Source organism: Leptinotarsa decemlineata, unplaced genomic scaffold, assembly GCF_025532065.1.
Source record: "Leptinotarsa decemlineata unplaced genomic scaffold, Ldec_3_MD MMD2_tig00026294_RagTag_RagTag, whole genome shotgun sequence".
Taxonomy (NCBI): Eukaryota; Metazoa; Arthropoda; class Insecta; order Coleoptera; family Chrysomelidae; genus Leptinotarsa; species Leptinotarsa decemlineata.
This window is the reverse complement of record NW_027412674.1, coordinates 7180513-7248156: the sequence shown is the minus strand read 5'-3', so window position 1 is coordinate 7248156 and position 67644 is coordinate 7180513. Positions and strand designations below refer to the sequence as shown.

General features: G+C 33.2%; 4 protein-coding genes across 5 annotated transcripts; 2 read left to right on the top strand and 2 right to left on the bottom strand.

The window, feature by feature from the left end:
* The first annotated feature begins 3112 nt into the window (after positions 1-3112).
* LOC111514730 (selenoprotein M) lies at positions 3113-5292 on the top strand. The gene is made up of 2 exons (XM_023170977.2): positions 3113-3344; positions 3613-5292. The coding sequence occupies exons 1-2, from the start codon at positions 3255-3257 to the stop codon at positions 3853-3855; spliced, it is 333 nt and encodes a 110-aa protein (XP_023026745.1). The 5' UTR covers positions 3113-3254; the 3' UTR covers positions 3856-5292.
* LOC111514731 (E3 ubiquitin-protein ligase RNF185) lies at positions 3934-6351 on the bottom strand. Its single transcript, XM_074180256.1, has 3 exons — positions 5987-6351; positions 5095-5291; positions 3934-4968 (listed from the first exon to the last, which is right to left on the bottom strand). The coding sequence occupies exons 1-3, from the start codon at positions 6154-6156 to the stop codon at positions 4763-4765; spliced, it is 573 nt and encodes a 190-aa protein (XP_074036357.1). The 5' UTR covers positions 6157-6351; the 3' UTR covers positions 3934-4762.
* A 2647-nt stretch (positions 6352-8998) lies between these two features.
* Positions 8999-58136, top strand: rictor (rapamycin-insensitive companion of Tor). The gene is made up of 19 exons (XM_074180255.1): positions 8999-9237; positions 9297-9344; positions 10411-10570; positions 15941-16072; positions 16131-16321; positions 16420-16642; positions 16697-16853; positions 27198-27507; positions 27559-27700; positions 32803-32944; positions 32996-33097; positions 35647-36056; positions 37167-37836; positions 41482-41956; positions 42019-42253; positions 42314-42423; positions 42479-42656; positions 46713-47041; positions 49455-58136. The coding sequence occupies exons 1-19, from the start codon at positions 9168-9170 to the stop codon at positions 49883-49885; spliced, it is 4515 nt and encodes a 1504-aa protein (XP_074036356.1). The 5' UTR covers positions 8999-9167; the 3' UTR covers positions 49886-58136.
* Positions 57766-66190, bottom strand: pcs (SH3 domain-binding protein parcas). 2 transcript variants are annotated; one of them, XM_023168966.2, is made up of 5 exons: positions 65801-66190; positions 65559-65741; positions 65331-65508; positions 65160-65278; positions 57766-58678 (listed from the first exon to the last, which is right to left on the bottom strand). In XM_023168966.2, the coding sequence occupies exons 2-5, from the start codon at positions 65664-65666 to the stop codon at positions 58049-58051; spliced, it is 1035 nt and encodes a 344-aa protein (XP_023024734.2). In that variant the 5' UTR covers positions 65667-65741; positions 65801-66190; the 3' UTR covers positions 57766-58048. The 2 variants fall into 2 exon arrangements, with proteins under 2 accessions (XP_023024734.2, XP_023024733.2); XM_023168965.2 differs by having other exon boundaries at positions 65796-66189.
* Positions 66191-67644: the final 1454 nt, after the last annotated feature.

Sequence of the window (67644 nt, the reverse complement as noted above, 5' to 3'; positions counted from 1 at the left end):
GAGTTTTCTTTAATGAGGGGCCAACCAAATTCAATAATTTATTGAATAATGAGAGAGTGAGCCTGAAATAGTTGAAATATTTCTCATCACTAATTCTCATTTATTTCAGCCACAAGATTGTGATATTCTCCATATTTTCATCTATTTTTGAAAATATTTCCCACTATAAAGACAGGGTTTTCTCAATGAAGCTTTTTACGGTAAGTTGATATAATTTGAACAACCTGACACATTCGTCCATTTCGGATTCAATTTCGATGTATGGGCTTAAAAAACGAGAGTCAAAGCAATATAACTACTTTGTATGTTGACGTATAACATTTTGCGGAAATCGCAAAAAGTTCAATTTTTTCTACTTTTTTACGATAAACACGACGCCATTTTAAATCGCACTTTTTATGCGATGTTCGTTCCAACATGAACTAGCCTTTACTCCGAGCTGTCTTTTGTTCCTCTGAGCTTATACGGAACATCTTCATGCTGTCGGTTCTATCATTTCATTTCAATTATACAAAATCACGTCTCAGAAATGTTCTGGGTTCCGCTATTGACAACATTTGGACAAATCGAGTCCAAGTTATACGAAAATCGTTGCCGGGGTTGCTCAATCAACAGTGGTCTGAATATATAAACTTTTATATTTATTTCATTATTAGTCCTGAGGATTTAAGATCAAACAAACTTACCTATGTTGTTAAACACTTTTATCTCAAGATCACTTAAATTAACATTCAATAAATTGCATATTTGATATTTTTTTATTAAAACAACGATAAAAATAAAATAAAAACAACAATAAAAATTAATTGGCGCTCCGGGGCGACTTCACTGATTCCAGTGGCACATTTGCTTTTTCAGCTGCAGGAAAACCCGGAAAAACCTGCAGCACCACATCATCTGAAGATCTTGATCTAACAATGTCCTCTCTCTTATAAAACAAAATGTAGGGTGTCTCCAGAGGCTCCAATAAATTCAATGCATCGCCAGAACACTTCGTGACACGACTATCGTCAAACTTAAACCAGTCCGTTGCTTCTTTGACCAAGGCGTAATAATGACCAAATTCAACGCCAGAACCATAGTGAACAATGACTGCATGAATATTATAACAGTGGTCTGCTAGGTTGAAATGTTCATCTATTTCGAACCTTCCAAAGAGTTTCTTGCTTCCGTTAGAGGTTGAGTCTTGTTTGAAAATCATCAGGGTTATTATTAAATTAACTGTAAGTACGGGCAGATGCCACAATATTTAAAGAAGACGAACAATCATATTTCCTACTTTCACTGTCCGTTATTATGAATGTAAAGTGTATTGTGGTATTGTTACACTGGTAGGGTAAGAGCAGATGTGGGAGTAAACTGGGAGTTTTTGAAGGAAATGACGTAACAAACCTATGTAATGAAATGTTAATATAGGCAAACCGATAAAATGTCAGACAAACGAGTATACAATTTTTGGGTTTTTGGTGTTCTGCAGGATATCATTACGACCCAATTAGATAAAAATGTAAAACATTATTTTTCACAAAGATGATGGCATTTACTAATAACATCCTGTAATACATCAAAGAGGCGTTACGATTTTGTTGATCACAAAAGGAACAAATTAAATTTTTCAAATAAAAGTAGTATAGTAGATTGTCCGACCTTCTGTCCACTGATTACACTGTTATCACGGATATGTGATCCTCGGAACAAGCAAGAAGTCAATGAGCAGGGAAGAAAATATTAACAGAATCCAGGGAGCTTATCTGAGATCGAAGAAGCTTATGAATTTTATCACAAGATGGGTAAATTGACGAATTTTACAGGAGATTCACTATATTATGAATTGGATAAATAGGCATTAAATGTGTAATCACTTCCTCCCCCCAATGTGTATCTGATACTTTGACTAGCGTATTACATTCCTTGCAGGTTATGTTTCTTGAGAAAGGCTGTAACTATTTCACTCTTACTACCAATCTGTAGGGCCAAGAAAACAGCTGAGACTGAAGCCCAACAACGAAAAGGCGATATTATAATGGGAAGTCCAAATGGAATGTGAAGAAAGAACAATATTTGTTCATTTAGTATTTCAATATTATACTGGTAAACCCTTTTTGAATGTATGAACCTTAATTTATGTTGTTATATACAGTATGAAGATGAATAGTCCCTCCTCTCTTAACTTTTGAACAGGGCAAAATATTATCATAGTCGGAAAAAATGTGTATGAGAAAAAATCATTTTTAGTACTTTCTGATGAATAGCTCGCTGCAGATAGGACACTAAAAACTTTTTTCTAATATAAAAAGCAGTCATGTGATCCATTGCCCGGAAGGTATTTCAATTCTCTATACAACTTTGACTATTTTGATACCCGGTTGCAGAGTTATTGGTGTTGAAATTGGACGCTAGGGAAAAAATGATAATTCGTAACTTTGCAATCAAAAGAGAGGATTGAAAGAGCTCTGAAGGTAGTCTAGAGAAAAATCTGACTGTTGATTAATATTTCGAAATCCTTCAAAACCTCATTCGCTCATGTATTCAAAAATTGTTACCAATAAACATATCAAGGATAATTCAAAAATCCAGTGGTTTTCTAATAAGATCAAAATCTGTTTTTCCGTTAACCAGCTGTCGCACCCCTACGAACGACAACCCTCAGAAGTTGAAACTTGTGCGAGCTAAGGATTAACGACGTCTTACCTTTTAACGTGTGATTCCTAACACGGGTTGGCCGATAGCAAGTGAAGATCGATCGTTCAGACTAGGGCTTGAACCACCGACCAACACGGCAGTCAATTCGAGTGAGTGAACAAAGCACCCATGTCGAACCGCTTGGCTACCGACCGACGATAGTGTAAGGGATTGGTTTTGGATCAGACACACTCATGCATGTGCATTCGTAGGCGCGGTCCTTTGGAGTATTCTGCTTGTTCACCGGATTTCTCAATGACACACGTGATAACTGTTTCAAAAGTAATCAATAATTATATAATTTTCAGGTACCTCTGCCAAAAATTCTGGTTAGTAGTGGTGTTAGGAAGTGATTATTTTTGGAACATATCCTAAATTATTTAAATTTCAGTACGAAAATATAATATCGATTGGCAACCCTGACATCAATCCTTATAAAAAAGTACACCAACTCTCTGTCTGTCCTATCTTCTATGTTTTAACCACCTTAACCAAAAAATAGTTCAACTTCGCCCATTCCATTAGTAATATTGATATTGCACATTGATAATTATAATTATTTAAGAATCGTAATGAAATTAACTGGGACAATTTTATTTCTAACTTTTATATTGTTTTGCAATGGTACAATCGAAAATAAAATAGTGAAGGCCAGATTAGAGGTAAATATTTTCGTGGAATAATTATCTAAACTAATTGATATTTTACAATGGAAATATTTGAAACAAGTCTTGAAAACAACTTTAAACACGCCAGGCAACTTGCACTTTTTCATTTAGTCTCATCTATAATATGCTTTTAATAGGTGTTACAATCTTATTCCAGGCAAACTTTGTTCCTTCTATTTCCAATTTCATTTGATACTATAATATGTATTAGGTAATTTACCCTTATCTTTCTAGTCATTTAAAGTATGTGACTTGATTTCAGAGTTGTCCTGGATGTTCTTTGAATAGACTTCATGATGTAAAAAAATTTGTTTATGAAGACATTGGGAAATATGACAATGTAGAATGGAAAAAAATTTCTGGTGCACCTCCAGAACTTATATTTTATAATTCGGCGGACGAAGAGGTAGAGAGGCATCAACTTAGTAAGCTCAGCAGAAAAGAATGTAATGAATTGTTAAATAGTAAGGGTTTTAGTATGAGAACTAACGATAAAGAGTTGTAGTATTTGAATTATCCTCCATTTCCACTCAAAACTGCACCTGAATTGTGTTTGTAACAATTTAAATAAAAAATTATTAAATCAGTTTTTCATCAACAATCATTTATTCCTATTCCAAACAAAATAACATCCAATGTCCTACACTAGATTAATTTCAGTTTTGAAATAGTTGAAGTGTTCAAAGTTGGTAAAATATTTACAGGATTGAACAAAACAAATTCTAACATGTAGTAAATACTTGACATTTGATAGTTTCTTTACAAATATATTACTCTAGAAAAACCAACTGTCGTTTTTAATAGTTGGAAGTTTTTTTGTACAAAAAAAGAATAATTGCCTACTTGTAATGAAATGAAATCCAGTGTCCCACACTAGTTTAATTTCAGATCATTTGGAATAATTTAGATGCTCAAAATTGATTAAAGAATTGAATCAAAATAATTCTAGATATGTAGAAGTCACTTAAACCAAAATTTAATGGCTTCCTTTATAAATGAAAATTTTGCTACTGTCTTGAATGACCAACTGTTGTTTTTAGTAGTTGTTATTCAACACAGATTTTTGACAAATATTACTAAAAAACTATAATTGTATCTTTTAATAACTGTACAAAAAACATATATACCATAATTGATATCAAGTCATAACACTTCTCTTGAAAATGTAAGAAGTATGTGATGTTTTCAATATATTTAATATGACTTGTCTTTTAAATCACAGTCTTCCAGCATTGCAAACTTATAGAAATTAACTCAGAATTCATTTGTAACACAGATTCGTCTTTCTCAAAATATTCACTCCCATTCCAAATGTAAGGCTATTGATTTTATTTTTTCATAGAATCCACCAGTTGCTAAAAAACATCCATTAAAAATCCCCATAAGACATTCCACCATGTTTTCAAATCAATTCAGGCCAATAAAAGCCAAGATAAAAAAAGTATAGCCATCCAAAGGAATAACTTTGACAAAAAATGTTCTTCCAGGTGTTGTTGTGGACCATGAAAGGCTGCTGTCTGTCTATGGTCCCCGATATTGAATGTGGAGGTAAAGAATCCAAATGGAAAAGCTCCAATTCCAAAAGACATTTGAAAATTATTCTCTCCAAAACCGAAAGCTAAAATGAAAAGTTATTATGCTGTTGTGTATGTTTACTGTAAGGTTATAGAAAAATAACAGAATTCCATTAATCTATCACAAAACAGTAAAATGCCGATGTAAAGTAATAAAAACAAAATTTTACCTGGAAAACCTGAGCCTGGTTCTGGCTCGGTTCTTTGTCCTGCAGGTCGAGGAGGTACCTTTTCTCTTGGATCTTCTTGTTTTGTGCTGCCTCTTCCGTACAATGGAATAACCTTCTCCTTGCTTATTCCAGCTTTACACACTGGACAAACCTGGCTGTTTGCTCTAGTTTGTAGCCACTGATGCAAGCATGGCCAGCTGGAGTAAAATTGTTATGATGAAAAATCATTTCATTCAATCGGCGTAATTAATTTTACAACTATTTTCAAAAATATATCTCTTGATATCAAAGAGTTTGAGCACCAGAATACCAACATCCAGAAAAAACATATATTAATCATTAATGCACCTGCAAAATATATATTTTTTATATTAATAATTGATTCTAGAGAAGGTTGAAATCATATTTGAGATCTGGATAAATAGTTATTGGACCTTTGAATGTCAAAATTTCCAAACTATATAGAGATAAAGAACTACTACAATAGCACTCCAATTATCCAGAGCGATTGGGACCAGCCCAACTTATTCTTGAATAGGAAAACATCTAAAAAACCTATAAACATAGAAAGTAGAAATATAGGATAGAGGAAATAGCAGTACCTATATACCTAATAAGTACAGAATTATAAAATTAGCTACATAAACATTTCGATTAGAGTAAGGAAACACTTTCTGAATGAGCATTATTTGCAAGGTAATTTTGCCTCAAAAATTTAAATTAAAACATTTTTCCCTATGAGCAATCCATATATTTGGCTATCCCAATAGTTGGAGTTCAGGTAATTAAAATTCTACTATATTATATTTCAAAACCGAAATTCTACAAATAACCAAAATATATTAAAAACCAGTACTGAAATTTGTTTCACAAAACATGAGTAAACATTTACCAAAACAAGTGTCCACACATGCTAACAACAGCATCATGAGCAGTATCCAAACAAATATTACATTCAAACATAGACTCGTCTTTTTTCTTATCTTTTTTCTGTTCTTCTTTGGAATCATAATTATGGCCCCCATCTCCTGTCGAATTCTCTATGTTTTCTGGACTGGCCATGTTATCTATCAATATGGTTTATTTTGGAAAGAATTCAGAAGTATGATAAAACTGACGTATTTGTTTATAATTTTAATAGATATAATATTCGTCTTTCCTGAAACTAACAGGTCAATATGAATTGAGTTGAAGCACTTACAATTTTTATATCTTTATTGACGTACTAATCAGGTGATATTGTTTTGCGAAGTGTGATGTGTGATAATACAACTTTACATGATAAGCAGACGGTGCGTTCCATTATTACATACCACATACATCGGAGCCAGGACTTCAAAAAGTAAATTGTTAAATGTCAACGCAAAAAACGCTAGAAATTACCACAAGGGTTAGTACTTAGAAGGAAGGGGTTGCGAAATAGTACCGACTTCAGTGTAATTCCCTGACGTAACTGGAGGGAAATTAATTTGGTCATACTGAAGGTTTCAACAGTCCTGAACAATACTTAATTTAGAATATTCTGTTACTTGAATTATGATTAATTCATTCATTCAGATTTTTTCTTACAATTTTTGAATATATTTTATCTTGTTTGTTTTGCCTTGTCAGTGTTTGTTAATTATTCAATTTTAAAAAATAACGGGACAATGAAAATCCTACACAGAGTGGAAAAGAATTCCAAGGGAATGCACCTCAAAAGAAGTGTTGGCGTAGTGAATGTGATTTAGGCATCAGCTGGTTTATTTTGTGAATAAACCAGCTGATGCGGGTATATATTCCGAAGGTCCTCATCCTGCTGCGTGATATCGATATCTAACTTCGAATGGTTGGAAGTCAGTCTCTGCTACGTATACTCCTTCTTCATCTGTGCTGTTTATTTTACATGACTTTACTGTGTGTAGTGTTTGCACGATGACAACTTTCGCTTAAAGGGGAGCGCGCGCCCGTTTGTGTGTCTGTGTGTGTGTGTCGCGAATCAAGTGTTTTGTGTGTCTGTGTTTGAGTAATGGTATACAAAGGTTGTACTCATCGGAGACGTTGGATGGCGTCTCTTGGTGGAGGTCTTTAGTTTTGTTACGTCAGTCTTTGTGCTTGTCAGCTTGAGTCAGTCTTGAGTCTTGAGTCGTCCCAGTTCAATGCGTCGTGGAGATCACGCAGCACTGTGTAGGGTTTGTCCGAATTCGCTCGAATATGTTCTGGGTCTGGTTTCTGAGGAGGGCATCCACGTATTGGGCGCTGAGATCCAGATCCCGGTAAATGTATGCGTTGAGCACGTATGCAGGAGTGTTAATGGGCATTCGCGGGCAGACGTTCATTAACTGTTGGATCAGGAGTCTGTATACTTCTGCACACTGGCTCCAAGCAGTGAAAGCATATAGAATTATGGAAAGTAGGATTGTCTTGATTAGGAGCCGCCCCATTCTCTGTGTGATATGGGACCTGAAAGTCAGTTTCCTTTCGAGGGTGATACTCAGATATATTGCACCGTTTATCCAAGAAATATCATCTCCGGTGAAGACGACGTATTCTTCGTTCCGGTTGCGACTTCCACCATATGAGTAGTATCGCCTGAATCTTGTCTAATCTCCCAGAGATTGATCCACCCCTTCAATCTGTCCGCTTGCTGTTGCAGGTATGCTGTGACAAGCTGGTGACTGGTGGATCTAGCCAGCAGTGCTGTATCGTCCTCAAGATAAATTTGTAATTACTAGAACATATCAAATGCAACATATCATGGGATGAATTAGTGCTTAAATCATGATTCTGTTTTTTGGTTTTGTTTGCATTTGAGATACTTGGTGTGCCGGCCGGAATTTTCAAGGATCGTATTCCTCTATGGAATCGCTTTTTCAATTTCATAGTAATCAATAATCTAAGCAATGTCTCGTCTTGTTGAACCAGAATTCCTTTTGCAAATTATCCCAAACTTTTTTTGGCGGACTTGTGGTATTTTGCACATTTACGTAATTTACTGGATATAATAACAAGGTGATCTTTGACTAGGTTTTGATATCCAACTTTTTCTTCTCGTCGGCGCTTTGATATGTTATGGAAATACAGTGCCACAGGTTTTTTCCTCCAGGTAGAACTTGACTTCAAATCTTCAGGTATTATAATTTTAACGACCCCTCAATCATTCTATGGAAAATGAAGAACTTCTTGCAGACATTTTTTTCACTGGTGAAAACTAGTCCAGGAAAAAAATTCGATACAACTGATATCACAACTTAAATTCTACAATGACTGGGCTCGTAAACTGATGTAAACTACAGGGTTGCACAAACAATTGTAGATTCAGACACTCGTAAATCAATTGTATTGTACATGACATCATGAATATTGAAACCACCGAAAAAAACAAATCTCTGTTCTCTCTACAGTTAATTATATTTCTACTACATTTCGAACAATAATTCATCAAGCAAAGGAGTATGATTGTGTATATCAGATTCATCTCGATTGAAAGCCGGTGAATTACAAAAGGTTATACTTGGATATCAAACTGACAAGTGTTATATGATATCGTCACATCCTAGTTTGACATCACATTAACGTCCTATCACGCCAAGACAGACAATCAATTTAATATTTAGACAATGTTAATATTTAAATTTAGACATTGATCCAGCCTTAAGAATCTAGATACCGATTTACAGTTTATGCTTCATTTCCTCAATATGTTAATAGAAAAATAAAGTTAAAACATTTTTGAAAATATAACTGAATAATTTACCAACAATTTGCCATATTACATTATACTACACCTATTTACTTATATTATGGGTTATCTGCCGTATGGCGTCATCGACATATTATGTCGAAGTATGGTGTAAAGTAATTTGAATTTCTAACCTATACCTATTTGTATTCCATCAAAATTTAGACATTTCTTGCGAAGCAAAGTTCATGTTGCTTCGTTGCTTGTCATGTCAAAGGTACATAACCTTTTTCAGTTTTGTAAATAATGTTATAAAATGTGATGAGGTGTTCGAAAAAACGTTCCTATAATAATGTACAAGTATATATTTGTCAATTTAAGACTAATTTAAGGTACTTAAAGGCTATTCAACATGGCTGTGAGAAGTTGGATGATCAGACATCAAATTCAAAACATAAGATCCGGCAGATATAATAGGTCAAGTAAGTTCATTCTCAGAAAATGAAGAATTAATAATTTCTAATAATAATGTTCTTTTCAGTAAAGCAAAATAAACAGGAAGATGTGCTGGTGTTATTACAGGATCTTAGTAAGTGTTCTACTTATTAGCCATTTCCTTATTGCTCAAATTATGGTAATTGTTTCAAGGGAAAACCTTCTAGCCTAGGGATTGAAAACTGTTCAAAAGTTCTAAAAATCTGAAATGGAAAGTCGTAATGAAAACTGAAATATTTTCATTTCTGATAACAGGTTTGCAAAAAACGCTTGAAAATAATGATGAAAAATTGTGGAACATTCTATTTTCAGTTTTCATTTTTTCCAAAAATCACTTGAATGAATTTTAATGTTTTTATGTTTTGTTTTCTGGTAATTCAATACAGAACAGTAGTTCGGGTCAAACTCGACTGACTGATTCAATTATTGTGTCATTTGTTTCATGGTAGTCTTTTTGTTGCTAGGTTTTGTTCTAGATTGGGTATAATTTGACGGTTTTCGAGACACTAGTAGTGTCCCACATTTAAAAACAGATGTTATCAAGTGTATATGTTATGATAATAAAGGGAGAATTCGTGGACAGAATACTCCAAAAAGGAAGGCAAACAGCACACGTTTCTGGCTATTGGACTAATTAAATCGGTTTGTCCGCTTTTTCGAGTGTTGTGTCTATGAATTCACCCCTTTTTATTTTTATTATACACACTTGATAACATCTATTTCTGTATTTATGTTGTTTGCAGGGGTAGTATTCGATGTCAAATCCAGATAAATAAAAAACCTGTGACAGGTACATAAATATTGTTTTTGTTTAATTGGGAAATAGATAGCCACTTTACTTCATACTCAGAATGCATTCGGAATCCAGAACACCTTTATTTCAAATTCGATGATTATTCCCAGATGATTATTGTAGGTTTTTGATTGTTTCTATGGTTTCCGCAGCAAACATTTCTTAACCGATATAGTGAATTTTCATTCATGTGGGCAAAATATATGTGGTCAATAGGCTCACTGTTCTAAGATTTATGAAGAAACCGTTTGTTGGTTTTCATTTCATTTATTATTTGGTGCTATACTGGTTTCAATCAATTGCTTATTGAATGAATTTGTTTGGATCATTAGTTTTCTTGTATTTTGCAGAGTTGTTATTTTTTCAGGTCCATATGAAAGTTTTACAAACCTCTTGGAAAAAATATGTGAAAAAGGTGTGGAAGAGACGATATTATTCAACTATTTGAATGCCTTTGTCAAATTAACCCTCAAACATGAAGACAATTTAGATAAAATTGGTTATCGAATAGAAGACTTGTTATGCTGGTAAGATTTTGTGAAAGTAAATAACATTCAAATGAATATTTTTCATATATATATATATATATATATATATATATATATATATATATATATATATATATATATATATATATATTTGTTACACAGAGTACTTGTAAACACACAAAACAGTGACAGAATAAGTTGTCTGCATGATATGTTACAAATTGCAAAGTATTTAGTCCAACCAAATACAGTTTGAATGATGAAAACATGGTGGCGATGTGGCAACAATCTCAGTGCCTGAGCTGGTGCAGGAGTTGTTCCCATTGTTTTGACCACATTAACTACCATGCTCGTATTTGCCTCTCATTTTATATTATTATTAGTGGGCGTGACTTGGTTTCTCTTTATTGGATTACCTGACCTTGTTCGTGTACCTGTAAAACCAGGTAGCCAGATTTTATTGATGTTCATTGCCTCTTCTTTTTTATTTATAGCTATATCTTTGCTACCAATAATATCAAAAATATTTGAAAAATGTATAGCTTAGAAAATTGTACATCATTTTGAGAATTAAAACATCTTCACAGACTGCCAGTATGGATTCCGAAAAGGTAGAAATACTGAAACGGCAATACCAGAAAGATCAAACTAATTTGATCTTACTCTTGAAAATGATCACTTGGTGATCGAAACACGTGTTGAGGTGTTAAAATAAAGATTTGGTGTTGGAATTAAACTCCAGTAATATTCATTACTACACCAAAGGTTCCAAACAGTGTATCACAACTATGAAAAAATATTACAACTGATGTACCGCAAGGGTCTATATTGGGACCTCTATTATTCATAATTTTCATTAATGACCTACCAATATCATATATTTTATATGCAGACGATACTACAATCCAAACAAATGCTTAAACTAGATGAGGTACTTACATTATCCTCTGAAGCACAGTCACAAACTGAAAGGTGGTTCAATGCCAACAAATTATATCTGAATAAAACCAAAACCCAAAACACGATATTCAACTTAAGAAATATGAAAAATTATTCAAATTCGCAAAGTAGTGTGAAATTTTTGGGAATTAATTTTGACAGTGAGTTAAAATGGGATCATCACATAAATGAAATATCAAAAAACTCACGAGAAATCTATTTTTACAAAGAAACCTCTCCAGACAAGTTTCAAAAGCAACTCTTTGAATGGCATATTTTTATTTGTATGAATCCATTATTTCTTATGGTATTGTCGCCTGGGAACATGCAACAGATTGAGTACAAACTACTGTCGCTTGAAAAAATGTCAAAATGGACCAAATTTTTGGGCTGTGGTACTTTACAATAAATTACCACAAAAAATAAGATCTCTACCTAATAACATATTCAAAATAAGGATAAAATATTTTTTAATAAAAAACGCCTTCTCCAGAACTGAAGAATTCCTGCACTGTTCTTTAACCATATAGACATTTTTCGTTATTTTATAATACCCAGTTTTAAATTTTACTGCTTTGTTTTTAAATGTTCTCATCGACATAACTCAGATGTACTGTATAAGATATACTTTTTATAAAAAAACCTTGTTCTTTAAATTTTACTGCTTTGTTTTTAAATTTTACTGCTTTGTTTTTAAATGTGCTCATCGACATAACTCAGATGTACTGTATAAGATATAAATAGTTTTTTATAAAAAAACCTTTTTCTTTGAATTGTAAGCATCTTTTGTTTATAAAAATTTTAATAGATGCCTGACATATGCTAATTTTATTAATATGTATGTACTGACTTGTGTAAATACTGATGAATGTATAAAACACCAATAAATTATTTACCTATCTATCTATGGAAATAAAACTCAAGTTGAAAATTACAGGCCCATTACTGTCCCCAGTGCTTTTGCAAAGGTTTATGAAAAATGGGTGTCAAATTCAGTCGTTTCATTCTTTGATCTTCATAAGCTATTCAATGAAAATCAATTTGGTTTTAGAAAGGGACGTTCAACAACACAAGCTTAATAAAACTACTAAAAGAGCTATGTAATAGTCTAGATATGGGTAATCGAACTCTGGGTATTTTCTTAGATCTAAGTAAGGCATTTAATCTTGTAGACCACAAAATTCTACTAGACAAATTGGAAAAGTATGGTTTTAGGGGAAACTCACGTAGATGGTTTGAAAGTTATCTCCAAAATCGAACACAATACGTTGATATAGATCAGTATCAATCTAAACGTTTAAAGTATACTATTGGAGTACCACAAGGCTCTATTTTGGAACCTCTACTTTATATAATTTATGTCAATGACTTTGAAGGAAATTTTGTAATGTATGCGGATGACACAACACTACTGGTTAGTGGTAAGAATGTTACATCCACAGTAGACTTGGCTCACAGGGAAATTTTAAAAGCCCAGGACTGGTTTTCTAGCAATAAATTAATCTGCAATGATAAAAAATCATCCTTCCTAAGATTTAGTTATGCCCCAAATGGTCATGATCACAGTTTACTGTTAAAATCACAGCACGGTTTAATGAAACAGGTGAATTCAATAAAATTTCTAGGACTTACTCTCACTGAAGATTGTAAATGGAATCAACATATTAATGAAATATGTAAAAAAATAACGCCTATGTGTTACTGTATCTATCAACTCAGTAAAATTATAGATAAGTCGGTGGTACTCATGTACTGTCATGCCCAATTACACTCAATAATCTCATATAGTATAGTAGCTTGGGGCCTATCACGTGAGGCACAAAGGGTATTTATTTTACAGAAGAGAGCTGTCAGAAACATTCAGAGTGTAAATAGACGTACTAGCTGCAGAGATCTATTCAAAGTTTTAAGAATATTAACTCTACCATGCATTTATATGTACCAGCTGTTAATTTTTGTAAAATCGGATCAGCGACCTTTTACCTTCTTAAACAAAAATAATTACGGCACAAGAAATTCAACATTGTTAGAAATACCAAATCATAGACTGGCTAGATCAGAATCAAGTCCAATTTTCATGGGTGTCAGGCTATTTAACAAATTGCCAAATCATGTTAGAAAAATGTCACTAAGAAAATTTAAACCGTTCCTAAAAAACTTTCTGATTGATAAAGCCTACTACTCCATTGAAGAGTTTATAAATGACTTATCAATATAACTGAAGAATTGAGATTGTCATCTAGGGTTGTTAATATATTATAATTTTACCTAGTTATAAGTTTTAATATATAATTTTACATAACTGTTCATATCCTAATGTACATAATTTTTTCTTTATAAGTTTTTTTATATCATATTACACTGACTTGTTCTATATCATTGAGTTATGATCCAGAAGAACCAATAAAATATTATTATTATTATTATTATGGAAGAGGCAGTGAACATCAATAAAATCTGGTCATATTGCAGAGTAGACTGAATCATCCCAAAATTCAATAGTTTCAGGATGTCTGCTGATACAGTATCCCGCAGATTTTTTATTACAAAGCATGTAGTGCATAATTTTGAACATAGTGTTTATGTGTGCTTCCCATGTTAGAGCTTACTATCCAATGTAACAACCTAAGAAGTTGTTGGTTTCATTAGTTTGTATTGATGAGGTTAAGTATAGGTCATAATCTGGATTTATATTTTTTGGTAAAAACCGAACATAAACTACAGGCCAATAAGTATTATGAATACATTGGCTAAAATTTTCGAAACAATCATCTATGATGACATCTACACTCATTTTAAATTTAAATTTGCAGAACAACAACACGGTTTTCTTCCAGATCGATCTACAGCTACGAACCTTTTTTTATTCACTCAATCTGCTGCTGAAGCTATTAATAAAAAGGAGCAAATTGATTCAATTATGACTGATTGTGCAAAGGCATTTGATAAAGTTAATCATAAAGTTAATCATAACATACTATTAAAGAAACTTGGTGATTTTGGATTTTCTGAGGCAGTTCTGCAATTTATAAAATCTTATTTGCTTGACAGATATCAGCAAGTCAGGGTGGGGCAGTCATTATCTGACAGGTTTTCTGTAACATCTGGGGTGCCACAGGGTAGCAACTTGGGCCCACTTCTTTTCATAATTTTCATCAATGACCTAGCTCACTGCATTTTACACTCATTTTGCCTTATATTCGCAGATGATTTTAAGCTGTTTAAGCTAATAACGTGCCTAGAAGACTGCATGAAATTGCAGGAAGATCTTGATTCGGTTTGCCGGTGGTTTGAAAGTAACAAAATGTTCTTAAATATCGATAAGTGCTCAGTTATAACATTCACAAGGAAAATTAACTATATTTCTGCTTCTTACAAAGTAGAAAACGTTCCACTTATGCGTAAGTCTGAGTGTAAGGACTTAGGTGTTTATTTTCAAAGTAACCTCAAATTCAACACTCACTATGAATATATTGTCAACAAAGCCTATAAGATTCTTGGTTTTGTTATTAGAAATACAAAAAACTTTAGAGATGTTGGGTGTATTGTAAAGTTATTCAATGCTCTAGTTAGACCTCATCTTGAGTACGCTTCTGTTATTTGGTCACCACAGGGAGAGACCAACGCAGATTTGATTGAAAAAGTTCAAAAAAGATTTCTTAGATATCTTTATGTCAAATCTTATGGCTGCTATCCCATTATGGTGTCTTACAGAAGCATGCTCAAGGAATTTAACATTGTTACTTTACAGAGCAGGCGTGCATTACAGGATGTTCTTTTTGTATACTATATAATTAATAACGTAAAGTACAAGGGATCATCTCTGGTCAACTATGTAAAATTGTTGGTGCCTAAGGTAAACCTGCGTAGACAGGACAAGAGAACATTCTTTATCGGCCTTTCTGATAACTCGCCAATCGCCCGTATGCTAAATCATTGCAACATTTTAACTGAAAATAGCACCGTGGATCTTTTTACTAAAACAAATGCCAAAGAGATAAGGGCCTACTTTTTCTCACAGCCGGATTAATTTCTAGGTATTGGGTAACTTAATTTATAGGTACTTGTATACATTTTAAAAATTGTGATAATTTATTTGATTTCTTTGTTGTTTCCTTTTATATTTACTGTTTTGTTTCATTTTAGTTAGTAGTTCTTAAGCTTATTTTGTTATTGTAGTTTTATCTCTCTTACTTTTAATTACAATTCAATATTGTGTTTGTAGGAGTAAAAAGTAAATAAAAAGTAAATAATTGGATTTTTTTCTATTCAGAATGAGGTTATTTTCAAGGGTGTATCGAACCCAGGTATTTATTATTATTGAATCTGATTTCACATTATTCACTACTGTCTCTGTGTTATAAATCATATTTATTAAAAGATTTTTTTGAACAAAAATGTATTTCACATTGTTACTGCTTTGAATAATTCAGAATATATTTCAGGAAATAACTTTTGATGTTTTTTCAGCCTTAGAATTACTCTGATACATGAATCGGCTCAAATTAGGTCGGCTGGTCTACGATGTATACGACACTTGCTTAAAACAGAAAATGATATTGTACATTTGAATAAGTTATTAATACCATATTTATTAACTAGGTAAACTCTGGTTTATGATATTCATCTTATAGGCAGTATTGATTTCTGTTCGTTTTAGATCTTTAGATATTATATTAAGAAATGATGTAGAAAGAATAGAGGCTATGAAATTGATAAGGAAGTCTCTTATTATAGCACCCTCCAAATTTGACATTTCCTTGGCTCGATGTTTGGTATCTTTGGCCTACGAAGGTACTGAAGCAAAAGATAGAATGCTTAGAATTTGTTTGGCCACATTGTCGGAACTTGGTAAGGAATAGTTTGTATATACTCTTAATTATTTAATTATTGCGGCACTATTCAAGGTCAGATGTTGCATACACGTGAATACACTTGTATTTTTTCAGGCATCCTCAACACCAAACTGTTCATTATATCAGGTGGAATAACGGCTATATCTAGAAATTTGCTGGAATGTCAGACACCTAAAATAGCCGAGTCTCTTTGCGGGGTTCTGTTATTATTGTTGGATAAGCCGTCTACTAGACGTTATGCAGCTGTCGATCTGCATTGTGCTGCTGCCCCCTTTTGTGATTTTCATTACAAACACGGAGCTAAAGATAAAAATAAGTGAGTTATTTGAATTGAGTCAATGAAAATAAAAATGTGTAAAATTATTTTCAGGAGAGACGAAAGAGAATTGAGATTGAATTGTGGTAGACTAGCCTTACTGAGTATTTTGAGGAGTTGGTCAGGTATTTTACATTTCTGTAGTCCGAATGACAAAGGGGGTTTCAGAGCTATTGTCGAGGTGTTGTATTTACAACAACTAGAAGTAAGAGTAAGTAATATGGTTGATATATTGGCGGTTCATTCGCTAGATCGTTGTGGGAGTAACAACTCACTCTGAGAGGTGAAAATTGATCAACATTTTCAATAATTTTTCTTTCATTGGGAAGCTATTGTATGATATACGTAATGAACAACACTTTATTGTGATCTTTTTTACTATAACAACAGCTTCTTCAGGTATGTATATTTCTGATCAACTAGTGTCTAAAGACTGTCGAGGAGAAATACATACGTAGTAGAAAATTAATATTTCACAATAAAGTATCGAAATATTCATCTCTCCCAATAACATACACTGTAGGATCTGGTAAATGCCTGCCAGATCTTTCCTGCACTGAGAAGAGGTAATACCTCGAAACTGGTCTGTAGGTGATACACTTGAATATTTTATATATATCTTCATTTGAAATAAGAAACCTAATATACATATCTATGAGTGTAATAATAACACTAGCACAATAACATTAGCACAATAACACTAGCACATTTGTATTTTCTATAATATTATTGTTTAAAATTTATGATAATAATAATAGTTCTATCGAAATTATTTGCATTTTTTTAGTTGCCTCTGCTTTTTCGAAAGCAAAGGTTTGTTTAAGAAAATAGCCAAGTGATTGAAACTTTGCACCAGTCATGTTAAAATTTTCATAGTAAATTTTTAATTTCTCTCTAAAAATGTCCGTATAAGTAAAAATGTATCAGAAAAGTTAAACTCCATGATGAGTTTGTTATGTATACATGAATTGATGACAATTAACCGAACTTGTTTTTTAAAATAAAGGGGATATCTGTCAAAAATAAGCAAAACGTTAACTTTATCCTAGTTGCATAAAATTTGGCATATGGATATAAAATTGCCGTAGACACAACTTTTTCAAGTAACTTTTTGTTAAATTCAATCTACAAATGCACTTTTTCAATTTTTTTCAAAAAAAAGTTGAATTTGACAAACACTGAACGTCAGTGGGTCGCAGTTGGCCGCATCATTTTAAGTTAAATTTGAAGCACAAACAAGTGCCGATTTTAAATTCTACAAAAAGGATTTGAAGCTTTATATCTTCTATTAATGATCTGCGAGCGCTTTCGACAGTTGGTAGTACTGTCATCTTCTGGCACTCCTCAAACTGTTTGAGGAGTCAAACAGATATAAAATTGATTAAAGATATACAATAAAAATAATACCAAAAAATTTAAATGTTCAAATGCTGAATCAAATGCACTTTGTCTATTTAATAAAAATACGAAATAAATTAGAGACAGCTGTCATAGAACTCTTCTAAACTATAATAGGGTCTACCACATAATAATTCTTTTAATGAATTTCAAAATACACAGTCATCCTCTAAAATTTTAATATGGTCAGGTAAATGATTAAACATCTTGAGACCATTATAGTATAAAGAGTCTTTGACTAGAGTAGAGGCTGGTGTGGGTAATCTTAGGTCGTTAGTTTGACGAAGGGCATAATAAATATCAATTTATGTTTCTTTATTAAACATACTGTTTCTAAAATGAAGATTCCAAAAACTATCAAAATTTCATGTAATTCAAATAGGGGTTTGCAGGAGTCTCGACTTTTGGCACTGCACATGAATCTTAGAGCCCTTTTCTGACTAATGAGCACTGTCTGCGCATTTGAGTTTTGCAACATACTCCCCAGAAAGGAATTCCATTCCTTAAATGCAACTCAACAAGTGAGAAATAAGCCGATTTAGCGGCAGACAAATCAAGATCCTTATAAATTATTCTCACTGCAAAACAGTCTGAAGCTAGCTTTTTATTGAGGGTTACGATGTGAGTTTATTGTCAGTTATTACTACCAAAAATTTAGTACTAGGTCTGTTTTCAATAATCCTCTCCGCGTCCTGTGTTGGTAAAGAAATGTTTTGTCAATGAAACAGCAGAATGATTTAAATTTGTTTTGGAAACATTAAAAGACAGCAGATTAGAGTTGCACCAATTTTTTTATTTTTTTATAATCTCGTGGAGATTACATAAAGTTTTATCACGCCATAATATTGTGGTGTCATTGGCGAATAGGTTAAATTTTCCTTCTATATCGATAGATGTTAAATCGTTTATGTATAGCAGGAAAAGTATCGGACCTAGTATTGAACCTTGTCGTACGCATTTTTTGCTTCATGGAACAAAAAACAAACCATCCAGCGTGATATTAGCCGGAGAAGAACCTACAGTGTAGGTAGTTGGGAGACATGAGGATTTCGAGGTTTTATATTTTGGAAATCTCACAATGAAGTGTTGTGATACTGACAGTCAAGTATGTAAACTGTAAAAGTCGCCTACAATAGAGGATTGCAGAATATGAAACGGTTGAAAACTTAAAATGGAATTAGTAATGAACTGTGAAATACAAATATAATGAATTTAATGTAGATTAGCTTCAACAAAATATATGTGGACTCATTTATATGTTGTTAAATCCATAATTTCCCTTCATTATCGTAAGGTACATGTACCCTTACAATAAGGGATGAGCCAAGAATAACAGCTCTCTTTATACATCCGGTCAAAATTTCTGCTTTGCCTATATGCTCTTGAAATTCGAGAGTAGGGAAGGCATAATTCCATCAAGGAATGAAATTCGTAGCCAGAAAAATATTTCAGGAGTCTTAGGCTAAAGGGTGAACCATGCAATAGTACGGGTATTATTTCGTGGAACTGCTGTGACTTCAATAATCAAAACGACAACTTCAGCAGAGTGGTCTGGGTAGAATTTGCGGACTTGGGAAAGAAAATCTCTATATTTCAACAGTTTTCCTTCTCTTTTCGGACGATATCAGTCTTCTCTGAAACTGAAAGCTCTACAATGAATATCGTCTTTGACTATGCCTTCGGGCGCCCGAAGATGCTTTTGTATACCTGAACAAGTGTCGTGGTTTTGTAAACTTTTAACTGTGAACCTTACATTGGAGTGTATTTTTTAAAATAAGCTTTTTTTAAGAAAAAAAAACAAACACTACATGGAATTCCTTAAGGTGCTCTAATAGTGGTCGTGTGCGAAAGTAGCGATTCACATTGGATTTGAATCGCTGGAGATTAAATCCATTTGGAGAAACGTTCTCAAGAAGTTTATTCCACATAAACGCAGTTCTCCAAATGAAAAAGTTTTTGAACAGTAAAGTTCGAGACTAAGTTGAACCGTTACGTATTTCTTATTGGAAGCAAATGTGCCAAGTCACCTGAAAACTTTCCTTTAAAGTATCTATAGAAGAGAGACAAAGCCCCAACCATTCTTCTATGTTTCTGACCAAGGTTCCAAGTGATGGATGGAATCCAGCAGCTTCAGGGTATGCTTAGGGGCGGAGCTCCGTACATGAGAAGAATACTCCAAAGAAGGTCTGTGATCTGAGCTTTATAAAGCATTAAAAGTTGCTGAGGTGTGTACGGTTTCCTAGTTCGGAACAGTGTTACAAGTTTTTGAGAAGCAGCCTTTGCAATTCCAGCAACATGATTGTGTCAAGTTATATTGATGTCCATTTTAACCACCAACATACTTATCGAAGCAGAAGATGGAATTGTCTGACCTGACATAATTATATCCGATTCGGAGACATTTATCTTTCTGGAGAAAACCGATGCCTGATCTTTTGTGGCATTGAATTGAACCTGGTTACTTTCTCCCCAGTTCGAAATTACTTCTAGATCCTCATTAAGATATGCAACCTCCAGCTTTTTTCTACTTAATAAAATATATACACTGTGTCCGTAAAGTATGGAACAAATTAATTTTTAGCTAAACAGGTCATTTTAAGAAATAATCCTGAAACACGTCGATTTTTGATGTTAATTTACGGTATTTTAAAATAATAATCTAATATACAGGGTGAATTACGTTCGAGTAATGACCGAATGAGTAACCGTCATTTTTTTAAATGGAACACCCCCATTTTGTCTCAATTTTCGGATTACTCTAGCTGAGCTGATTCCAAAAATGTATTACATGTTGATTCCAATTGGTACAGGGTGGACAAAAATACAGTAGTTGTCTGTGTGCTAATAAAGTAACGCGTAACATTCTTTGTTAGGTAAATTAACAATATTATCAAAAATACTTATTGTCTAGCGGACAGAATATGCTGGAATATATGACTTTATATTAAATGTTCGAACTGCAGCCCTTGATGCATTTGACAGTAACCCAAACGGTGTACAAATTCTTGTTGAACCTTGTGTATGGTTTCTTGCGTAATATTGTTTATTTCTGTTCGAATTTTCACTTGTACATCTTCAATATTTGCTGGTTTCGTTTTATAAATAACATTCTTCAGATGCCCCACAGAAAATAATCCAAAGGATTTAAATCTGGTGACCTCGCTGGCCATTCAGTGGGTCCATGTCTACCAATCCACCTGTTCGGAAAAATTTCATCTACGTACCTTCTAACATCTACAGCATAATGTGGAGGTGCACCATCCTGTTGAAACCATAAACTTTCATCAAAACCTCCAGAATTACCTCTGCTAGGAAATAAATTACGTAAAGTAGGTACGAGATACCCCCTTAAAAACTCAAGGTACTTTGCCCCGTTTAAATTACCTTCGATAAAGTAGGGTCCAATGATTCGATTTCGTACAATTCCAGCCCATACATTTACCTTTTGAGGGTATTGTGTATGACGCTCACGCATCCAGTGGGGGTTTTCTTTTGCCCAGTATCTACAATTCTGACGGTTAACCTCACCATTTAACGTGAAAGTGGACTCATCAGAAAAAATAATGTTTTGTATCAAGAGAGGGTCTCGGTGACATTTATCCATCACCGATTTCGCGACTAACTTTACGAACAGAAGTGTGCGCATCTTCTTCAAAACTCAGTAAAACATCTAATGCTGTATCAGCATTTGCAGGAGGACGACCTGATTTGCGTACATTTGCAACCGTACCAGTTTCTCGAAATTTCGTTTCCAGCTTACTGACTGTTGAACGCGTTATAGGTCTTTCTGGATATTTATCATTAAACAAATTGCACACTTCCATCTGAGTTCGCGATCTGTCTCCATACCCAATCATCATAAGTATTTCAATTCTTTGTTTTACACTTAACTCCATTTCTACTTCCAATTAAATCTAAGCAATCATTCGAATATTCACGAATACCAAAAATATTGTAGTACTAAACTGTCATTGAACATCAATAAATTACTAAACCAATAATGATATTTCACACAAAACTAGACGACAATGTTTTTATAAATATAGATAAGAAATAATTTCTTTCATATTCTGTCTGCTAGACCACAAGTACCAAACATGTTTGAAAACAGCTCATTTTTATTACTCTAAACATGTAGCAAACTACGGGGTGTTACATTTAAACCAATTGCCGCTAGACAATAAGTATTTTTGATAATACATATTGTTAATTTACCTAATAAAGAATGTTACGCGTTACTTTATTAGCACACACACAACTACTGTATTTTTGTCCACCCTGTACCAATTGGAATCAACATGTGATACATTTTTGGAATCAGCTCAGCTAGAGTAATTACTAGAGTAATTACTCGAACGTAATTCACCCTGTATATTAGATTATTATTTTAAAATACGGTAAATTAACATCAAAAATCGACGTGTTTCAGGATTATTTCTTAAAATGACATGTTTAGCTAAAAATTAATTTGTTCCATACTTTACGGACACAGTGTAAATATTTTATTAAGTAGAAAAAAGCTGTTCTGTTTGAAAATGTCGAGGCTGTCCACACATTTATCCTCAATTTTAGCTGTTGATAGGGAATGTTCAATGATCGTTGATTCAATCTGCAGTGGTGCTAGATCTTTCCCAGTTATGGATTATATTTCTCTTGAAAAGTTTATACCTTTTCGCAGTAACAAGCAAACTTCTGTAGAGTAGGGAGGGTGAGTGTATACCCACATGTGATCTATTCTCCCGAGGAGTTGTCCTCCTAGGTCATCGTCCATCCTATCCTTTCCAGGAAGGTAGACAGGTCACTAGGAGACATCTCCTTTATATTGGCAGGTGTAGGCCAAGACTCGCCGAACACACACTCTCTTTGGCAACCTTGAGGTGTCTCACGTTGGCCTCCGCGAAGGTTTTGGAAGGTGCAGCGACATTACTGTTGTTGCGCGGCTTCTTCAACCTTCTTGGGGTTCCCTCCGTTGAGCTGCACAAGTGAGGGAGCTTTCCTGCAGGGGCAGCCGGTTCCTTGCCTTTATTCAAGGCGGAGCTCTTGGCGCCCGCCGCAGGAAGTGCCCATGCTGTTGGAGGTGGAGTGGGGGAGAAGGAGGGTGCACTTATAGTTGCTGCCACTCCTGCCTCTTGCGCTCTCTTTCTCCTTTTGGCCTCGTCGCCGCGAATGCGCTTACGCCTTGGCTTTGTATTACATCACGAGGTGATCTGCTATGTCCAGCCTCATTCCAAGCGGTAGATTGGGGTGGACATTTCTGTTCATCCGCAGCCACCGCCTTAGATTAAGGTGAGCACTTCTGTCCAGCCTCGGGATTAGTTTTTGTTTCTGTTTTTGGGTTTGTTTCATGTGTGTTTCCACGAGTAGCAAGGTAAGAGTTGGTCGCCTCTGGCAGAGCCCCGCATTACCAGAGGAAGGCTGACTACAATGAGGTTTCGCCCGGTTCCCCAAGGGGATCGTTTGTAACCACATATCACCCTGCGGCCATTCTGCTGTCGGCACGATTCCTCACACCTTAGCTTGGGTAGGCTGGTCCACAGTGGCATGTTTTGGGGAGTTTTAGTTCCACTCACCCTACTTATTTCTGCCACTGACCAGGAGTCCGGCGACTCCGTTCGTAAGGCCATATTGGCTTCCCGGACAGGGCCTCCTGTCCCGTGGCCGTTCCCCATCCGCCACCTGGGGACGCGCCCGATAGGTAGCCCAACCCACAGGTTTTATTGATTATATTTCGATATTTCTTTTTAATTGTGGAAAGACTCAGAGAGGTTCAAAAAACATAATCTACACCATTTATATATATATATCAATTACAAGGAAGTCTAGTTTGCTACAACCCAAAAATTATATTACTAAGTGAATCCCGAATAACCAATGATATTGAAGAAAGTGAACTGAAAATTCCTAATTACAATATAGTACGCTGTGACTCAAAAAGTCGACATACAGGTGGTGTCTTAATATATATAAAAAGTGACATTGTGAACTCTGTATATAAAACATATATATTAGAAGGTAATTACTGGTGTAAAATTCTGAAAATTAGACTCAAACGCCCTATTTTAGTGGGATGTCTTTATCACTCACCCTCAGGATCTGATGCAAAATTCTTAGAGGATTTTGAAAATATCTGTGATAGTTTATTTTCGACGAAATTTCATTGTATTTTAGTGGGCGACTTCAATCTGAACTACTCTGATAATAGTTTTTATGTTTCTAGATTAAAAAACTTTCTCAATACGTATGGCATATCACAAATAATCAGTGAACCAACTAGAGTTACTAACCACAGCGAATCGCTTATAGATTATGTATTAACGAACGTAAATAGATGTCAAGCGTCGGTGCACTCATATCCAATAATAACAGACCATTCAACAATCACTGTCAACTTTACTAATATTCATAATAACGAAAATCAAACTATGAAAAAATATAGAAACTTAAGTGAAAGCAATTTGGACCTTATAAAAATTAACTTAATATCATGTAAATGGTCTTTAAATTCTACTGATGTTGAAGTTATTTATAAAGAAATACTGAATAATTGCAAAGCAGTTATTGATGATATTTCTCCAATACAAAATTGTAGTATTAACAGTCATTTGCCATGGTTTGATAACGAAGTTCACTGTAAAATTAAGAATCGTGATAGGGCATACAGAGCTTTCTGAAACTGTTCAAATCTAGAAAAACAAAATAACTGGGAAACTTTCAAGAAATTGAGAAATGATGTTGTCAATGTGTTGAAAAGAAAAAAAGATCAATATTATTTTGAAAAAATTGATCGGTATAGAAACAACTCTAAACAAATGTGGAAAACTCTCAAAAAACTAGTAAAAGGAGATGACATTGACTTTCCAAATTGTATTCAGTTTGAGAAAACTGGTGAACTTATATCACTAAAAGATGTTATTGAAATATCAGATAACTTCAACAGTTATTTTGTTGAAAGCATAAATGAAATTGTGGCGAGCATTGACTATTCAGAGTCATGGTGCAATAAAAACTTCAATTTATACAAAACTTTCTCAGAATTCAGATTGCTTTCGTTAAATGACCTACGTAAAATTATAATTTCCTTGGATAATAAGTGCAGTATACATGAAATCCTCAACTTCAAAATATTGAAACAAGTTTTTGAGACTATCGGTCACGTTATATTGCACCTTATCAACACCTCTCTTGAAACTGGCGAAATACCAGAAAGATTGAAAAGTAGTACTATTGTTCCTATACCCAAAATTCCTCATACTATTAAATGTAAAGAATTCAGGCCAATCAACACTTTACCTCCGATTGAGAAGGTACTTGAAACAGCAGTATATAACCAACTAATAGAATATGTGGAAAAAAACGACATTTTAATCAACAATCAATCGGGTTTTCGCAAATTGCATTCGTGTGAGTCATCAGTGCAACTATCTCTAAACAAATTTAAATCTGAGCTGGATAATAATAAGTTTGTTGTAGTCGTGTTCCTTGACCTCAAAAGAGCATTTGAGACCATTGATAGGTCTATACTACTAGCCAAATTGAATATATATGGAATTGAGGGCAAAGTGTATAATTGGTTATCTAATTACTTGACCAACAGAAAACAACGGGTAAGAGTTAAAGACATGTTTTCTTGTGAAATTGACAATTACGTTGGAGTTCCCCAGGGTAGTGTTCTGGGACCCCTTCTATTCATACTATATTTAAACGACATGCCATTGTTTGTCGACTGTGAATTTATGAACTTTTTTGCTGATGATACTCTATTGGCATGTAGCGATGTAAACCTTACGATGGCTATACGAAAAATGAATAATACTCTAGCAAGTGTCAACAAATATTTGAAAATTAATAAACTCAAGCTGAATGTGATGAAAACTAAAGCGATGATAATCACCACCAAGTTTAAATACAGCCAAATAGACTCTAAAACTATTAATCTCAACATTGATGATGACAAAATTGAAATAGTGAATTCAACTAAATATCTGGGATTCCAGATAGATAACACTCTATCGTTTGATGAACATTTTGAGTATATTCATAAAAAAATTTCAAAGAAATTATTCTTTTTTTCTAGAATTGTCAATAATCTTTCAACGGAGTCAAGTATCACAGTTTACAAGTCAATTGTTCAGCCACACTTTGACTATTGTTCCTCTATCCTATATCTATTCAATCAGAATAAATTGTCTCAACTCCAAAAACTTCAGAATCGTGGTATGAGAATCATTTTGAAGTGCCGTAGAGATACTCCTATCAATATTATGCTCAATGTTTTAAATTGGCAATCCATTTCCCAAAGACTGCTATACTTCACAATGATCTTCGTATACAAAATATTGAACAATTTAGGACCATCTTATTTTAATCAGTATATTGTCTTTCATCACGATATTCACCACCACTTCACTCGAAATAATAATAACTTATATATTAACAGAACAAAAAACAAAAATACTATGAACTCATTGTTTTTCAAGGGTTTTGATCGGTTCAACAAATTACCTAATGCAATTAAAAATAGCCCATCTCTGAACATGTTCAAAAATGAACTGAAGAAATTTGTTTTAAATGAACAAATATGATATGTATTATGTCTTTGTTACCTATAGCTGTAATTTGTATAATTCCATTCATCTAATGTTCGTTATATATTTCAAATAATTATGTAATTTATCTTTCTACATGTTGCATTGAAATTTTTCGAATGTATAATGTTGCTGTTTTTGTAGTACTGTCTTTAAAAATATTTTATTGAACTTATGTTTGTCATACATTTAAGTCATTTCTAGATGTAACACATACCTTTTTTTTTTTATTTCTACCATTCTAGTTGATTTGTATATTATTAGGATATCCTATTTAAATAAAGATCTATCTATCTATCTATCTATAAATTTATTGTTGGCTGATTTTATCCATGTATATTACAGCTAACAGAGAGGTAAGAAAGCAAGAAATCACCATAGTTCTTATTGTTTGTTGCTATTTAAACGTTTTCTCTAAATGGTTTTGATTATCAAAATAAAAAAGTACTTTCAATAGTTTTAGGTTTTCAACCTGCAAAGTCAATTATCTGATACCAAAAATCTATTGGTATTATAGATATTAAAAAATATTTTTAAATAAATCACCATATTCATTCAACTTGTATTTTCAGAAATCAGTATTAGACTTACTCTATGAACTGCTGGGTTTACCTCAACCTGAATGGTCCGATGAATTATCGGTAGCTTTGAGTGCTGTAGATCCTTGTGAACCACAAGCATCTTGGAGGCTGAATGAAGGATTTGTTGTAGCGGAAGGTAGATCTGTGCTTCCACACTTAGCTAAGACTACTCCAAGCACAACAGACATGCATTTGGCGCTACTGTTGTATTGTTTTTTGGAAAATGGTCTTTTGGCAGCTTTGACAGAAGTTATCGCTACTAGCGATACTTTTATAAGCGTTAGGGCTTCTGTTCTATTAGGTAAAAATAATTGATATTTCAAATATATATATTCAAAACTGTTTTTTTCAGGAGAGCTTCTAAGACTTATCCAAGTATTACTTCCACCTGGTTGTTGTAATGTGTCCCCTTCTCTTCCAACTTTATTAGAGTATGCAACAAAAAGTAAACCTCAAGCTATAGCTGCAGTTACCGCTCTCGAACAACTACATATGTAAGTCCTATTTTATAATTTTTAACTAATAGTTGCAGGTATGAACATCGAGAGGTTGTTTATGGTATGATTATGCCTTTCGGCCATTCCATCAAACTGTTGGTGAAGAGCGGTTGTTCTTGTCTTCTGCATTCCCAACAAAGTCATCATTTTCTTCCATACATCTGATTCGAAATTGTAGTCCTGATCCGAGTGAAACTCTTGGTGTACTCTGTGCTTGGCAGTTATGTTCCGTAACAACATTTCGGTCATTGGGAGAAAGTTGTCCCAGAATGTCAACGGCGTTTCTCTAGAAAGGATATCTACTGAGGTACGGCTCAACTTTTCCCCTAGCCTTGTTTTTGAATCCTTTCTTGAAGGCCACAGGTCACAGCGCTTGCACCACTACTACACGTCTGAGCAACAATTGACCTGAATTTCACTAGTTCGGACTTCCATTGTCTACTATATAAAATGATTTGAAATCCCTGAAACAACTAAATAAGAAGAATATAAAATGAATAGCTGAAAATAACAATTATATTGAGCAAAATAAACCTGAAATTAAAAAATATTGAAATAAAATACAAGTAAAATAGAACAATTGAAACAAAAAAATAAATAAAAATAAAGAAATGAAAAAAGAAAATAAAAATAAAAAGTTGAGAGATTTCAAGTCACGTTAGTTCACGACGTTTCGATTGTTAGTATCTACAATCGTCTTCGGGTGATGACTCAATTTCAATTCTTTATTTATCCATTCGAGCAAATACAGCTATAGGACAAGTCAAAAAACATATAGACATACAACAAAGTACAGTGAGTAAAATGATAAAATAAAATAAATTATGTAAATGCATAACAAGGATTACAGACAAAATACAATTAACATAGGATAGTGAAATAATACATGTTTACAGGTTGTTCTTTAAAAAATTAATTCATAATAATCTTCTAGGGAGTAGGGACACAGATCAATTAGTATCTTTTTCACTTCAATAAGAAATTTCCGGTTTGAAAAGGATCTATATCTTTGTGGAAGTCGATTATAGAGTCTTAAGCCAAGTACAGTAGGTGAATTTAAGCTAATATTTAAGCGTCTGAAGGGAACGCAATATTTGCCTTTCTGTCTAGTATCATAATTGTGTAGTTCAACTACACGTATATGGACGTCATGAGCTTTGTGTATATTCTTCAAAAGTTCTAAAATGAAAATACCACTAACTGTTAAAATCCTCATGTTTTTGAAAAGGTCACGACAACTATGGTTAAATGAGACTCTAGCAATACATCTAATAATGCGCTTTTGAGCCAGAAAAACATTTTGTGCATATGCTGATCCACCCCAGACTGCAATACCATAGTTAGAATGAACGGAGATGATTCAAATTCAATGTATATCTAAGATTTCTGATTTGGTAACATTTTGAGTTCAGTGTCTTAGAAAGCTGTAGACAGTGAGTTCGAAATGATAAGTCTTCGTCCAAAAAAATTCCAAGAAATTTAACACTTTCAGTACTATAAATGCATGTGTTATTAATGTTGATATTTAATGGCGGTACGTTTTTGTTTTGATGAGTATGAAAAGTTACACAATTTGTTTTGTTTGTATTAAAAAGAAGAGACACATCAGAAGACCAGACTGAAAAGTTGAGCATTGTGGTGTTAATTTTTGTTTTCAGAATTTCAGAGTTTTCTCCTGTAAAAAGTAGCGTTGAGTCATCTGCATACAATGTAGTGAATGCATCAGTTAAGATCAGAGGTAGCTCATTAATATATAAGACGAATAGTATTGGCCCCAGAATGGAGCCTTGAGGTACCCCAATGTTATTTCTTTGAGGAGATGACCGACATGTTTTACCACAATGAGAGATTTTTACAATTTGTTTCCGTCCTTCCAGATACGAGCTAAACCAGTCATGAATTTTACCTCTTATACCAAATTTATATAACTTATCAAGCAGAGTTTCGTGTTGAACACAATCGAAAGCTCGACTTAAATCACAAAATATTCCTGTTGGATTTTCACCCTTCTCAGTAGCTATTATTACTTTCTCATAGAAGGAGATAATTGCTGTTGTAGTAGAGTATTGGCTACGAAAACCATGATGATCCTCCATAATAACTTTGTTCCTCTCTAAAAACGATACTAGTTGATTTAGAACCACATATTCAATTACTTTTGATATTACTGATGGAATAGTGATTGGTCTATAATTAGATATGTCAGATGGATTACCTTTCTTTAAAATAGGAGACACTAATGAAGTTTTCAATTTTGTTGGGAATATCCCGTCCTCAAGAGACTTATTAATCGCGTGAGTTAGAGGTTTAACTATGTATTCTGCAATTTTTTTTAATATTACAGCTGAAATTCCATCATAACCACAGGAGGGCTTATTTTTAATTTTATATTTTATAACATTGAGAACATCTATCTCAGAAACATATTGAACAAACATACTCTCTGTTTGAAAATTATTTTGTGGATATTTAATTCGATGATTTAGGTGTTGTATATTTCCTATTGTTTCCTTTGGTATGTTTACAAAATAATCATTAAATATATTTGATAAAATTGATGGTTCTTCAATAATTTCATTATGTAATTTTATTGCGACGTGTTTTTGGGTTTTTTTTTCCATTGAGCTCATTTATAATCTGCCAAGTAGACTTACTTTTGTTTGATGAATTTTGAATTTTATTGGTGTAAAATTGACTTTTCGTACTTAACAAGAGGTTTTTATGTTGTTTTTTCTCAAATTTATACTCAAGATCGAGTGTTGGAAGTTGTTTTCTTAGGTAATGTAATTGTTTTAAATCTTTAAATGATTTTATTATTTCATTTGTTACCCATTCATTTCCAATGGTTTTTTTAATTTTTTTGTTTTTAATGGGACACGTGGCTTCAAAGTTGTAAATCAATGTGTCAAGAAAGTCGTTAAATTTTGAATCAGTATTGTTTACCAAGTAAACCTCTTCCCAGTTTTCCTTCTTTAATAAGGTTATAAAATTATTAATATTTACCTCACTCGTTTCTCTAGCATAAATTGTTGTATTAACAGAAGGTTCATTATCTGAAGGTACTGCAAGTAGAAAATTATCATGGTCTGATTCAGTATTAATATCAACCTTACCCTCACAGAGATTCCTACGAGAGATGACTATTTATAGGTCGTTCGAGTACTTTCACTTATCCCCGCTTTCCATTTTCCGCTTCTGTGGTTCCATGGGAGATGACCGTTTGGCGGGAGTTGGCTATTTTTCGCTTGATGATGGGTTACGTATTTCTACGCTGGCCTGGCTGAATACGTTGTTGGACAACATGTATGCGGCTTCCTTGAATTTTCTCCTAAACCAATGTTTCTCTCTGTGCAAGATCTCAGCTTGGGACCACACAATGTTGTGTTGATGGGTCCAAACATGGTCTGGTATTCCCGATTTGCTGGTTTCCCCTCGCTGGGTGTGTTTCTTGTACTCGACAATGCGAACATTCAATGGCTTCTTAGTTTCACCAATATAGGATTTTCCGCACTCACAGCGTATCCGGGAAATTGCTTAATATAATCGTTATTTTCAGCTAATCATTTTTAATTATTCTTTTTTAGTTGTTTCAGGGATTTCAAATCATTTTATATAGTAGACAATGGAAGTCCGAACTAGTGAAATTCATCATGAAACATTGTCAATCACCTTCAAACAAACAATTGACCTGATAGTATCTGTCGCGCACTCTCGCTAGAGTTTTGTTTATTCCGAAATGTCCTCCAGTGCGACCACCGTGGAGCTGTTCGAGTACATTTGGGATACATTTAGAAGAATTATAAATTAATGGCTCCTTTCATCCGGGCTTTCAATTTCCGAGTGAGGTCATCTCGAATGCACATGGGAGTCTCATTGGAGCCAGTAACCCTTTCGATGCCGGTCATGATTGGAAATCTCTTGCCATTCCGGCCTCACCTCTTTGTCAATCCATTCTTGTACAGTTTTCAATACCGGATCCTCCTTTTACACTCGTCATGAAGGTAGTGTCACTCTCGGAAGCAGTGAACGACCGTACCACACCATGGTCGAGTGATTCCTCACATCTTCAGTCCGAATCCTTGGACAAGGGACCCTTACAGGTTGCTACCATCCGGGTCAGAGAGAACCCGGATGGAGCTTATCTCCATATCAGAGCTGTCCATTAAGGCGTCTTTGCTCGCTACCCTGTCACATCTTGTGAAAAGTTCTTCTGGTAACTGGGTATCCTCGTCCTGGCGTCGACAAAATTTGCATCAGGATGTCAGGCATGGTCTTCTTGAGAAGCGAGCTCTTTCCTGGTGTTCCCAAAGTCTTACTAAAATAGCTAATAACGACGTCTTCTCCTTCTTGTACCTGAGAGAATACTGCTCCTATTCTATCTTGGGATGCGTTTGTATCGAGTATAAACAAGCCCTCCTCTTTGGGGTATGCCAGGACTGAGGCAATGGTCTCCCTTCAGGGCAGTAAATGCTTGCTGGCAGTCTGATGACTTTAGCCCCAAACTCCTGCAGAGTCTCGGATGGTCTTCGAGTTCATCCCATCAGTTGAGCTTGGCAGACTTGTTAAAGGTGCTCACTACCATACCTGACTTCCAAAGCTGTTTTAGAATAAAATTGTTCCACACAATCTGGTAATATCACTGATGAAGATGATGAAAAACAGGGAACCAAGTTATGAACCCTGATGGACTGGTACAGTGGTTTTCATTGGATTTGATTATTCATTATCTGGGAAGATGGTTTGGAATATTTGACAGATTTGATTCTACCCAATTTGTCTCTATTTCCTCCATTATCATTAGTAATAGTTTTTTTTTTGTTGTGCCTGATGATTACACGTTTTATTTTACTAGACTTTGCTAATAAGATGTTCAGATCTTGGGTAATAAAGCATATTTTGATTTGGTTTAAATTCTAATCCATCTGCTAGAGCGCTGTTGGTAGATTTGGTTTTCCTGAACCCATTTTGGATATCTGGAAGTAGATGAAATCTGATGCGCTTAGGAAAATATTTGTTTTTGTGAGTCATCGCTCATTTAGTTATTTTGTGGAAAACTACATTGTGGTGAAATAAATTACTTTCATAATATACTATTTTAGGTTAATGAAAAGGAGGCCAGCTTCATACAGTTTGCACCTAGATTATATCATAAGAAATAGTTACCACAAGAGAATGGAACACAAACAGGTCAAAGCTGCGAGACACAAAAACACCAGTGGCTTCCAAAAAAAAATTCATCAGGTAATATTGAAAAAGTGATTTATAAAAATCAACTTCGAATTTTTCTTTCAGTTGGTATTGAAAGATGATGATGATGCAATAAAAGAAACAGGGGTACTAGTGAGTAATGATCCATACACGTGGGACTGGAATTTAATTAATATTATACTGAAAGTAAGTATTTGTGTGACTTCAAGGAAAATTATTACTGTAACAATTATTGTATCTTTATAAAATAATAATTTATTCCAATGGTGATGACCTATTTAGAAATTGAGAAAAGTAAACAGTGGACAGAAAATATTCTATTTCGAAAATATTATTCTCAATTTTATTAAAACAACGATAAAAATAAAAACAACAATAAAAATTAATTGGCGCTCTGGGGCGACTTCATTGATTCCAGTGGCGCATTTGCTTTTTCAGCTGCAGGAAAACCCGGAAAAACCTGCAGCACCACATCATCTGAAGATCTTGATCTAATTGAAACAACAACCATAATTTGCTAAATTAAGGATATTTATAATATACATATTTCACCTGAAAATCATGTGATTCCACCCTAATTGTAACCGAGATATATTCAATGAAAGTATTCAAAAGATAAACTGGAAAAGTATACAATCTTGAAGATTTAAAATTATAAGAATGAGGTATTGAAAAAAAAATTAACGTTAATCTACTCAAAAATGTAGCAATGTATTTTAGTAACACTTTGGGATATTTTGTCACTGACAATACCAATAATAACATATACATAATACTAATAATAACAAAAAAACTATACCAATGGAGATGAAATAAATGGTTTCAAAATTATTTAATGAATAGAAAGCAATATGTCTATATTGGCTACATAATCAGCTAAAAAAATATTTGAGGTACCGCAAGGAGCAATACTTGGACCTGTTTTGTTTTATAATAATAATAATAATTATTAGCTATTTCGGTACTTAATGTACATATGGTAAGTCAATAGAAGTACTATATAATATAAAAACAATTGAAATCATGATTTGTCATATTTAAATAAAAAAACTAAAACAAATATCACAACAGCATATGGGTATCACAGTTGATGAAGGTATAAACTAATAATAAGAATCTTAAAATTAGAATTTTTGTTCTAAATAATCCTGTACGCTATAGAAACACTTTTTAGTGTTATTCTTAAATATTTCATACGATTTAGACTCCTTAATAGCATTTGGTAGTTTATTGTACAGTGTGATCGAGTTATATAGTGGAGAATTTTTAAATTTGGTTGTTTTGTGAGAGGGTATTCTCAACATATCACCATGTCGTTTACGATAGTTATGAGTAGCCACATTCACTTCAAAAGATGCAAGGTTGTTTCTTAAATAGGTTACACATTTCAGTATATATATGCATGGAACTGATAACAAGTTTTCCCTTATGAGTATAGGTTTGCAGCTATCATGATAGTTCATATCAAAAATTAATCTTATAATACGTTTTTGGGCAACAAATATTCTATTAAAATCTCTACCACATCCCCATGACATAATATTCAGAGAAACATGTGGATATGACATTGCAAAGTATATGCTTAGAAGGCTTTGTGAATTTACACACAATTTCATTTGTTTTATTGCAAAAAAAGCTGAATTTAGTTTCTTGCAGACACTATCAATATGCAGATCCCAATTTAGAGATTCATCTAATATAGTTCCTAGAAATTTTACGTCACGTGACATCATTATTTCATCAGTAAGGTCAATTACCCTTGGGATGTTATTTTTTCTGTTATAAAATTTCAGTGAGACAGATTTAGAGGTATTCAATATTAAATTATTACGTTGGCACCATGAAGTAACATCTTTGACCCTTGTTAGTATATCTTCTAGTGTGGCTTCAGTAATTGTCATTGTGGTATCATCTGCAAACATAGTTATGTAACAATTATCAATATCAATATATTGCGAGAGATCATTAACAAATATTACAAATAGTAAAGGTCCCAATACTGATCCCTGAGAAACTCTTAATGTTACGTCATGTTCCTTGGACACGATATTATTATATTTGACAGTCATACGACGACCACTTATATAGGATTTTAACCAAGATAATACGTTATGTGGAAACCCAAGCCTAACTAACTTTATATATAGAAAATCTGGTGACACAATGTCAAATGCCTTTGACAAATCAAAAAATATACTTATTACAAAATTGTTAATATTTACAATGTTATCATTCAACCTGTGTTAGGAATCACACGTTAAAAGGTAAGACGTCGTTAATCCTTATCTCGCACAAGTTTCGCTTCTGAGGGTTGTCTTTCGTAGGGGTGCGACAGCTGGTTAACGGAAAAACAGATTTTTCAGACTTATTAATCTGAAATTAATGAAAATGAAAACAAATATTGGTCAAAATTCGATTTATTGTAAATGTATCAAATTTTACAATGAGCTATCGAATGCTTTAAAAAAATGTAATAAACAAAAATTCTGGATTATTTTAAAAAATATTTATTTTTTGTAATATATCATCTGATGAGTACATTTATGTCTATGTTGATAATGTATATGTGTGTATATGTATGTATATTTATATTTTTTTTCAAGTTTCAGTTATGAATTTTTTTTTGTGTGCTCTGTTCGTATTTAGTTATTGATTTTTTCCCTGCTATAAAAATTGTATGTTTCTTGGGAAAATAAATTGTTATTATTATTATTATAATACCTAATATTTTTTAGGGGGAAAATCAGGCAAAAATTGACTTCTTCGATACTTCACATCGTACCTTTGTGAAAAAATTATTGGAATTTTTCATGCCATCAAAAAATAAATACTCTCATATGGATCTCGGTCCGTCAAAATCATCCATCATCTATACAACTACAGGCATAGAGTTGATAAATTTTTTAATTGAACTCAAAGAACCCGACTACAATGGAGTGAAACCTCAAAATATGATAATGGATTTATTTAAGGACATATTGAATAATATCAATGCCATTACAGAAAGCAGAAATGTTCACGACTGCCTGTTCAGTCCACAGCATATGGTTAATACCCAATGTCAAAGTTACTTTTTATTCATCGGACAATTTTCTAGGACCGATCTGGGACTTAAAATTCTGGAAAATATAAACATGTTCAAAAAGTGAGTATATTTCATTGTTCTCCCTCTTTGTCATTTTTTGAAATAGACTGAGAAAGGCAAAGGTAACCAACAAAATTTTTAATTATCTAGCGGTTTAGTTGTATAAGTATTAAAAGTTTATGTTAAGACCGATTTAGACATTCTAGTCCTTGTCTTGGTCCCATCTCTCTTTTTTTCTGTTGTCTTGAAACTTTTTAAGATTAGTCAATTTATACACCAAATTATTGTTCTTTGTAATAAAATTATGAAATCTATAGTCTATTGAACATTTTATTAATTGATTTTTCTTTAATATCAAACCTAATATCTAGATAATGCACGTGCAATGGGGAATGTTCCTCCTGACGAAAATCAAGTAGATTTCATAAAAGATCTCTAAAACAACGCATTTTAAACTTATCATTTCAACCTTTTTCTTTAAAAAATTATTTAAATACTTAAAAAAGAGGAATGAAATAATGCATTCAACATTTAAAGGGATTCGTTTCTATTTCACCATTTGGCAACATCGGTTATAGCTAATAAAGGACAATGAATCTGTAACCTGTATGAGACAAACAAAGATGACATATTTCAGAGGCGTGCTGTTCTGTTTACTTATGTTCCGAGTTCCGAGACATTCTGTGACATGACATTTTGTGCACCTAACCTATCTTCCTCTATATAAATAAATAACAAAACAACTGTTGATTATGTGGCTTGTGGAGGTGGTATTGAACTATAATTTATATTTTGCCTTCATTGTTGATTTATAAAGATAATTTTCCTTTTTTAAAGTAGAATATCTAGGTACGTATAAATTATTTCAACTTGATATAGGCGCTGTTGCCAATATATGAATTAGAAACAAATCCCTTTGAAAATTAAAACCCACAGTTGAAACATCAATTTGAATACTTTTAGAAGTGAATTTGAAAAACTCATGAATTAAACTCAACTTTATTTTGTTCAAACTTACGTTTGCTGTAATAACCCAAATTGAGGAACATTCCCCATTTAAGTTGGTTAACATTTTTGTCTTGGTCTACCTAATTCAAAAATTAATAACGAGGGTCTTGTTTAAGCTGTATTGTATTGATCTGATTAATGTTATATTACATTTTTTAATAGATTAAAAGAGTTGGCAACAACAACAAACCACGATTGTTACGTGAAGCTCATAATATCTTCGTTAGAGTATATCTTTCCAGGACCGTGTCGCGAGATACTGGAATCTGTCCTAACCTGTGGCTGGGAAAGCTCGCGATTATACGCTACCCAGTTTCTCCATATTTTATTGAGAGCAGGAAATCCTTTCTTTTCTTCGTGGGCGATACAGTTGCTTGTCAATCAGTTGGCTGACAAATCAAGATCTGTTTATCTTTCTGCATTGAATACGTTGCATGAAGCCTGTGAGCTACCCGATTGCTTGGATGTGCTGATAAATATTAACCCAAAGTTAGAAAATCTTGGAGAAAAAGGAACGTTGCTCTTCGTTAGGTTTCTATCTGTTGAAGCTGGCTTCAAAAAAATAACCACTGAAAAAGCAACAGAAGAACTCAAAAAATGGGATGATTACTTTATATATCGATATGTTAAACTTGTAGAGGGTGACATTTCAGATGCTCTCACATTGCATCAAAGAAATGAAGATGGAAAATATGACAAACGATCAAGCTCATTAAGGAATTCCAATAGAAGGGATGTTTTTCTGCCACCCCACCTGTATGGACAACTGAGTCAGCATTCTCATGGGTTCGAACTTCTTTTAAATAAGGGACAAACAGAAAAAATGATTGAGGTACGTTATTTTGATTACATATAAACGTATTTTTTTGGTCACATCAATTAAATTTAAATTTATTTAAGATCATCAAATGGTTTTGTCCACATTTTGCATACAATGTACAGGTTCAAATTGAAAGGTGTATATTTTTAGGAAAGATTAATTTTTGGGAATCTTCCAAAAAAAGGAAGAAAGCAATCAGTTTTTAAAAAAATAACTGTATACAAAAAATGTGTAGATCGTGTAAAGAAGTAACTTTCAGATACTGCAGTTCGGGGTCAAACCCGAAACCGGTCATATGAATAAAATCTACCAGTGGTATTTAGACAAAAATGTTTTTATTCATTTCATTTGAGTAATAAACTTCCTGTAGACTTTACAAACATTGCTTCTATGACTGAATTCAAAAAAGCTTTGAACAAATTGTATTCGAACATGCAGATAACTGTTTAGAAAGTAGGGTGATTGAGTATAATTTTACCATGTTGAAGCTATTAAACAATAGTTACACCAACATGTAGTTGTGGAACATTATTTTATTTTATTATTTTTATCTTTTTTTTTTCACCTTTAAAGTCCATCTTATTATTTTTAAATTTTTGTCTTTATATACATACTTTTTGTTTTTATTATTTTGTTATTTTGGTATTGTTAAAAACAACTACAAGATTATATTAATCTAAGAATACTTTGTAGGCCATAACACGAGATTTATTCTGATTACTGGCCAATTGTATGTTTATAAATAAATAAATAAATTGTTAGGTTAGGTTAACGTGTTAGGAATCACACGTTAAAAGGTAAGACCTCGTTAGTCCTTAGCTCGCACAAGTTTCTCAACTTCTGAGAGTTGTCATTTGTATGGGCGACAGCTGATTAACCGAAAAACGTATTTTAAACAGATTGATTGCTACACAATATAGTATATGAAAGAGGTAAAATGTCACTTACATGAAACAGTGTCATCCTCAATGGCGCAAATCGGATGTTTCGGAATAAAATTCTTGCCTTATTGCCTCTTCAGCACTAATCTGGATTACATTACAAGATGAAGCATTCAATTTATTCATAAAATTACGACTTTGTCACAAATGAGTTAAATCGATTCAAGTCGTCGATGACAGGTCGTAATAATAATAATTTTTATTAATTCAATTAAGTCACTTACAAACATAGGATATGTCACATAAGTAAGTAAGTACATTCTAAAATAGATTTGAGGGAATATCAAAATTATATAACAACAAAGTGCGTATGAAAGTGGTGCATGAAGTGCGTGTATAGATATAAATAAATTATATAACATTAGGACTAGACAAAGATTTCGTTAAAAAAATCATTCAGTCTAGAAGAGAGTCCTTATGAGCATTTTTCTGAGTTTTAATTTGAAGTTACAAATGGGTAGAAATATCAAAGTGGGGTTAGGCGGTTGTACACTTTGATTCCCATAACTCTGGCTCGTTATTTGAAGAGTGTGATTTGGAATGATTTCTTATAGTTCCCATGTGGACTATGGATGTGTATTATCTGGGCGTTTGGCTTGGTGCTTTCTATCATGTGCAAAGCAAGCTATTTCCAGTATATACAGGTTGTATGTGAAATATGTCAATTTTTAAATTAAAAAGGGTATATTTTTAAGAGAGATTAGTTTTTGGAAAAAAAAAGGTTATGACTTTGTACTTCTCCATCTTGAAACAAAAAAATGTGAGAATATTCCAAAGAAAGGATTGCCTCCTTCCTTTCTTTAGAAGATTCCCACATTTTTTTGTATCAAAACTGAGAAGTAGAAAGCCAAAACCTTTCTTTCCTATCTCTAAATATATATAACTCAAAGATGACTGACTGACATAGTGATCTATCAACGCACAGCCCAAACCACTGGACGAATCGGGCTGAAATTTGGTATGCAGGTAGATGTTATGACGTAGGCATCCGCTAATAAAGGATAAAGGATAAAATATGGGATGATGGAGGATGTAAATGAATAATAATAGTAAAATAATAATAATATTTATTTATCCTTTGAGACGTTAACAACGTATTAGTTTGAACCCATCAGTACCTAATGGAACGAATAAATTAAGACGAACAAAATTATTTTTAATTCTAAATGTTGACAACAGATGGCGTTAGTAGTATTTTCAAACGCGTTATCGTTGTGTTTTCACTGAGTTACATATACCCGATGATGAGTGGCCGCCATATCTAATAGTACATACTATACCTAAATATTTCTAGCGGATTATATTTGACTGTTCTTTTCTTGGCATGTTTTGGATTGCATTTGCTTTGTTTCGGTTTAGTAGTTTTGGTTATAAACTCTGCTTTGTATTTGGCATTTGTTTTGTCTTCGTTTGGTATAAGTATAGGTTTTGTCGGTTAGACTTTTTTAAAATGGCTAAAGAAAATCTGAACGTTAATGTAAAAGTTAAAGAATGCACTGTCGTTCCTATTGTTGGTGACGGTGCATGTTTCGTGCTCTCTCTTATTTAATGTACGGAACACAAGCTAGAGCGATGGAGGTGCGTTCAAAAATTGTCAGATATGTGGTTAATGACTGGAGCAAGTTTTCAATATTATGACCCACGACAGGAATGGTGATAACTACGTAACACCTGATGAATATTTTGCTGATATGATGAAAAATGCTACTTATGGCGGATTTTGTGAGTTGATAGAAGCAGGATTAATATTCCCATTTAAGTTTGAAGTTTATAGAAACGGTCTCATATATACGGAATCTGGATCTAATGACTATCCGGTAAGGCGATTACGATTCAGCAAAAATTTGTCCAGTGGCCATTTTGATGCCATTTTTTCAAAATAAGTGTTTTCTACTTCTACTTACGGAAACTTCAACAAAACGTCTAACTGTCATAAAATATGTAATTATCAAAACTACTCACAACCGTCAAATTTATTTCCAAAGCATTCTTGTGAAAAAAGCAAAATATTCGTAATAACTTCAACATGCATCGATTATCAAATAATCGACTTGAAGTTTTCAAGTCCAAATATGTAGAAAACGGTTGCTTACAGCGACTAGTAACAAGGGTAGCTTATTTACGTAGATATGATAGAGGAATCGATTTTTTTACTGAAAAATGTGCTAGAAGTACGCCCAAAAAAGTTATGAATCTTTAAAAAAGAAAAAGACGTGTAGGTGGCGCCCCCTACGAGTAAGAGCAATAAGAACATCAGGTTCGAATTCGACACCTCAAAAACCTCCTATTACCAAGTTTCGTTTAATTAAGTTCAGTATTTCAAAAGTTATTTGAAAAAACGAAAATAAAAATAAAACTTCAAAATCCTGTATCTTGGAAACGAAGCGTTTCCGGACATTTATTTATTTGGACAATTCATATTAGAATATTGTGAGGAATCACCTCCTGAAGTTTGTCAAAGTACTTTTGAATCACCCTGTATAGGTGTCAAATATTGTAGATTAGAATATACTAATCAAAAATTAATTGAAACTACATTTCTTATTCTGAACAGTACTTTGGGAAATGCTGAAATTTTCCAAGTAAATTTTCAATGTGGCCAAGTCTAAGATAAATGCAATTGAATTTGTAACAATTGTGATAACTGATGACGATTATTATTAATATTTCATTACATATTTACAACCAAAAATAACTAACAAAACTTGTGTTTTAGATTGTTCGAAAAGCTAGATATAATACAGATGAAAATATTATCGAACTTAAAGCTTCAGTGTGGTCCCTCGGACACATGGGCAGTTCGAACAGAGGCTATGATTACTTAACCTCCTTTGGTGTAATTGATAATATTGTGTTACTGGCAACCAAATCGCCAGTGTATTCTATACGAGCAACAGCTTTCTATGCTATGGGTCTGCTGGGAACTACTCCTTTAGGGGCTGATGATTTAAGCAGAAAAGGTTGGCTATGTACTAGACATGATAGGCATGATAACTGGCCCATCATACGAGAAGATATTTCCGAGGGACAGTATGGAAATATCTCCAGTAGGTCAACTCTAGAAGATATAATATCTCTTGATAACCCCTTCACAGGAGAGTTTGAGAACGTTGATGATGACGACGATGATGGTGATGATGAAATTGACTTGAGAGAGAGGCAAGATTTCATAAGGTCCCCCTGTTCTCCAGGTATTTCTTGTTCTTTTTATATATATTGATAAATCTCAAATGTGGTTTTGGTATTTTTTCAGAGTTACATAGAATGAGACAATTGACACTGCCTTCAAATAAAAGACCTCCGATTGTGTTCCATAAACGATCTTTTTCTGAATCGAAAACATTTGATGGTAACAATGGATTCGAGGAAGAAAACAAATCGGGTTTGATTCCTGGAACGTTCGGGAGATATAGAAATAATTCCATGACAGAATCTACTACTTCTGGAGTCAGTTCTTGTGATTCGTTGCCCAATAAGCATGGTACAAGGTGAACACACTCCAGAACAGTTTTACATAACAGTTACTTTCATTGCTATTTTCATTTTAGTGGTAATTATTTGAAAACTTTGAGCCCGATTCCTAGTTCTTCAAGTTTAAGTACTTTACAGTTACCGTCTACCCAATTCAGACGGGTGTCTTATCGAATATCATCTACCAGTAAGAATATTGTCATGAATAAATAAACCGTTTTAGAATATTACATTTATTTCAGGTACTACAAATTCTGATATATCTACATCCTCATTAACGGGAAGTGCTACTAATGAGCTCAGTATTCAAAATCTTGTTGGTTATAATACTCTAAAACTGTTAAGAAGAATGGAGAGATTGAATTTTGGCAGACTGAATTTTGAAGACTATTATTTATTCAATACCACCCCTCATCTCAGGTAAATGAACCTAAAACAAACACCAGTCTGACTTCTGCATGTGAAATTCTGGTTTCTCGGACGCTAAAACTATAGAAAAAATTATTATTTGAGTTAAAGTTTGCTTTTGTTGAAACTAGAGTGATTTTTCGAATTTTTGAAAAAAGTCACTGATAACATTTTTTTAATAATTTTATTTTGAATTACTATTACAAAACGTGTTGCTGAATATCAGCGTCTATTTAATTCAATATTTGTGATAAATTTTGGCATATGAATTTCAAATAACTAAAAATTAAGTTTAGAAATGAATTTTGTGATTGATTTGGCCATTATTTAATGAAGTAAATATGCAGTCGATGTTTGTGAGACCCATAACCCCAGAAGAAATAATAGAACTATCTATAAAACTAAAAAATAAACATTCCAGTGGAGAAGATGAAATTCCTACTAGTATTATGAAAAAAAGCTTAATTGCCATTAACGAAATCATAGCATATATCATCAATAATTCACTGAAGTATGGCATATTTCCAGGGCCGTAATTTAAAAGAGAATAATTCACACAATTATAATTGAATATTACGGAAACATCCCGAAATATAAAATTTAATTTAATTTCTCAGTATGAAGTGAACGTCTATAATCCAAAAACTACAACAAAAAATACAGGTTCGTATTTGAAAATTCAAAGATGGGGATGGCCCAAGTCAGATAACACCCTGTATAAAAGATTCATGGATATATTCTGAGAGCCCACACCAAGTGCCAATAGCAAAATGTGGAAAGATTTTCAATATGTCTACGAATAAAGAAGATATAGGCAAAAAAATAATTTGGGATTTTTTGGTTTTTTCTGTATATCTCCAGAACCAAAAGAGCTATATTCGATTTCTTCACATCATTGAATAGGTCTCTAAAATACGCAACTTTGCCACAATTTAACCGACACTCCATCGATTATCGTTTACGAGATCCCCATGTGCAGAAACGAATGTGAATAGCCCTGTATATTTATTTTTTCAAATATACCAAAGTAGAGAACCCTATGAGCTCTTTTAAGGCTGTGTTCAAACAACTGGATACTCTCCCCTACCATTTATCCAAAATGGGAAAAACAATTGAAAAGTATTAAGTGTTTTTAATCTGTTTACGCGACCCACCCAAATTGCACTAGTGGGTAAGTGAGTAAGTACCTCAGTACATAGTCAATTGTCATTACGTGGGGTATATACATATTTGAGTAAAGAATGAACTGTCAGTACGTTATTTACTACGGAAAAGCTACTGTATTAGCCAAACATGTCGTGATACTTTGTGGAAAATTTAGAAATGAAGATTTTTCATATTCCTCTCATGTTTTTGAGGGATGTCTCATAGTAAAGTCTAAATATAATGTTCCATCATATTCTCGTTGTACTGCCCTTGGTAGCGTCGTTGAAAGTCCATTACATCCTGGTGAAACCGTTCTCCTTGTTCCTCTGAGTAGACACCCATATTATCTTTGAATTTGTCCAGGTGAGAATGTAGCTTATAAAGTTTATGGGACAGTATGCAGCCCATAATTTTAAAACTTTTAGGCATAGTTTCAATCAATTCTTTAAGATTGCCAGCTCTGTTACTTCAAAGAAAACCAGCAACTACTGCTTTAGGACTTTCCCAGACTGGTGTTTCCGAACATTGAGGAATTCTGTGAAGTCATTACTCTTCATCAATCGTTTTATTTGTGGTCCAACAAAAATACTTTGATCTTAGCGTCAGATAATTTGGGAAATAATCGCTTCAAATATTCTAGAGCTTCAGAATTTGGATCCAGAGCTAATACAAATTGTTTCATTAGGCCTAATTTTATATGTAACGGCAGCATAAATACATTCTTAGGTTCTACAACTGGTTCCGACTTTGCATTATGTTTTCCAATCTTAAATGCTTCTTGATTAATGAAGAAAAGATAAATGAAATTCACTTACAGATTGATATACCCTCAGTCAAACAACCAGAAATCAAGAAATGAGTTACGCTAACATATTTTGGAAAGAGAACGGAGATAATTGCGGGTTTATTCAGAAAAAACAATGTGGAAGTGGCATTCAGACCACATGCCAGGTTATCTCATTTCCTTTTCAATGGCAAAGATAACGTCAACAAGTTGGAAAAATCTGGAGTTTATAAGCTCAAGTGTCTGGGGTTGTAATACGTGTTTGTGGGACAATGTGGCCGAAACTTCCAAAAACGGTATGCTGAACATGAAAGGTCCTTCAGACTAGGAAAAAATGATCTGACGTTTTCAAACCATTCCTTGGCATGCAACCACAAGTTGCCGAATCTAAACGATACGGAAATTCTGCACTATGCTAGGAAGGGTTGCAAACTCAATTATTTAGAATCCTTGGACATTCACAAGCATAAACATTGCGGGTGCAACCTGTTAAATGACCAAATCGATTTTAATTTACTCTCCGGTTTTTAAATTGGCACATGCGCATTGTGAACTGTAAATTCAGGTACTCAATCAAGTAGGTACCTGAATGGTATATATTAGCGAATGTAATGAATCATTATTAGTTCATTGTATAAGTTTGAAAATGTCCATATAGGACGAAACTGCAGTAACGTTAGTTACAAATAAAAGTGTTAAAAAACATAGAAAGTTTCATTTATCTTTTCTTCATTATGATTTCCTACCACATAGTAACGGCTACATGCATCAATGCTCTTGATTGGGCCATATACGTTGTTGGTAATGATAGGATCTGCTCTGCTGTCCCACAGGCAAAGGTGACAAGAATATTTAGTATAACGGCTTTGCACTCCCATCAAGAAACCAACCATCTTAAAATCACCTATTGCACTTCCATAACTTTTCTTAATCAATGGAGAACGTGCTGGAGAAATACTGTGTTATTTGTTTCCATTGTGAGGAAGAACTGCTTTTAAGCTTGGTACGAATGGTATTCCAATTTCTTCGAACAAATCAGTTACGTTATTGCAGTAACAAAATCCGGCTTCGGTCCTGAAAAAACATAAATAAATTTCAGGTCGCTCTCTTTGATACGATATTCTTACATCATCTTCAGGTAAATTTCCATTGCTTTAATCGTAAGCCTGAAATTTCTGCTTTGCTCTCAGATAGGGTGAGGTCTCATAATAAATCATTAAATTCCGCTGAACATAATGAATTCACTATCGTCGGTATTGGTCAGTGAGGCGCTGGATTCTGTTGAACTTTGAGAAAATTGAACTGCAAAATCATCTTATTCCGAACGTGATGGAACCGGAAAATTTTTCTCATGAGATATTGGAGATGAAGTTGAAGGAACATCGGGATAATACATTTTTTCCGCATTTTCACCATATCGTCGCTTACTTACAAAAATAACAGTCTTGCATATGATCACTAGGTTCTCTCCAAAGTTGTGGCACACCAAACTTCATGTGGCGTTTTTCTACTCGATACTAGGCTAGAAATTACAAAATCACAACTGGTATTATTTAAGTTTGGTTGGCATTTGAAAAATTTTAAATTTCAGTTTCCTACCTTCCAATGTATTATTAATGCAAGCAACATTACCCAATTTTCATCATGATTGATTTTCAGGTTGAAATAGGCTTCGAAAACTTTGCAAAGTTTCAAATTTGTTGCCAAAACATATTTCTTACTCCTTACTTTGATAAATTCCCCGCAATACACTATCTTGATGCCATTTTATCTAATTTAATATTAAACAAAGGCGGTTATTTCAGCTGTAATAGACAAGTAAACACTCACTAATGGGGCCTTGATACATAATATTCAATTAACTTTCAGGTTATTAACTGCTGCCATCTGTTGCTTATAAAATCAATTAAAATATTTGAAACTTACTTATCAGCATAAATCAGACAAAAGCAAACTTTAAAAGGTAAACATGGAAATTTAAGTGTTTTTCGGTGTCTGGAACCGAAATTTAAGCATTAGAACAGTCGAGTTGTGAAATATATAAGAAAAACATTAACACTTTGAATTTCAGTCAGTCTTGTCGAACACTAAATGTTTCTATAGTGAATTTGAAATGTGAAAATGTTTACTTATTTCAGCCCAACTGGTCCTGTAATAGATGACTTCGATACGATGGACACCACCTTTACATCAGTATTCAGTACACCAAAATTCGAAGTAGATAGTTCTCTACTTCATGAAGATAAAAGGTATATGGGTATATGCCTTCCCAAAGTATTGACAGCTATTTTTCCCACTCAGGAAGAAATCCTGAGAGAACCGTTCATATTTCCTGAACCTTGTGTTAGAGATCTAGATTGCAAGTCATCTGAAACTACTCAGGATGGTGAAACATTTTTCAAACATTCAGTGAAACATTGTTTTCGCTGTGGTCATGAAGTGAAATTCTCAGAAAATTCTGTTGAAGGTAATAATTTAAAGAACATAACTCTGTGCTATTGCATTTGTTGTTAATCAAGTCGTCTTTATTGAAGAATGTATGAAACTTTTTCATTTAACAGTGGAAGCATATCTCGAAGTCATATTTAGTTATATCTAGATTTTTGGGAAAGGTTAAGTCTTCTACTTCTCCATATTGGTACAAAAAAAATGTGGAAATCTTCCAAGAAAGGAAGGAACCAGTAAATTTCAAAAATTAACTCTACAAAGATGTGTAAAGCAAATTCAAATCCAAGATAGAGTGGATGTAAGCATTGACATGCCCTACGCACGTGATACGCGAAGAACAATTTTGTTTTGGCCTGCTGCCATCTCATCGACTATATATTTTTGGTATTCTAGCTTGCGCTCCTTGACAATTTTTAGTAGCTGTACTCTTAGCATTGAGTCTTCAAAGCTAATATTCTGTGATCGCAGCCAATTTTGGATTTCAACTTTCTTTGAAGACGTTGTCGGAATCGTCTCTAACCGTCGCGAATGATAAAGTGCATTGTCCATTACAATCACAGCATTATCCTCCAGATGGGGTAGAACTTTGGAAAACCACTGTTCGAAAGATTCACCGTTCATTTCTTCGTGATAATCTCCAGTTTTCTTCGACTCGAAACACCACAGCCCTTCAGCAACAAACCCATTATCATTGCCGATGTGACAAATAATAATCCGTTTTCCTTTACCTGAAATTATGAAGAGGTATGTAAGTAACTAAAACAAATACGGGGGTTACTTTTTATATATTGAGATTGAGGCAGGTCTTGATATAAACATAAGTTCACCTGATGGATTTGTTAATCCTGTGGATAGTCCATCTAGAAAGGCCCTCCTAGATGAGGTCACAGTTTCATCCACCCATACTTTAGGGGTAGTATGACCAGCATTAACCCACGTTTCATCCATATAATAAATTGTTCTCTGTTGTTCCCTGTAATATTTAATTTTGGTCAAATACTCTCTCCTCCATAACACAATTTCCTCTCTATCCAATAATAAACTATTGCGCCCTCGTTTTTTCTATACAAAATTCAAATGTTTCAATACTATATGGAATGTTGACCGCTTGAAACTTGGCAATAAAATATCTTCATGTTTTTCTGTGAGTACTTTGTCTATCGTGGGTGTTTCATTTCTGAGAAAGTACTCATGCACTTTCCTCCTGATTGCATGTTTATCAGCATCATCTATTGATTTTATAATGGTTTGACGATTCTAATTTGTATTCGGTTTGGAAAATGTATGATTTTGTTTATATTCCCGTAAAACATTGTAAATTGAAGCGCAACACACTCCAATTTTATCGGAAACTTTCGATACGACTTCGTCGACAGTCGATGTCTCAATTTCTTCCATCTCTTTCTTGAACACATTTAAAATCACTTCTTTCATCTCAACACCCAAATGTCTTTTTTTGGATCGTTTCCTGGCTGGACTCAGAGGATAGCTCACAGTGTCATTAGCAGTGTCTGTACTGGACATCTTGGAAAACAACTATATATAGTTATATACTATAACGCACGCCACACAAACACGCAAACGACTGATTACAACCCTGTGCTGGTACCGAACTCGTACCAAGAAGGCGAATTCACCAATGAACGCTGCCCTTTCCATCTGACACTGGGCGATCACGTGAATATCACGCTTCGGTTTTGTTATGTTTTACTCTATCTTGGATTTAGATAGATCATGCAAAGAAGTAACTTTCAGAAGAAAAAGCCTTCTCGAAACTGCTATTTTTATATAAACATTGAATTACACGAAAGAAAAATACTTTTGAAAGAAATACTTGTATATGTACAATTTTCTCTATTCCGTTTGTATTCCAAACATTCGTAATGAAATCGAACCAGATATCATTCACAGGATTCCTACCCAATATAATTAATGAAATAAGTATAATTTCACTTACGTGGAACTTGCCTTATCGGCTCTTCAGTAACAAATACAGTTAACATTATAAGAAAAAACACTCAAATCGTTCATAAAATTACGACCTTTAGTCACGGAATGAATTGAATCCGCCCATGTTATCGATGGCAGTGCGTAAATAACATTCATTCGCTTATTTTTTTAAAACCCAGCCGTAGGAATCTTGTTTAAATTGTTTTTGTATCAAGATGGAGAAGTAGAAAGCCAATGTATTTATTTTCCAAAAATTAAACTCTCCTAAAAATGAAACCTTTCAATTTAAACACATCTATATATTTCTAACTTAAAATTTACCTAAATTTCATCGCCACTTTCAAACTGATAATTAATATCAATTTATTATGTCAATTCAAGCTATGGCGGGGACAACTTGATTGAAAATGTGCACTGAGAAAAATATTTTTATAAGTTTGATGGGGCGTAGTGTTTATATTTCATAGATTTTTTTTGTCTAGATGGAACCAAAATGGAAATCCTGCAAAACATTGAAAGGCTAGCTAATCCAATATCGAACAAATATGTCAGATCACATCTGATCCGTTTCAAACAAAGGGAGCCGGAGGCATTCAAAGATATTTGCCTTTATTCTGAAATCTGCAAAATGATATCGGAAAACACATACAGGTTGCCTACACGCCGTGTGATACACGAGCTTTTCCTAGAAGTGTCGTTTGATGTATTATATGAACAGCCAAAAAAAATTTTGGAAGGGAAGAGACATGAGTGTCTGTCTAGTTTGGAAGATGGTGTTAGATCTCCTGGTGCTATGGACAGGAAAAGTACTTCAAGTGATGTTTCAAGTCCTACGGAATCTCTGAAAACACTAGATTCTTTGAACCTAAAGTTCACTGAGAACAAGTTTCCTATAAGGAATAAAAATAATTAGTAATATTCATTATCTTTCTCTATCAAGTTGATAATGGATTTGATATATCTTTATTCAAATTTGTAGTGGAAAAAAAATCTTCTCAAACGTATCATTTCAAAAAACATCCAAGCAAATTATACAGAGCTGTCTTTTTTTATTTTTAGCCATTTTTCCTGTGGGTAAATTTCTGTCTTTGTGATATTCAACATCCCAAATATATGAAAAATAAAGGTAAGGAGAGCACTCTTGGATTGATTTTAAAAGCAAAGAGCACTGTCGAGAAATTGAATGAGGATAGCATTTGTGTACCTGAACACCATTTTAAGCAGTAATTTTTTTTTGATAATTCAAAATGAATCTACTAAATTTACACTCAAGTTAGTAATTGAACCTTCATCAGTTTTTATGTGTTGGAACCTGAGGACTTGAATGTGTTGAAAATTCGTATTCACTAATTAGCCATATCGTGTCCTTGATCGGATCCATCGTGTATAAGAACACCACGTCGAAGCTCACTGTGTGTCTTCGGGCATATAGTAGATTGCAAAAGGAGCACTGCACCCAAATATCATAACTGTGGCACTTCATTTCCTGAAAACGCCAACTTGGTTGGTGAAACGCGTGTCGAGATGAGTGTTGCAGTTCTCGTGATTGGGAGCGGTGCTTGTTTCGAATCATTCATGTATTTCGATTCATCTCTGATGGTGCTTGAACATAATGGAGTTTTTTTGGCGTATATATCTGGCTGACACTTTCAAGTTTGGAATAAAAGGCAAGATAAATATTTTATATACTTTCGAACATAAGTCAAAAAACTCAAATGAAAATTGGTGTATATACTGGAATCGGCCGATTCTTGATGAAAATCCATAACGTATTCAAAAAACACTTCAACGTGAGATTTTCATTAAACAAGTTTACAAAAACCTAACACGTGTTTCGTTATACAACAGCTTCTTCGGGCATGTCTATACAAAAGCTATTGTATAGCGAAACACGTTTTGCATTTTTGGAAAACTGTTTAGTGAAAATCTCACAGTAATGTGTATAGACAAGCCTGAAGAAGCTATTGTATAACGAAACACGTGTTACGTTTTTGTAAAACTGTTTAGTGTATCGACATGCCTGAAGAAGTTATTGTATAGCGGAACACGTGTTGCATTTTTGTAAAAACTGTTTAGTGAAAATCTCACAATGATGTGTATAAACACGCCTGAAGGAGCTATTGTATAGCAAAACACGTGTTGTGTTTTTGTAAAACGTTTTAGTGTATAGGCACGCCCGAAGAAGCTATTGTATAGCTTCTTCAGGCATGTCTATTCACATTATTGTGAGAGGTTCACTAAACAGTTTTACAAAAATGCAAGACGTGTTAGGCAATACAATAGCTTTTTCAGGCGTGCCTATACAGAAGCTATTGTATAGCGAAAATTGTGTTGCAATCTTGTAAAAGTGTTAGTGAAAAATCTCACGATGTGTATAGACACGCCTGAAGGAGCTATTGTATAGCGAAACACGTGTTGTATTTTCGTAAAACTTTTTAGTATATAGACATGCCTGAAGAAGTTATTGTATAGCTTCTTTAGGCATGTCTATGCACATTATTGTGAGAGTTTCATTGAACAGTTTTACAAAAATGCAACACGTGTTCCGCTATACAATACCTTTTTCACGCGTGTCTATACAGAAGCTAGTGTATAGCGAAACACGTGTTGCAATTTTGTAAAAGTGTTTAGTGAAAAATCTGTTTACGTGATAATCTCACAATGATGTGTATAAACACGCCTGAAGAAGCTATAGTGTAGCGAAACACGTGTTGTGTTTTCGTAAAACTTTTTAGTGTATAGACACGTCTGAAGAAGCTATACAATAGCTTCTTCTCTCACAATAATGTCTATTCACATTATTGTGGGAGTTTCACTAAACAGTTTTTACAAAAATGTAACATGTTGTTCTGCTACACAATAGCTTTTTCAGGCGTGTCTATACAGAAGCTATTGAATAGTGAAAATATGTTGCATTTTTGTAAAACTGTTTAGTGAAAATCTCAGAAATGTTTCTTGTATAGAAAATCGGTGTGTCCATTAGAATAATGGAAGTGTGGGCAGAAGAGTTTCTGGACAGGTCAATCCTGACAAGGTGAACTTTGTATGTTTCCTATGCAACATAAATAATTGTTACTACTTCCAGACTACATTTTTAATATAGTTTTATCAAACAATTAGAAGCCAGGTGTCTAGTGGCCCAAGAAATTTGGAAAAATTTCCATTAAGAAAATATTTATTTCAGTCTACATAATATGCTAAAAGAGGAGCAAAAACTGATACTGAACTAGTTGAAAGATTCTAATAAATTGTTTTATATAAACAAAATGAACGAAGGAATCAGCGAATTATGGAATTTATTGAATTTAAATATATATAATGAAAATTTGTATTTCTTGAAGTGATCATTCAATGCCAATATAGCATTACTTAAAAACAGTTTGGAAACTCTTATTTGGTATGTGTAAAAAAAGATTTTAGTAATTAGTGAAAATAGTTACAACCAAATTGAAACTGAAAGCAAGTCTATGTGCCCTATTGATGGAGAGAATTGATGAAAATGTCGATTCACGCCAAATTTGCTAATTTATTTTCAGCTTTACTGATAACTTAGTTCAGCTTCTAAGAGATGCCTATGTGGCATGAGCTCATTCGTTAGTTAACTCGGGAAGGAAATAATTGTAAAGGGAATTGACAAGCAAATTCATTCGCGTTCTTAAGTAATGAGGAGTGAACAGAGGCATAAATGATGTGGAACACATGACAAAGTAACATCATAATTCTTTTTCAATTTATATTATTTATTTTGGTGAATTATAATATTTACCAAATCAGAGGATGTTGATTTAAATTGTATTTTGCTTGCCTTTATGGTATTTTCACCGCAAAACTGGTGTGTAAATGGGTGCAATGAAAACCACCCTAACAGCTGCTTTGGAGAAACTCTTGAATCTTCCCCCTTTTTATCTTGTAATCAGTGGGTCAATTTAGACTGGAAGACTTACCGTCCTTCATAGAATCGGGCAAAACAGAAATTTCGGAATATGTGGAAAAACAAACATCTAACAAGTTCTCGGACCACATGACACCAAAATACATGATTGATACCTACTGCGCAGTTAAAGTCTTAGAGTGTGAAAAGTGGAGAATGACCAAGTCACCCCAAGAATATGCTTGGCAGAAATACTTGGCATACAGACGAATCGAACATGGGACAGGAGCTGGAATATACTATGCGGGGAGATATCTTCAATTCAGTTATATGCTCGGTCAGTACAGTCTTCCAGGCTGAAGTTTATGCAAACTTGCCATGCGCAACCAACATTAATTCGAGGCCTCAACAAAATGAGGGGATCAATATTTTTTCAGTCAACCAGGCTGCACTACTTTGGTACAGAACCAGACTGAGAAATTGCGCTATAAGAAACATAAAGAGTACTGGAAAACACACGTCTGAGAAGAGAACCAAAGAACTGCTTCAACGAAGTAGGGATCTGCACAGAAGAATTACAGGGCTACTCACTACTCCATTAATAATGATAATAATATTAATTTTTTCCTTTTGAGATAAAATGGTCAATCAGAAATTAAATAAAATGAAGTACATAAAAACTAAAACACAACTTCCGCAAAAACAAGTCACAATAAAAGTACATGAAAATACATTTAACAGGAACAAATTAAAATTAAAAAACTTTCTTTCAAAATACTTAACCAATGAGTGAAAACATTTTTTCAATAGAAGGTCACTTGAAAGTTTTTCAAATCGAAATAATGCTTTTGTTGCTTTAACATTTTCGGGAAGTTGGTTATATGTCTTAGGTTCAATACAATTAGGATAATTTGATGTAATATTGAGTCTGGTATATGTAACTTGAAGATCTTTTCACAGATTCGCTGTATGAATATTGGAATTTATATTAAATTTGTCAATATTTCTAAATATATCGATGCATACTTCAAAAATATATAAATTTGTAATAGGTAAAATTGTATAAAAAGGATAGTGCGTGGATAGTATTATCCCACATACACAACCCATACCTCAGTCGTGAATTTACTTGAGAGTAATATAAGTTTTTATCAACTGTTCATAATAAGATTTCCAGTTAAAAACTCATCAACATATACGCCTAAAAAAACGCACACTTTTGCCGTTCAGTTCATTATCGAATGTAAAAGTGTGTTTTTGCTGAAAAGTTTTCTGGCTAGTATAAAACCTTGCGTTGTGTTTTAGACTAGTTGAAATGTAAGTCATTACCATTATAGTAGGCAATTAATTCATTAATATATACTTTGAGTTATCTTCTAGATCATAATCACCTAAATCTGCTGAATTAACGTAAAATCTTCAGTGTATGTTGTGTACATTTCATTTCATATAATATTATCTATATCATTAACATAGAGTATAAAGAGGGTAGGACTTAAAATTGATCCCTGCGGCACTCCCATTTCGAGTTTGAGTATTTCTGAATTGTTTTGTTAATAACCCATCATTATATGTATGTTTTATGCTCACATACTCAGTTCTGTTGTGCAAAAAACTTGAAATCCATTGAAGTGCAACACTCCTGACTCCAACTTCAGTAATAATTTGTCATGTCTGACACAATAAGGAAAGACTTGAACATAATACGGCAGTGCAACTAAGACCTTAGCTGTAGGCAATGCAACAAAGGGACAGACAGCTTGTCATATTGCTTGTGGGGATTTGGATCATAAGAGGCAAACAATTAGCGGGCAACCCAAATTATGTCCAGAAGAATATGGCATGCGTCCAACAAAATTGTTGGAATGGGTTTCATGAAAAAAATGGGTGGAAAGTGCAATGATCCCATGAGGCTGCAGTGTATTTCGGAGACTATGAGGAAATTGACAAGTCAGATGGCTCACCAACTGCAGATGCTCATCTGCACAATGATTGTTAAGGAGTCCGGCATACATTTCTATTGGGTGTAATGAAATATTCGTCAGGGTATTAGACAGGAAAGAAAATGTTTTCTGACGAATATTTGCTACTCCCCACTGTGTATGATATCTAGAAGAAATTCTTATTTTGAATTTTAATTTAAATACTAGTTTTCTCAGGTATTCATCTCTCTTCGAGACGTCGCCTAATCTATCCAGATCATTAAAATGACTTTAAGATCTACAATTTTTCTTATAGAAAGGATCATTGTTTGTGCTACAAACACGAGAAAGATGACCTCGTAGTCTTATTGACAATATAGATGACAAATTTTCATTCTGAAACGGCCTTTTTTCAACAATAATACACTTTATCTTCCCGATATTTCTTATTAATTTGATTAAACGGATTTGATGGTTAACATAAAAATTAAGAATGTTTCAGTCCTTTCGAATATCTGCCAGAATTTTGAAAAACAGGTCAAATTTGTTAGCTTTTTTCAAAGTAGACTGAAAGCAATAACCAATTGAAGCAGATTACATTGAATTGTCATTTCAGAAAAAATTGATTACCCATGATTTGATCCCCACAAACTTTATTTGAAAAATATATCACAACATTTCGTTAACACAGTAATGACTTGAAATCACTGTTGAAGAAGCTACTGTGTAGATTATGAAACTCCTGTAAATTTTTATACCAAGTATTATGTCGTATAATTTCACATTATTTCCAATTTTCAACAATGGCTACAGAAATCAGTATTTCCCATGCTTTGGTTCAATTTTTTTTTGTTCCAACCATAAATTCAAGATATCTTCATACAAACATTCATTAAAGCTCAGTATTATTATCATCATCAACTAGACTACGATTAGGAACGATATTTCATTAGTTCGGACTTCCATTGTCTAATATGATATAAATTGATTTGAAATCCCTGAAAAATCTGTAAAAAATTAAAAAAGATTAGCTGAAATATAACAATTATATTAAGCAAAAAAACTGAAATTACAATGAAATAAAATATAAGCAACAACCAAAAAAAATAGAACCATTAACACAAGATTAAAATTAAAAAATTATCAACAAGAAATTAAAATATCAGTAACTTGGTTTGGAATTTTTAAATTTTTGATTAGATAAGAAATTAAAATTTAAAAATTTTAAATTTTTTATTTTCATTTCTTGTTGATAATTTTTTAATTTTCATCTCGTGTTAGTAGTTCAATTTTTTTTGGTTGTTGCTTGTATGTTATTTCATTGTAATTTCAGTTTTTTGCTCAATATAATTTATTATATCTCAGCTAATTTTTTTTTTAAATTTTTTACAGGTTCTTTCAGGTATTTCAAATCAATTTATATCATATTAGTCAATGGAAGTCCGAACTAATGAAATGCACTACGAAACATTTTCAACCACCTTCAAACAAACGTATGACAATTCATCGAGAAAGAACAAAAAGTATCAAAAATGATACCGATAGAGATGCATTTTCAATCTCCTTCTTAACAGTTTATATTGAGAACTCTTCATTCTTGTGCTCACATAATGAATAAAGCATGGATGTTTATTGAAAATGAAACGAAAATTAATCTATACTAGTCATGTAAATAATGTCGTCAAAATTTAGGTTCTGGTATTTTTACACAACAAAGAATTTACATGCAACTTGATTAGTTTTTTATCACCACTACTCCCCCTGGATTTAATCGGAATAATTTATTTCAAGCAAGATGAAATTCATGAATAAAGAGAAATTGATTTGCTTTAATTTGCTCACTTTCAAATAAGGTTGTGTAAGTAGTTATTTTTACATTGATAAAATCTGCCTTCTGAATATAATACAGAAAAATCAACCAGTTGTCAGGCTTAGTTAATCAATCAACCACTTTATCGTTGGATACTCTTTGAGAAACAAAGACCATGGTGTATCAGCAATATTACCTAATACTTTGTCTAATTTTTTTTTAATATCAGCTGAAAAGTGTAAACAAAGAAGTTGGTAAAATTCAAAAAGATTGCCAAAGCTACTGAATGATGAATTCCAAAAGCCGAGATGTTGCAAGGATCCCAACGAATGATTTTTGGGATGAATGATACAAACTAGAGATGAAACGGATAACAGTTTAGCCGCATACCCGATATTCGTCCAACCTTGCAGCCGAGTTTTTGGCCGCCGAATATCCGGCAGAACGTTACCATTTGGTGCATTACAAGAAGCATGCTTGGTGAGTGGCGCGCGAACGATAAGGTGATCTAATTCAGGATTTTTCATTGATAAGTAAAGGTAATGATTGTTTCATTCATCAACTTACTGCAGCAGTGTGTACAGTGAAAGACTTTTTTCTGAAGCTGGCCTTATTTACGAAGGCAAGCGAAACCGCTTGCTACCTCTTAATGCAGAGGAGTTAGTATTCGTTCACCATAATTTGCACTTAGTGCAGTATGAGTTCTAATCATTTTCTAAGTTGTAGAATTATTGTGTGATTACTGATTATATTTATCAAGTGATACTAACTAAATGAAGCAAATAACCATCCGATATTTTTTTAATTCGGTATTTGGCCTGATAGCCGCTAGTTATCCAGTATTCGGCCGGATAGTATTAATCAGACCGCCGGATATTGGATAGTTACCGGATATCCGTTTCATCTCTAATACAAACTATATGATAATCTATTTCTTATTATAATTTGATCCTAATAATGAAAGATAGTCAATGTTTTTCACGAAACGGAAAAGGCTGTTAACTAGAACTTCCAAAGTCACTTTGACTAAATTTTTCATTTCTTATGGACTCCTCAATTTTTACAGATATGGGGGCAGTTTTTACAATGTTGTCATCGTTTACTATTGAACTTTTTATTTATTGTACTACAGAAGAAACATACATTTCATTTAAATATTTAAAAAAAATATTTGTAAATAAAACGTACTATTTACATCAAGTGGATGTTTTATTGTAATCTATAAACCTAATAATTTTCATCAAGTGCATTGCCTGGAAATAAATATTTTTCAAAATTTCATTTTGTTTCACTTATAAACTGCGTTATCACAAAAAGAATAACTCAAGTTGAAGTCAATTTTTAACAAGATGAGTATTAATCATAAGTTTGTTGTTGAAAATTAAATAGAAATGTATGTTTAGTTTCACTATTCATATCTTTTTAGATCTCTCCGCGGCACTGAAAATGATCGATGAACAATTCTGAACTGTTTTATTTTTGTATGTTTGATAAGGCTCCTAGATGAAATTCTGAAACAAATACACTCTCACTTTTTCCTTCCACGGGCCTAACATCCAAATTATTCAATTTCTTGGTAACCTCTTCAACCTCGTCTAAAAATTCATCCTCATCTCTTTCACTTACAGCTGAGCTTGTAACAATGCTAGCAGAGTTTTCACTGCAAGCGTCATACTTATCCAATTCTGAACTGATATCGGGAAGAGACCTGTACTTTTTTGCGAGAGACGTTTCTTCAAAGGCGTAATTGAGCTCGGCACCAACTCCAGGTTCTCTTGGACGTTTAAGCAAATCATTATCTTGCTTTCTTCCCTGTCTTTTCAAGTGAATTTCATTTGATATTTGCTCTAAGTTTTTCAGAGTCTGAGCATAAAAGTTTTTGGACTTGCTAATTTCCTGTTTTATTGTACCAATTCGACTTTTTTGAGTGCTGAGTTGTTCTTGACAAAGAGCTTTTTCATCAAAATAAGGTCGTGATTTGACTATGAATTTTTGAAGTTTGTCTTCTTGTTGTTTCAGTTTTTCTTCAATTTCCTTGAATATCAAGGCTTTCCTCTGATGGTCCCTGCCACATTCCGCTTTTTGATTTTCTGCCTCCATAACCTGAAATTATGTTTCAGATCAAACTTCAGAAAATTAAAACAGTACATGAAGGGATGTGAACTTAATGTTACATTTGGTTAGAAATATACATTTATGTAGAGCTATTTAAATTCGAGTCTCTACATGGGGAACTCGTAAACATTAACAGAGAGTTGAATTGAAACAAGTTGAATATTTCAGAGTAATAGTGAGTTTTTCGTTTCTATATAATTCTTAATGTTTTCGGTAATATTTATGGAAATCAGAGACTGCCACATACTCTGCAAACTTTCCAAAATAACATTCTGAACTATCGACCCATATCAATTCTGTCCAACTTTGCAAAGGTCTTTGAGATGTGTCTGTATAACAACATATAGTTGTATAACAACATATATAGCTGTATAACAACAAATAGTATAACTTTATATCAGCATGGTTTCATCAATAAACGTTCAACAATAACTAATCTCATGTGTTTTACACAAACGATCAGCACTGCGTTAGATAAACAGCTACAAGTGGATACAATCTATACAGACTTCTCAAAGGCCTTTGATAAATTGAATCATCAAATTCTACTGAATAAACTTTTTTCTATTGGTTTCGATAGTCAACTGTTGAATTTACTACAGTTGTATCTTCAGAATCGTATGCTATTTGTAGAATACAAAGGACACAAATCAAAAGAATTCACTTCAACTAGTGGTGCTCCTCAAGGAAGTAATCTAGCTCCTCTTCTATTTTATTTGTTCATAAATGATATTGTTTCAAATATATCTAGTAACATATTACTCTTTGCTGATGACTTGGAAGATTTTCAGACCCATTGAATCAACCGAGGACTCTTATTCTGCAAAAGGACGTTAATTCGATACATGAATGGTGCATACTAACTGAATATTCAAAAGTGTAAATTTATGAAATACACCCTTAAGCACAACAATATACAGTTTGACTATGCAATAAATGATGTCACTTTAGATCAAAGCAAAGAAACTAAAGATCTAGGTATCATATTCGATAAGAAACTTAGCTTCACGTCACAAATTAATCAAATCACATCCTCTGCAAAAAAAATGCTTGGCCTTATCTTCAGGACGTGTAGAGACTTTCAAAACGAAGAATGTTTCATAACACTTTTTAATGCATATGTCCGATCTCGTCTGGAATATGACTCCCTAATCTGGTCACGTATATACAATGTGCATATACAGCAACTCGAATCTTGTCAAAGAATCTTTATGAAATACATGGCTTACAAACTGGATGGAGCCTACCCATCCCACGGAATTGATAATAGAGTGTTGCTAAATAGATTTGCCCTCTTATCCTTATAAAACAGAAGAACATATTATGCCTGTATCTTCATATATAAATTGATTCATAATCTGGTTGACTGCCCTGATTTGTTATCTCAACTAAATTTTCACGTACCGAGACGAAATAGTAGAAACGAATTTTTTTTCTATTTGCCTTTGCCTAGGATCAACGTGTCAATAAAATCTCCAATTTATAACATCTGTAAAATTTATAATAGTTTCTATTCGGAATGTGATATTTTTGGACGCTTCAAGTATATAATTTGTAACAAGCTATTTTCTATGCAAGTCGAACTAGAATCTAATTTCAACCCATAAGTGAAATACTGTGTTTCAACTCTGCTGATTTTATATGCTATTCGTTATATTCCATTGTACTCATACTTAGTCATAGCTGTAAACTCAATTATATTTGTCTTGTAATGGGGATTACTCCTGTTAGACGATAAACTTTTTTTTTTTAATTTCATCTACAAGGCCTGTTGAAAGAATAAGGTGAATGTTCAAATTTTGCGGGCTATGTACATTCAATTAACGATTTCTTTTATGTTGGTACACCCGTCTCGAACATATGTTCACAGTTTCGGCTGTTTAGCATGTTCAGTTTGTTAGTGAGAGGCATAAAAGTTAGAAGTGTTTTGCGTGTTCGGCGATTTTTGCTACTATGAATGGGTCAAAGAATTTTGATCAAACTCAGTATACAAAATGGAATCGATTGCTCAAGAACACTTGCAATGTTGACAGTGGCATACTGTGATTGTACTCCAAGTCAGAAAAATGTTGATGTCGGCATATCGGTTGGCTTATGCCATGCAATTTTTTCGAAAATTTTGGACATGAAGGGTGGCAGTGAAGTTCGTTACAAAATTGCTGAATTTTGACCAAAAAAACCGTCGCATGAGCGTTGCTCAAGAATTGTTAAATGACGTCAACAACGATCCAGATTTGCTTAAAAGGGTCATAACTGGTAACGAATCGTGGGTATATGGTTATGACATAAAACCAAAGGAGTTTCAGTTTATACAATGACGTATTTGAGACTAATGACATTTCTCCCTACTACAATCTCCACCAAAGCGGCTAAACACTGCTCAACATAACAACTATTCATATAAACTGCTCAAAAAAATACAGTCCATGAAAACCATGTTGGGCACCTTAGAAAATTGTACAAATGATAATTTTAAATTTGTGTAATATTCAAGTAACCCAGATCATTTGGACAATGATGAACTATGTTTCAAGTAGATTTTAAAAATTCATGGGATCGGCAGATGTTCATATTCGGAAGTGACAAAATATATTTTCATTTCAACAAGAAAAAAGACTGCAGAGCCTTTTCTTTTTGAATTATGTAGTACTATTTAGGACTACAAAGTAATTGTGTAGTGTTCAATCATACAAAAATAGTAGGTTGGGTGAAACCCATGAAATTCAACAACTATGGAAGGAACGTAGACCTGAGACTACAACTCCTGGGTCTGTGTGTAGAAAATTCAAAGAAAAAATCATCCGAAGTGGGATTACTGTATATAAGTATACCGTGGTTGAACGGTCAATAAGGAGATGAACACCAAATCGCTGAGAGAGTTCGAGGATTGGAAAAACGCTGGAAAAAATGTATGATATCTGAGGGGGACTTCTTTGGAGTAGACAAAATAGAAATCCATGAATAAATTTATATTTTGAGTAAAATGAAAATTCACGTTAATTTTGAACAAACCTCGTATATTTATTTATCACTTCACTTGCAAAAATTTTTGATTCATTAGTTAGTGATCAGTTAAAATTTTATTGTAAGTAACGTTTAATAAATAATCAACATGGATTCTTACAATATAAATCTACTATTACCAACTTGATGATTTTTAAACACAAAATATTGGATGTTTTGGAAAGTAAAGGGCAAATGGATACAGTGTACACGGATTTTTCAAAAGTTTTTGATCGAGTAGACCACAATATCTTATTGAAAAAATTAAAGATTCTTGAATTTTCTGACTCAGCTGTAACATGGTTCAGAAGTTTCTTATGTAATCGAACCCAACAAGTTAAAGTTGGAGGCGTTACATCGGTTATAATTCAGGTGCCATCAGGGGTACCTCAGGGTTCTCACTGCGCTCCTATGTTATTCAATATCTTTATTAACGACATTGTTGAATGTTTCCATCATACTGATTTTTTGATATTCGCAGATGATCTCAAAGTTTTCATGCCAATAAGATCACTATATGATTCAACACTAATGCAAGATGACCTTGATAGATTGGTTACATGGTGCTCCGAGAATAATTTACAGTTGAATATCGCAAAATGCTGTTTTATAAGTTTTTACAAAAGAAATAAAAAATTTGATACTTCTTATGTAATCAGTGGTCATGGATTATCTTGTTTCGTCTGTGAAGGATCTGGGTGTTTTTTTTGACGAACAACTTCAATTTTTAGACCACTTGAACTATATTGTGGTAAAGGCGGCAAAATGTCTTGGATTTATTCTACGACATGGTAAAAATTTGTCCCTTCAAGTCTTAAGGATAGTTTACTTGTCTCTGGTAGTACCAATATTAGATTATGGCTCAATGATATGGTCTCCATTTTGTGACAATCACAATCTTACTCTTGAAAGAGTTCAAAACAAATTCCTAAGATTTTGTGCTCATAGAATGAGTATACCTGTTATTGACCATGATTATAGCAACATTTTAGAAATCCTTAATCTCAATCTGTTGAGAAAAAGGAGGGAAAACTTTGATCTAATTTTCATATACAAGTTACTGAATGGCTTAATTGTTGCTCCTGAAATTCTAGAAAATATTAATTTCAATGTCCCAAACAGAATTCTAAGGTCCAGCGATTTGTTTCACTTACGGTTTGATTCTACAAATTATGGCTTACATAATCCTGTTGATCGTACACTTCGACTTATTAATGAAAGAAAATTGGAAGTAACTGGTATACCTCTCAGCAAATTCAAAAACAATCTCTTAACTGCATGGTAGTATTATGATATGTATTTTATAATAACTTAAGTTGATGTAATGTAGTATATTACTTTATTATATAATTGTTAATTTTATTCTCAAATGGGGGTGATCCCGTAAAATAAATGAATAAAAAAAAATAAATCAACTATAATATCCTCTACTTTTGCCATGTTCAAACAGTACCCCAGAAGATTACATTTGAATGAACTCAGTGTTGCACTGTCCTTGATATGAATGGGTAGATTATTATATTGAATCAATCCTTTGTGGAATAAGAATTCATAGTTTTTTTTAGTTGGTTCTATTTACATGAAAGTTTGAACTTCCTCTGGTCTGGTAATGGTGAATTTGATTGTTGAATGTGATAAATTGATTAAAATATGAAGGTAAATGTCCTTTCAACATTTTATAAATTAAAATCATTGAAAGATAATATAATCGGGTTTTTAATGGATTCCAATTCAGTACAACTAACATTGTATCAATAAGAGTGGACATATTGCATTTGAGAATGATTTGTATTGCTCTATTTTGCAATTTTTATGATGCAGCAATACTGTTAGAATCTAGTAATGACAGTAAACTTGGACAATATTCACTGTTGGATTATAGTTTTATAGACCATTATAGATGCAGACACAGATAATTGTTGATTTATTCGTGAAAGAAATAATACTTTTTTTTACTTATTTTGCTATGAACGTAATTGAAATGGCTTTTGAAAGTGATAAAATTATCTATTTTGAAGCCATGATATTTCATTTCTTGCACTATTTCAATATTTTCATTATATATTGATATATTTATGTTGATTTGGCTATATTTGTATTTTGTATTATCATGGCCTTGGTTTTGAGAGTATTTAGTTTAAGATTATCAATATTCAAAAAATTAGTGATAATTTCCCAACGTCTGTGCGTTTTCTCTATGGCCTCATCCAGGTTCAGACTGTTGACAGCTACGAGAGTATCATCAGCAACAAATTAATGAACTCATGGTCTTGAACAAAATTGATATCATTCAAATAAAGAATGAATAGCAAGGGTCCTAGGACACTGCCCCGGGGAACGCCAGTGGTTATATTTTTTTACTGGAGATTACATCATTCACCTTGGTTATTTGACAACGACCTTTCAGGTAATTATCAAACCATTTTAGAACTGTCCCATGAATTCTATAACACTGCAGTTTTATCAACAGGTTATCGATATCAATTATTTCAAAAGCTCATTTAAAGTCCAAGAACACTGCAACTATAAATTTATTTTCCTCTATCAAAAACTTCCACTTTGTTATTGTCAGTTGCAAAGCAGTCTCACAAGAATGATTTGATCTAAAACCTGATTGGTTGTCTATTAGTGAATTATTATCATTAATATATTTGCTAAACTAATATTTTTTTCAAGGGTGGTAGAGTATTTATAGAACGATAGTTACTAGAGTCATGAATTATATTGCTTTTTGGTACTGGGACTATGGTACTCATTTTTAGTTAAAGCGTTATTTTACAAGTTGCTAAGGATGTATTTATGAAATTCAGTAAGACATGTCCCGTAACCTGAAAAATACTTTTCAAAATTTTGTTGTTGAGAACATCAGAGTTGCATTTATTGTCCAAACTATTAATGATTAATTTCAATTCACTCAAGTTTATTAGACCTTTTTATTTTATTTAGAAATTTCCTTACTTATTTAAAAAAAAATACCTTTGTTGATAGGTACTGATAAAAAATTTTAATTTTTTTTACCAAATTTGAAACAATTGAAGAACTCAACACAGTAATACTTCAAAAACCAATATCAAAATATTTTTTTTATAATTTCAAAAGATATGTATACGGTTGGATGGAAGAGCAATCTCCGCGATGTTTTATCATACGCAGATATTGAATCCTGCCATTGGATTGGTTGTAATTGTATGGAACCATCAATGAAAGTCATTATTATTATTATTTAATTATAAGAATTCTAATTTAGGCTTCAAGTGGAATTCATATTCACAATTAAAAACTCTGTGCCTAATGGTGTATAAATTCCAAGTTGGTTCCCTCAATTAGCTTAGCATTCATGTAATGACTGCAACCGAATAAAAAAAATGCATAGTTGGATTATTTGTCATCTTCAAGAAAATTAGTAGGTCAATAATAGAACATTAATCCAACAAATCATTTTGCCGTGCTAGCAAAACAAACTTACCTTCATAGTTGCATGATTGAGCATTTCTTGCCAAGCGTTATCAAATTGCCATTCATGTTGATTTGATAAAAATCTTTGCTCTGCTAAAGCTACCGTTTCTTTAGCTGCTGCATGAATACCTCCAAATAAAAAGGATATTTTTGATATTCGTGAAAAATTGAATATAATTACCATGAGCTTTTTTATACAAAACAGCTGCCTCTTGACATTCCTGTTGGGCTTTTTTTGCTTCTTCCCATAATTCATAATATGGACGCGCTTTCTCTATGCAAGATCCAAGCCTTTTTGATAACAGTTTCAACCGCCGAGTACACTCATTTAGAAGCATACGAAATGTCTTATTTTCCTCCTTGAATTTCAAGATTAGACTAAATCTATATACAAATAATAAAAACTTACATCGTATTCAATTTCCAGTTTATTTATCTCGTCAGTGGTTGTGTTCAACTTTTCCAATTCAATCTGTATTCTTGGGTCCAACTCTGCATCTTCATCAGATTCACTCATATTTTTGCTATTGCAGAAATTCACTTATTCATAGTCTATTTTCCCTTTTCAATTTGGGATATTGCCCATGAAAACCTATTTAAAGCTCCTGATGAATTTTTCAATGATGAAAAAAAGTTAGATCTTTACCTTACATTGAAACGTCCATGGAAACTAATTTAATAACTGGATGGGTTCATTTGATGTTCTATTATTATAGTGTGACGTACGTGCTATGTGAAAATTTGCATTGAAACAATTGTAAACATTTGAATTTTCTCAGGGCAATTTCTATTTAATTGTAATCTGCTAACCAATCATAATAAAAGAAAAATAAACACTCAAGACGGTTGTTAACAAAAAACTTATTCAAATGATGAATCATTTATACTGCCCTAAAGGTGAACATATATTTCCAGGTGAATTAAATTGATGTAGAATATCAATATAACAAGCAATCAAAATAAACTTCTTGAGACGACATTCAGATGACAGAATGACAGATGATAGGAGTGCTGTTAAATGTTGAAAGCGGTAGATTTGAAACTAATTCGGTAGATTTCCTTAAAATACATATTTAAGAATGATTTGTAAAACACTCCATAATTATTTTTTCACTTTTAATTCACAAAATGAATGAATGAATTCACATATAAGAAAAAACTTGGAACTGAAAAAATAATTTAAACCCCTATTTATTGTTTATGAGAGCCACTTCCCGAGTTCGTCAACAATAGAGCAATAGATGACTTTTCTATTCTTGTTTGATCTGGAATATATACAAACATATACAACGATTGTCAGTTACATAGAGCGACGGCCATAATAAAATCAGATACGCTCGCCTCTTTTCGTGAATTTTCGTGCGTTCTAAAATATGAATACTATTTTTTTCGGTATACACGTTCATATTTTGTGATGATAGCTTCAGGTGATTTCTTAAATACAACAGAAATGAAGTGCTTCAAATAATTGAAATATGCTTGAGTTTCGAAAGAATCAATAGATGGATCGATCGATGGACTCATCGGTGAGTTTGAGAACTCGTCTTATGTATGTTGTTCTTGTTCAGCACGGTTTGCTTTGTATATGTGACCTTTTTTATTGTGAAAAAATATCTAGTAACATTTTCCTTCAATATTTCGTAAAAACTAAACCAATATGGTGAACATTTGCGTCCCCATCTTCATTCCTGATGTTCATTCATATTTGTGTTCGCTTTTGAACATTCATTACATTTCTTGCAGCGGGTACATTTAGAACACACGACCAAGATTTTCATTAATTCTGAACAATACCCCGAATTTTCAAGTGCATCTGCAACCGAACTGTTTACCAGTCCACCATTGGTAAATGGAATGCCCAGCGAGTGCATAATTAAATTTCATTGTTAAAACGAGTGTCAGTTTACATTTTCCATCGAAAAACCAGAAAAACGAGAATTGCACTCAGAGCATATTTTCAGTATGAACTCATTGAAGTAGGCAGGACGAAGGCACATGAAAAGAAAATGCAAACAAATCATTTATTTTTATCGTCTTCATCGAGTAGTGATGATGAAATTGAAACACTTGGAAACAATATACATATAAGTATTATGGTGTAATCAGTTAGACCCCTCTCTATGTACAATAATTTGACGAAAATACTCGATCTAAGGCAGTCTTGATTCTCCATAAAACGAACAGATCCAATGTTCTTCGGCATTCCATTTACACAGAGCGCTAAGCGCACACCAGTGTTTACCTTTGAAAACGATTTTTCTTCCATCTATCAACATGTGTACAAAGTTGGGTCAATCTCATTTCCCGCGTCGAGAGATTTTGAGAAAACAATAGCGAATCGGTCAAAAATAAGGGTTTTTAGGCATCTTTGGTCACTCTCATTGTTGGCGTCGATAGTTTCTAGCAAAAAGAAAGCGAATCGGTTTGAATACCAGGGTTTTCATCTTTCGTGAAAAGTAATAAAAACTTTTCAATGATGAAGTGATGAGTTGGCA

Coding starts and splice junctions, on each gene's coding strand:
- LOC111514730 (XM_023170977.2), top strand. CDS start 3,255: ATGAAATTAACTGGGACAATTTTATTTCTAACTTTTATATTGTTTTGC. Junction 3,345..3,612: donor TAGTGAAGGCCAGATTAGAG/GTAAATATTTTC, acceptor ACTTGATTTCAG/AGTTGTCCTGGATGTTCTTT.
- LOC111514731 (XM_074180256.1), bottom strand. CDS start 6,156: ATGGCCAGTCCAGAAAACATAGAGAATTCGACAGGAGATGGGGGCCAT. Junction 5,292..5,986: donor ATGTGTGGACACTTGTTTTG/GTAAATGTTTAC, acceptor ATTTTACTCCAG/CTGGCCATGCTTGCATCAGT. Junction 4,969..5,094: donor ACCAGGCTCAGGTTTTCCAG/GTAAAATTTTGT, acceptor TTTTCATTTTAG/CTTTCGGTTTTGGAGAGAAT.
- rictor (XM_074180255.1), top strand. CDS start 9,168: ATGGCTGTGAGAAGTTGGATGATCAGACATCAAATTCAAAACATAAGA. Junction 27,508..27,558: donor TAGGGCTTCTGTTCTATTAG/GTAAAAATAATT, acceptor TGTTTTTTTCAG/GAGAGCTTCTAAGACTTATC. Junction 37,837..41,481: donor AAACAGAAAAAATGATTGAG/GTACGTTATTTT, acceptor CTTGTGTTTTAG/ATTGTTCGAAAAGCTAGATA.
- pcs (XM_023168966.2), bottom strand. CDS start 65,666: ATGAGTGAATCTGATGAAGATGCAGAGTTGGACCCAAGAATACAGATT. Junction 65,279..65,330: donor TTTGTATAAAAAAGCTCATG/GTAATTATATTC, acceptor TTTTATTTGGAG/GTATTCATGCAGCAGCTAAA. Junction 58,679..65,159: donor TCAATCATGCAACTATGAAG/GTAAGTTTGTTT, acceptor ACATAATTTCAG/GTTATGGAGGCAGAAAATCA.